Source organism: Erinaceus europaeus, chromosome 21 (genome assembly GCF_950295315.1).
Source record: "Erinaceus europaeus chromosome 21, mEriEur2.1, whole genome shotgun sequence".
In the NCBI taxonomy this organism is placed as follows: domain Eukaryota; kingdom Metazoa; phylum Chordata; class Mammalia; order Eulipotyphla; family Erinaceidae; genus Erinaceus; species Erinaceus europaeus.
This window is the reverse complement of record NC_080182.1, coordinates 30,107,466-30,177,750: the sequence shown is the minus strand read 5'-3', so window position 1 is coordinate 30,177,750 and position 70,285 is coordinate 30,107,466. Positions and strand designations below refer to the sequence as shown.

General features: G+C 47.6%; 2 protein-coding genes and 1 non-coding gene across 17 annotated transcripts in view; 1 reads left to right on the top strand and 2 right to left on the bottom strand.

Moving 5' to 3' along the window:
• SETD5 (SET domain containing 5) overlaps positions 1–22,822 on the top strand; it is a 91,256-nt gene extending 68,434 nt beyond the window's left edge. For 9 of the 15 annotated variants that reach the window (XM_060180770.1, XM_060180768.1, XM_060180767.1 and 6 more), the window contains 7 exons: positions 6,694–6,938; positions 10,491–10,547; positions 12,406–12,876; positions 17,575–17,873; positions 19,171–19,304; positions 19,764–19,852; positions 20,138–22,822. In XM_060180770.1, the coding sequence (XP_060036753.1) occupies positions 6,694–6,938; positions 10,491–10,547; positions 12,406–12,876; positions 17,575–17,873; positions 19,171–19,304; positions 19,764–19,852; positions 20,138–20,746 (1,904 nt within the window). In that variant the 3' untranslated portion in view covers positions 20,747–22,822. The remainder of the gene's footprint in view (positions 1–6,693; positions 6,939–10,490; positions 10,548–12,405; positions 12,877–17,574; positions 17,874–19,170; positions 19,305–19,763; positions 19,853–20,137) is intronic. The other 6 variants (XM_007522267.3, XM_016187783.2, XM_016187784.2 and 3 more) reach the window with 1 other exon arrangement.
• Positions 22,823–33,699: 10,877 nt separating this feature from the next.
• Positions 33,700–33,830, bottom strand: LOC132535342 (small nucleolar RNA SNORA44). Its single transcript, XR_009547130.1, has one exon. It is a non-coding gene; the product is annotated as a small nucleolar RNA SNORA44 (small nucleolar RNA).
• Positions 33,831–40,140: 6,310 nt separating this feature from the next.
• On the bottom strand, positions 40,141–69,527 carry LHFPL4 (LHFPL tetraspan subfamily member 4). The gene is made up of 4 exons (XM_060180765.1): positions 69,357–69,527; positions 68,343–68,793; positions 44,097–44,336; positions 40,141–41,360 (listed from the first exon to the last, which is right to left on the bottom strand). The coding sequence occupies exons 2-4, from the start codon at positions 68,746–68,748 to the stop codon at positions 41,260–41,262; spliced, it is 747 nt and encodes a 248-aa protein (XP_060036748.1). The 5' UTR covers positions 68,749–68,793; positions 69,357–69,527; the 3' UTR covers positions 40,141–41,259.
• Between the last annotated feature and the right edge of the window lie 758 nt (positions 69,528–70,285).

Sequence of the window (70,285 nt, the reverse complement as noted above, 5' to 3'; positions counted from 1 at the left end):
TCTTTAAAGTAAAGTTAGAGTGCCTAGAAATTCAGCAGCATCGAGTATGCACACACATACTTACATATGTATTTGAGGCCACCATAGGGAGACTGGAGCTGTGCATGTCCTGACTAGCACACGTGGCACACAAAGGCACGTGGCAAAAGTGCCTTTGTTACTGCGCGCCCTGATTGGAATGGAAGTAGAATTATTAGTCACCACCCTGCATTGAGCTTCTGCTCTCCTCATAAGCAGTGAGAGCCTCCTTCAGAGGACACACCTTGCCCTTGAGGAGCAGCTTGAGCAGAAGAAAATGTTTAATTGAAAAGCCAAGCAGAGGTCAAATGAGTGACTTGGTTTTTTCATACAAGTTAATGTAACTGCTGAGGTACTTGTTTCATTTATTGGCCTGTTTTTTTTATTATATAGAAAGGGGCAGGGTGGTATCACACCTGGTTGAGTTACATGTGCAAGGTTCAAGCCCCGCAGCTGCAGGGGGAAATTTCGCAGGTAGTGGAGTGGTGCTATAAGTCAGATAGAGAAAAGATTCTAAGTTCTGGGCTGGGGAGACTTCAGTTTATTAAATGAATGGGACACACATGCCTATGAGCCAGCCCTATATTCAATCCCTGCTTAGTAGTGCTTTGGGTCAGTCTCTCTTTGCCTCCCTCACACGAACAAATATGGGGTGGGTATATCCTAAGCTCTTCTTCAAAGTTAAAGTTAAGTAGAAATATATTACTATTCAGATGAGTAAGAAATTTCAAATGTGTCCATTCTTCATTATTTGTAGTTGAGTGAATGTATCTTAAGAAACTCCAAGAAATTAACTGGAAAACTTAGATTTAACAACTGTTAAGTAAAATTATTAGATAGAAGGTAATACACAAAAGTCAGTGATGTCTATTAAGAAGATGAAGCAGTTTGTATTGTTAAACATAACAAAGATATGAAACTGCTTAGGAATAAGTGACCTTAATGAAACAAGTCTCTGCTGAGAAATACAAAATTCTTGAGGAAATGAAGAGAAATCCCATAGCCTTTGCATGGATAAATACAATTTCTTTTTTTTTTTTTTTCTTCCACTTTTTTTTTTCTTTTTTCTTTATTTATTCCCTTTTGTTGCCCTTGTTGTTTTATTGTTGTAGTTATTATTGTTGTTGTCATTGTTGGATAGGACAGAGAGAAATGGAGAGAGGAGGGGAAGACAGAGAGGAGGAGAGAAAGATAGACACCTGCAGACCTGCTTCACCGCCTGTGAAGCGACTCCCCTGCAGGTGGGGAGCCGGGGTTCGAACCGGGATCCTTATGCCGGTCCTTGTGCTTTGCGCCACCTGCGCTACAGCCCGGCTCCCTAAATACAATTTCTTTACATGACGTCAAAGTAGTTTACAGGCTTTAAGTGATCTTAAAAGTTTATTTTTAACAATGAAATTAAGAAACATTTTAAAGGAAAACTAGTAGAAGGAAACTAGTAAAACAAAAGTAGATGGGACATTATTTTCATATACGTTAGCAATAACATTTGGATAATGTAAAGGGAAAAAATAACATTCACTTCAAAGTAGTAACCAAACAGAATGCTGGAGAGTGAGCCCAAGTAGAACTGTGACCAGTCTTACTACTGGGGAAATAGAGTTCAACTGATGGAACATTGAACCTGAGGCACCCTACCTTCTCTATTTTCCTTCCTCTGATGTGGCACTCTGTCTCATGAAGTAAACCGAGGGATTATAAGTAAAGGCGTGAATAAACAAAAGATCATGCCATAAGTAGTGCTCCCGAAGTCACTTACACATCAATACAGCCAACATTCTATTCTTCTGGTACCACCAACACTGTTGATTCATGTTCTTAGTCCATTCACATGTGAGTGTGCTAGAACAACAGTGTTATTCTCGAAAGTTTAATAGCTGCTATGGACAACTTTATAGAAATGTATGTTGGGGTTGGGCAGTAGCACAGCAGGTTAAGCATACATGGCGTGAAGTGCAAGGGCTGCCATAAGGGTCCCCGCTCAAGCCCCCAGCTCCCCACCTGCCGGGGTTTACTTCACAAGTGGTGAAATGGGATTACAGGTGTCTTTCTCTCCCCATCTCTTTCCCCTCCTCTCCATTTCTCTCTGTCCTATCCAACAACAACATCAGTGTCAATAATAACATCGAGGGCAACAAAATGGGAAAAAATGGCCTCTAGGAGCAGTGGGTTCGTGGCGCCATAGCAATAACCCTGGAGGCAAAAAAAAAAATGTATGTCAGTAGTAATGCCATTAGGCAGCACATGTACAATATAATCCTGACTAAACCCAGTTTAGTGAGAATTAATAGAGTAGATATTATACTTCAAATCAAAGTAATTACAGTCTACCAGTATAAAAGAATTTTGGAGGAAGGTGCTAATTGTTTATCATAGAACTAATTGTTCAGACTATTTCGTGTGTGTTCTGTTCTAATTAAATATGAAAATAAAAACTCAAGTATGAAGAGAAAGGGACAATTACTTTTTAGCAGAAAGTCAGTGTCTTACTTATTTTTGTGTTTGTTTTCAAAGAAAGGCAGAGGAGACACCACAGCACCTGACTCACAGGCGAGGGTAGTGTGTGTATCCAAGTGAACTATCTCACCAGCCCCATCTTTATTACTTAAATAGTCCCTTTTTAAGAATGAAATAAAGATGAGAGAGAGGTAACCAGAGCATTACTCTGGTACATGTACCGCCAGGGCTTCAACTTGCGAGCTCATGTTTTCAGAGTCCAGTCCTTCCAGATGAAGGTCAGCACCCTAGTAGAATGTGGGCAAGAGGACCCAAACAGGCAGTGAACATTGAATGAGCACCAAGCTAGGAGCCTGTGAAAACGACTCTTCCGAGCCACCAGTTCTATACTCGCCATTTGTCCTACAAGTAAACATTAAGTGCAAAACTGCTATTGAGCAAGAATAGTAGAAAATACAGTGGTTAATTTGATCAAATGAATGTCATAATGCTGTGAAAACAATTTCTTTGTTCACTGTCATGGTAAGATCTTTACCATGTGTTCCTGAGTAGAAATAAGGGGAACAAAAAAAGAGCAGTATGATTTGAACAAAGCTCACCTGAAACCATATTACAGATCTCTAGGTGAAAGCATAGCCAAATACTCACAGTTACAAATGGGGATGATTTCAAGTTTCATGTGTGTTTTGAAATGTGGATGTTTCTGTGTATCACTTGGGGTCTGTGTGTAATGATCATAAACCATACAAAAGATGGATAGGGCTTACCATGTACACAGCCAGGTTGAAGACCTGGCAATGCATGGCATGGGTAAGCCAGTGCTGTGCTCTTTTTTTCCTCTATGTGTCTCGAATGGAATTTTACTTATTTATTTTACTAGAGCACTGCTCAGCTCTGGCTTACAGTGCTACATGGCAATTCAACCTGGGACCTTTGGTGCCTCCAACATGAAAGTCTTTTGGCAAAATCCTTGTGCTGTCTCCTGTTGTCAGACTTTAAAGGGGGCCTAAGAGTGATGAGACACCCTCATGTGTGCTGGGACAGGCTGGGCGGTGGGGGGGGGGGGGGTGATGGGTTACAAGATTGTAAGATTACATTGTGTAGTACTGCAGTACACCCAACACAAGTTTTATGTCACCACCCTCTAGACAATGGGATTTAACCACATAAAAAATGAAAGCTCTGGAGCCAGGCACAGGTGCACCTGGTTAAATGCACACCTCACCAAGTGCAAGGACCAAGGTTCAGGCTGCAGGTGTGTCTCTGTCTCCCTTCCCTGTCAGTTTCTTTCTGTCCTATCAAATAAAACAAAACTAAAGAAGCAAGCTCTGGGGTCTGGTGAACTCATCTGGCAAAGCACACACTTTACCATCTACAAGGACCCAAGTACAAGCCCTTAGCCACCACATGGGAACACTGCAAAAGAGAAGCTTCACAAGCCGTGAACCGGTGCACAGTGCTGTCATAGCTCTCCTCTCTCTCTCCTCTTGTCTCTCATTCTCTGTGTGAACAAAAGGGGTATGTACGCAGGGGGGGGACTGAAAACCTGTCAGGAGTAGTAGAATCCTGCAGATCAAAGCACTGGAGAACCCCTGGCAGCAAAAATAAAACGGGAAAATATTTGAATATAATTTTTTTTCATTCTAAAAAAAGAAAGAAAGGTATGGCAAGAAGAAAAATGAAACTTTTAAAACTTTGTAAGTTTTTGATGAATATATTGCTGTCAGTAGGAAAAGGCAGTCAAATGGCTACTAACTCATTTCATAAAGGCAGATATTCATGTCTGTTTGGTTAAAAATTGTCATAATTGCCCAACAAATATGTCTTACATAAATGACCTGTGAGTTGATTCAGAGGCAAGACTAGTTCACCTGTATTTTCTGAGTTCTTGAGAATAACATTACTCACCTATTAAAGTGTTGGCCCTTGCAGTATAGCAGCCTTTTTAAGGATTCTTTAAGATTTTGGAAATAAACAGATGGAATTCTAAATATAAGTCAAGAATCATAGGTTTTTGTTTTGTTGTTGTTATTTAATACCTAGGAACTTCCAAAAGGAAAAAAGAAAAATAAAATTTACTATCTGGAACAAAAGGGAAATATGAATAATCTTCCAATCTAGAAAAGTTACAAATTCTCAGAAATCAGAAAGGAAAATGTGCACTTCAGCATGACCACTTTACTAACTGCAGATGGTTTTTCAGTGTCTGGTTTCTTCCCAACTACTTTGGCCAAGTTAATTTCCAGAAGCGTAGCTCGTAGTTCACGCCAGCTCTCCCGGAACTTCCTCAGAGGCTCGGGATCAATGTCATTCCTTCTACCAATTTTTGGAGATAAAACTGGCTTAGGGATATAAATGTGGTTGGGAACATGTATCTTTTTTTCTTTCTTGCCCATTTATAACTCCCTTTAAAGCATTTCAACCCCCCACTCCCAAGTGTTTTCCCTTAAGATATTAAAGAAATTTTTTTTATCTCTAGAAAATGAGGCTAGTGGCTTTACATGATTAGTCACTGAAATATATAGTAGCTTATCTTTTCAGTAGACCTAAGCCATAGAAAGTGAAATTTTACTATAATAAAAAAACAACAAGGGCAACAAAAGGGAAAAAAATAGCCTCCAGGAGCAGTGGATTCATAGTGCAGGCACTGAGCCCCAGTGATAACCCTGGAGGCAAAAAAAAAAAAAGAAAAAGAAATTGAGATTTTTCCCATCAGATAGATTATTATCCTACATTTGTTTGTTTTTAATGATGGGTGAATAGTGCTTTGGTCTCAGGATCACTAAAGTATATTGTGTGATAATTCAGTGTAAGCATAAAGAAAGTAGGATTACTCCAATCAGATAAATATTACCATCGTGTGTGTGTGTGTGTGTGTGTGTGTGTGTGTGTATGTGTGTGTTTTGTTTTAATAGTTGTTTTAATGAGGGAGGGAGAGAAACACCAGAGCACTGCCCAGCTCTGGCTTACAGTGGTTGATCCTGGGACCTCGGCCTCAGACATAGAAGTCTTTTGCATAACTGTTGTAGTCTCCCTTGCCCTTGAAACGTGTTTTTTAGAAATACTGCAGGGTTGGATGGTAATGCATCTGGTAAGAGCATACACATAAGCACAAGACCCAACCTCAAGCCCCCAGTCAGTTGCCCTTAAGAGAGGGGAAGCTACTCAAGCACTGTACTGTAGTACTGTAACTTTCCTTCCCGCCCACCCTTTCTCTTTCAACTTCTCGGTCAATATTCAAATAAACAGCAACTTAAAAAAAAGAAAAGGATAATCTTTAATGCAAAAAGTGGTTCGGCCAGGAGGTGCCACAGTGGCTTGAGTTTTGCGATCTGAGGAGGATCCCAAATTCTGTCCCAGCATCACATGTGCTGAATTGTTTCTCTGATTCTCATTCTCTCAATCTGTCGCTCATAAAAAGGGAGAGGGGCCTAGAAACAGATACTAGGTACGGCACAGGTAATCAGCTGTAACCCTTTGCTGTTAACACGAAACAGTATAGAAAAAACTTCATACTACTGACAACCTGACGGTAAAAAGAATGTGGGGTTAGCATTCTAGAGGCTTGGGCTGGTGATGTGGTAATTGAAGTAGTGGGTAGTTTTTTTCAAAAGTGACATTAATTTGAGATTTTGATAAATGTGAAGAAAATTTGTTTCCCTTTGGAAGATACTAAACTAGCCGCAGTGACTATCACTAGAAGTGTCAGATTTGGGAGTCAGGTGGTAGGGCAGCGGGTTAAGCGCACATGGCACAAAGTGCAAGGACCGGCCTAAGGATCCCGGTTTGAGCCCCCAGCTCCCCACCTGCAGGGGGCTCACTTTGCTAGTGGTGAAGCAGGTCTACCGGTTCTCTCTTTCTCTCCCCCTCTCTGTCTTCCCCTCCTCTCTTCATTTCTCTCTGTCCTATCCAATAACGGCATCAATAATAACTACAACATTAAACAAGGGCAGCAAAAGGGAATAGATAAATAAATATATTAAAAATGAAAAAAGTGACAGATTTATATGATGTTCTCTGGGAGGCAGATTTGAAAGTTGCTCTAAAAGAAAGAAAGAAAATTATTATTATTTATTAAAGAAAGCATTTATTTGGGTCTTGCTTAATTGAAAGAGATAATAAGAGTCGTCGTGCCATAATGGGCTGGAAATGAATGGCTTTCCTGTAGAGCCCGCCTTTAAGCTGTGTGTCCTCTCATCCAAGCTTTGTATTTCACAGACCTGTTGAGCCCACTAAAGAAATGGAAGTCTCGCTATCTGATGGAGCAGAATGTCACCAAGTTACTGCGACCTCTTTCTCCAGTCACACCACCCCCTCCCAATCCAGACTCAAAGAGCCCCCAGCTGACCACACCTGCCTCGTTGCACGCAGGAGAAGAGGAGTGTCGAAATGGATACGGCCTCATGTTCTCACCAGTCGCATCTCTTACTGCTAGTCGCTGCAACACTCCTCTGCAGTTTGAGGTGATTTGGGTTTGTTTGTCGGAGGTGTTCAATAGGAAAATCATCCTTTACACCTCTCCATTTCAAATACTGAATCGTTCCAGAAGTTTTTTCACTGTGTACCTTGTCTCAGCTTCAGGGTCAGTGTGACCTATTAAACCTGGTAGCCTCTCATCCTGACAGTCCCCATGGTTTCCAAACTAGGAACAGTGCTACCCCAGATGACATTTCTTTCTCTTGCATGCATGCCACTAGTCTCATCCCTTCAAATAGTAAGCATGCTACATCTTTGCCTTTATGTACTTTCATGTAAACTGCCTCTGGCTGCCCCTAACCATCAGTGACACCAGCCTTCGTGCTCAGATTGTACCAATTCATTGTGTGTCTGGTTCCAGACCTTATTTTGTGTTCTTACTCTAACCTTAGGCCTTAGAAAGGACTGGGGTAGGATTTACGGCAAATGAGTTTGGGGGGGTTTTTTGTTTTTGTTTGTTTGTTTGTTTGTTTTTACCTACTACAAGTTACTTCTTTTTGTAGCAATGCATTAAGGATAAAAAAAATGTAGCAACGTGCATTTGTGAGACATTTATTTTTATTTACTATTGGACATAAGAATTGAGGGGTGGAGGGAGAGAGGGGGGGGGGGAAGACAGAGACACCTGCAGGTGGGGACCAGGGGCTTGAATCTGGGTCCTTGAGCACTGTCTAGGCCCTCAAGAACCAACTCTGAACCACTCCAGTATTCAAGTTTGTGTGGCGGCTGATTTCTCTTTTTTTTTCTTTTTTTGTAAATATTTATTCCCTTTTGTTGCCCTTGTTATTTTACTGTTTATAGTTATTATTGTTGTTGGATAGGACAGAGAGAAATGGAGGGGGGAAGACAGAGAGGGACAGAAAGAGAGACACCTATAGACCTGTGAAGCGACTCCCCTGCAGGTAGGGAGCCAGGGACTGGAACCGGGATCCTTACGATGGTCCTTATACTTTGCACCACGTGTGCTACCGCCCGACTCCCTGCAGCAGATTTTCTAAGTGATGTTCATGTGGATTTTTTTTAAAAAGACCTCACCTATTACTTGATGCTTTGATTTAATCAAATTAAAGCCAGCTTTTCCTTTAAGGAAAAATGTTTTCTGGTCATTAAGCACACTCTCTGCCGCTAGTTTGTGCATTACCCGATGTGCCCTTTGATGGTGTTGAATGTCCTGTGTACTAGTCTTTCTGCTCAGCCTTAATGATCTGGACTTTTCACTGATTAGACAGTTTTCTAAACCTAGACTTTGACTTTTGGAGCAAACCTCTTCTGGATGTGGAGGAAGGGGAGCTCCTGGTTGCATTTGACTTCTTTACCGTATTCCCTGTAATGGTTTACAGGGGGGATGGGGGGGGTTGTTTTTTGTTTTGTTTTTGTTTTTTAGCTAGGAAGTAAAGCAGCTGATTTTAACCTTACTGATGTTACTTGGTCTAATTTCAGTTGGTTTCAATTAACTAGAATTTGATAGTCAAATTTTAGTGGGACGGGGCGGGAGGGCGGCATTAGGTTCTAGAAATTGGCTTCCACACTTTTAAAAACAAAATAGGGAGTCGGGCGGTAGCACAGCGGGTTAAGCGCACATGGCGCAAAGCGCAAGGACCAGCGTAAGGATTCCGGTTCAGGCCCCCGGCTCCCCACCTGCAGGGAGCTCGCTTCTACCCCTCCTCTCTCCAGTTTTCTCTGTCCTATCCAACAACAACAACATCAGTAACAACAATAACTACAACAGTAAGAAAACAACAAAGGCAACAAAAGGGAATAAATAATTAATTTTTAAAAAATAAATAAAAATAAAGCAAGTTAAGGAAAATAGATGGTGCTTGACCTTCCAAAATAGCCAGGTTTAGCACTCACTACATTTTCTTCCCCTTGAAGCATTCTGGGTAACTGAGACACTGTGCAAACAGAAAATGCATTTTCGAGATGGAAGAGAAATCAAACAGTTCAGTTATGTACAATCCAGGCATGATGCTAGGATACTCAGAGAAAGACAGTAGTTTTTTAAATAACTAACACCTTCAAAAAATTATCCAGAGTATGTTTCATAGTTTTAACATTGTGCTTTAATTAGGGACATTTAAAACCTTTGTCACCAATAGACCAAACATTACTGTTAATTTGTTTTGAACAAAAATGTTTTAGCTTTTATTTTGGTCATTGGGGTCTCATGCTTCATGTCTGCACAATTCCACTGTGCCTGGTGAACCCTTTCCCCCTCCCCCCCTTCCCCCATAGCAGGTGAAAGAGAAGAGACCACAGCACTGCATTACTGCTCTTGTGGTGGCTTGAGGCTCGAATCTGGGTCCTCAAACATGGTGAAGATGGCACTCTACTGGACGAGCCATCTCCTGATTCTGGAGATGATTGTTCATAGAACACAGACCATCCTGTGGGGAAAGTGAGCCACCTCTCCAGTGCTGATGGGGAGAGCAATTGTGGGGAAATGAGGTCCTGAGATGGGAAGCATCAGGGAGAAGGGGTGAAAGCAGCACTGGGCAGCCAGCAGAACAGCCCAGCCCTTTCCTCCTCTCCTGCCTGGGTTGAGCTCATATCTCACCCACCTACCCAATCAAGCCAAGAGCGAAGCAGCTGCACTTGCCCTACTCTGGGACACATCTGCCACTCAGCCCCTGTTGTGTGGAATGTTTAGCAATCTCCCTACTTTGCCCTGGCACCCTGAAACCACCTCACAGCTACTGCCATCCTTTTCCCCCTTCCCCTTGTTTACTTTTTTTTATTATTAGTGACTTAATTATAGCTTATAAGATTAAAGGGGTCTAGCTCTATAAGGCACCTGTCACTATAGGTATGTTGCTTTCCCCCTCAACCCCCCACCCCTTTACCTTTCAGGGATTCCCAGAGAGCTCACTGCCCAGTTGCTGTTTGGTATGGAGATGCTTTGTTTCATGTGAAAGCCCTTAGGGTAACACCGTTTCTAGACATCTGAACTAAAACTGCACCTGAAGGTTTTCTCACTTGTATCAGTTCACAGAAGTACAGTGGACTGTAACATCAGAGAACATTGGCAGATCCAGTTAGATTGTGTCAAGAACTGTGGCAGCCCCCAGGATGCTAAGCTGTTTCCCTGGATAAGGTGGCAGGTCAAATCACATGGGGGAAATGGGGTAGAGAAAAAACTCCTGGGAGGAGTAAGTGGCCAGGAATCCCCCAGTAACAGTAGGTCACATTGCTGGGCTCTCGTCTGAAATAGAAATGTACTAGGATCAAAATTGACCAGTCTAGCTCTTTTCTGGTATCTGCTTGAGATATTGACTTACAGCATGCGGTAATATAACACATTTGTGTCAAAATGCTTCCCAAGACACCAGGAAGCTTTTTTAACAACCACCCTGTCCACTGAGATGGACTCTGCAAGCCAGCATTCCCCTGTGCGTTCTTACCCCTTCCCTGCTGCCCCCCAACCCCCACCAGGATTTGTGGCTAACCATCTATGCTTGCTTTAACTTCATTTTTTATTTGTTTTGTTTTGCTTCTTAACTTGGAGTAGATGAATAACAAGATGCTTTTCCCTCCTCTAGAACATATCCTCCCCTGAGAGTTCCCCTGCGAGTAGGCCCGAGTCCCTGTCACCCGAGGTAGTTATCACACCATCTCCATCACACTTGGAAGCTGAGAGTGAGTGCGCATGAATGTGTTCCCGAGTGTGTGGAGGGTTGGGGACCTACCTGAGTGATGGGGCAACGGTCTGGAGGTCGCAGTAAGTTGAATGAATCCTCTGTGTATGGCAGTGTGTGCTCAGAACTCTTGATGCAATTGGCAGAATATGAGCCGCTGTGTGTGTTGTGGGCTTTGTTTATTGTTTGGGGGTGTAGGGTGGCTACAAAGCATTCTTTCTAAAATCAAGTTTAAAGGAGGCTCAAGGTGTGGTAGGAACTTTTTTCCTCTTTAGAAAGTCTACCAAGTAAGATCTCTTTGTTAACTAGGAAAAGCTGAATCAGTGGTTCATAGGTGCTGTCTTTTCATATGATTGTCTTGGACTGGTAAAAGGGCAGCTTATATTAGAAAAGTTAGGTAGTATTTAAAGCCTTGTTCCAACCTAGGTTAAGCCGACAGCTCTGCAGTGGGACATACTAGGCACTGCTTGACAAGGACAAGCAGCTTCTTTAGAGGGAGCTGCTCTAAGCCCTGTCTCTGCTCTGCTTGCTTACCTCCTTTACACATGCAGAAGGAAATTCAGTCCGGCTGCACTTGTGTGGTGTAGCTCTCCCTGCTGCAGTGGTTGAGGTGTGGTTAGCTTACAAAAGGTTGCCGAAGGATATCATTTGAGTGCTTTTCAGAAACCCAGCTGCTAAGGAGATGAGGTGTTAGGCTTCGATTTTAATGCTTGAGTTTGTTAACTTACAAGATTTGCACAAATAACTCCAGGAATCTGTAGGAACCTTTTTCCTCTTATGAGAAGTTGTGTCTCAGCCTTTTAGAAATTGTCTGAACTGTTAAGCCTACTTCCTTCTAGGAAAATAATGAGTGCTAAACCCAGCAGCTGCTGAGCAAACACTGGAGCAGCAGAATGTGACAGAATAATGTGAAACTGAGGACGGTTGTGTTGTAGTGTGCTGGGGGTTCTGGCCGCTCTCTCCTCAGCCACTGAAGATTGTGACGTAGTAAAACTTGGAAGCTGACCTGGAGTAGTGTCTGGCAGCCCTCTTCCTACACAGCTAGCTGGAGTTAACCTAGTGGTAGAAAACCTGGGTGTCTGCGGCTAGTGGTAACCTCATAACTACATAGGAAGGAAGGGTTATTTGGGGCACATTTCAGTGTCTCCAGTGCTCTACGGGGTGGAGGTCTTTGTTGGCAAACATTAGGGGGTAGAGGAAGAATGGAGGAGCCAGAGAGTTTGGTGAGAAACACCTATCTATCAGTGAAAATGAATGAAGACCTGAGTGATTGATGTCTTTCTTTAACTAATGTCATTCTCTTTTACTGAACCAATAACTAACTGAAATACTTGACTTTCTAACTACTTTCTACTTTCTTTCACCTTTTTCTCTTCCCACCTTCCATTAATACTAATTTAGAAATTAATAACACCATAAGCCATGTATCTTGAGATACCTGTCTTACCTCTGTAGCATACAGGGGCTCAGCCAAACCCCTAGTTATGCTGCCAGTCAACAGTGTAGCACAAGGTGACTCAGCAAACTTGATGAAAGGCTAAGCAGGCAAAATAGTCACATTGGCCAGTTTTCGAATTCTTGCTCTCTTAGTGTCCTCATCCACTTTGGGAAAGACTGAGATTCGTTAGTGATGTGACCCACTTTCATGGTTGCTCCTCGGGACCTGTACAGATATGAATGACTTTCTCTCTCCTGCATTCACCCCTCTCATCTTTCCTTGTTCACCTGTGCCCCTCTCACCCTCCTTCATTTCTTCGCTCAATTTTGACTTTTTCCTTTCTCTCCTACCCCATGTCTTCATTGATTTTTGTCCTTTCAGCTTTGTCACCGAAAAGACCTGGATTTGACAAAAGTAGGCTACCTTGACTCCAACACTAACAGCTGCGCTGACAGACCTTCCCTGATCACTTCAGGCCATTCAGACCTGGCTCCTCATCCCTCTATCGGGCTGACCTCTGAGACTGGCTTTCCAAGCAGGAGTGGAGATGGACATCAGACCCTTGGGAGAAGCTCGGACCAGGCATTTCGGACCGAATTTAACTTAATGTATGCCTACTCCCCGTTGAACGCTATGCCTCGAGCAGATGGCTTGTATCGAGGCTCTCCTCTGGTAGGAGACAGGAAGCCTTTACATTTGGACGGAGGCTATTGTTCCCCCGCAGAAGCATTTCCCAGCAGATATGAACATGGTTTTATGAAAGACCTCTCTCGTGGATCCATGTCACCTGGTGGTGAAAGGGCTTGTGAAGGAGTCCCTTCTGTCCCCCAGAATCCCCCACAAAGGAAAAAGGTATGTGTTCACTCCAGAGTTAACTAAAATGTTAACTATAGAGTTCTATACACTTAGCGATTGTTGTGTGTTCACCCCTGTTACCACTGGGGTGAAAATAAGGGTAGATAGGATGTAGTCTGTCATGTCCAATGTTAGAGCCCAGTCTGGTGTGTCTGATAATTGATCAACAAGTTTAAATGCCTACTGTGTGTGTGTATGCCACAGACTAGCTAGGCGATTGCTTGTGCTTTTTACTACTTCTGTGATAGACACTGAATCTCTTCCTTTGACGTAGCAATTCTGGGAGACAGTCATTTTGCACATGAGGGAACTAAGGTAGGTTGGTAACTTGTCCCATGGTCACATAAGTAGTAGATGACAAGGCCAGGACGCTGCCCAGACCTGTGTTGCCTCCTAGGTTCTGCCCTAGTGGAACTCACAGCACAGGAGACCAAGTTCATCAGGAAATAATACAAAGAAGTAGTTTGCTAAGTATCATAGCACTGCTCATATTGATGATCCTAAGAATGTGGTGAGAGCATTGCAACAGGGGGGCCCAACCCCACCCGATTGGTGGAGGGTATGTGAGAGACTCACCCACCAAAAGGTCACAGGACACTGAGCGAGCAGTCAGTCAGCCAATACCTGAGTGAGGCTCTGAGGAAGAAGGAGCAGAGCAAGTCTGTGACCCTCCTCTGGCTGGGCAGCAAGCAGTGAATGTGGTCGCCAGCAACCCCGTGTTGCTGCTGTGTTTGTTTGAAGCCCGTGTAACTGCAGGATATTCAGTACTCTCAGAGATGGAACTCGGTGGCTTTTTTTTTTTTTTTTTTTTACTATTTATTTATTCCCTTTTGTTGCCCTTGGGTTTTTTTTTGTTTGTTTGTTTTTCCCTCCAGGGTTATTGCTGGGCTCGGTGCCTGCACCATGAATCCGCCGCTTCTGGAGGCCATTTTTCCCCCTTTTTGTTGCCCTAGTTGTTGCAGCCTCGTTGCGGTTATTATTGCCATTGTTGACGTTGCTTTGTTGTTGGATAGGACAGAGAGAAATGGAGAGAGGAGGGGAAGACAGAGAGTGAGGAGAGAGAAAGACAGACACCTGCAGACCTGCTTCACCGCCCGTGAAGCGACTCCCCTGCAGGTGGGGAGCCGGGGGGCTCGAACCAGGATCCTTACGCCAGTCCCTGCGCTTTGCGCCACGTGCGCTTAACCCACTGCGCCACCGCCCGACTCCCTGCCCTTGGTTTTTATTGTTGTTGTTATTGATGCCATCGTTGTTAGATAGGACAGAGAGAAATGGACAGAGGAGGGGAGGCAAAGACACCTGCAGACCTGCTTCACCGCCTGTGAAGCGATTCCCCTGCAGGTGGAAACCCAGGGGCTCGAACCAGGATCCTTAAGCCAGTTCTTATGCTTCGCACCACATGTGCTTAACCCGCTGCACTACCGCCCGACTCCCATTGATGACTTTTTAGATTTGCCAGAATTTATTAGTAGTATTGGCTTGTTTCCAAGCTTGTGTATAGGAAATGAACATATGAACAGCATATGAACAGCACTTGTTTGGATGTGGTTTTTCTTTTTTGTTTTGTTCTGTTTTGTTTTTATTTTATATTCTTATATTTTTATATTACAGAATTACATGTCGACAGGGGTTTGAGTCCACACCATTCCCACCAGAGTTCTGAATCTTCACTCTCCCCATTGCAATCTACCACAGTTCCCCGAAAGTTGTAGACGTGGGCCAACCATCTTCTCTACAACTATCTCTCCACATTCATACATAGTTGCCCTTTTTTCTTTTTTAAGATTTTATTTATTAATGAGAAAGATAGGAGGAGAGAGAGAATCAGACATCACTGTGGCACATGTGCTGCCGGGGATCGAACTCAGGACCTCATGCTTGAGAGTCCAAAGCCTTATCACTGCGCCACCTCCCGGACCACAGTTGCCCCTTCTTTTTCTGATTCAATCCTCTCTTCCCCTTGAAGCCACTCATAACATCATAGCTACCTCCATATGTCCCTCTCTTTTTCCTCCTCCTCTCTCTCTCTCTCTCTCTCTCTCCTGATAGAGCTGGAGTGCAGAGTCCTCTTATCTTCATCCTATCACTTCTCCCCCACTGGGAGTATGGACAAAGGTTGTTTATCGGGAGCAGTCGGTAGGAGTTCTGGCTTCTGTAGCTGTTTCTCCACTGAGCCTGGGCATTGACAGGTCAATCCACGCCCCCAGCCTGTTTCTGTCTTTCCCTAGTGGACCAGAGCTCTGGAGATGTGAGAGTCCAGGACACACTGGTGAGGTCATCTGCCCAGAGAAGCCGGGGTGCAGTCATGGTAGCATCTGCAGCCTGTTGTCTGAAAGGTGGCAGGACCTGAGGCTGTGGATTTTTTCAGCTGTAGATTCTGTGTCCAGTCCGATCTCTTGTTGTCTACAGTAATTGTATCAGGGAGAGCAGAAGTCAGATTGCAACTACTCCATAAACCATGCCTCGGGGTGTGTTTTCATTGTATTTTACATCCGGACAATGAGAGCCCTAAGGAAAGGTAATAGAAAGGTGGGTTTATAAGAACAAAAGTGGTGAGGAGGGAGCGATAGATTCTCAGTAGGAGCCTGCGCTGCTCCCAAGCTCGAGTCCCTCTTTCTCCATCTCTGAATGAAAAGATGGCCTGGGGTGGTGAGATTGCTAATTTTCAGGGCATGTTGTCACAGACGAGAAGAATCTTAGAGGCTTGGCGGTGGCATATCTGGTGAAGTGCACATGTTGCCGTGATTGAGAACCCGGGTTCAATTCCCTTGTCCCCACCTGAAGGGGAGAAGCTTCACAAACAGTGAAACCACCTACTGGTGTCTCTCTCCTTTACCCTCCCCTCCCCCATCTCTGACATCAAAAAGGTGGGGGAGAAAGGGGTGCTGGGCTCGGGAGTGTTGGAGGCACCAACCTCAACGATAACTCTAGTTACCCAAAAAAAAAAAAAAGGAAAGAACAATCCTTGGTTTTCTGATCTGGTTGATTATTATTCAAATTGTGACTTTCTCTTAAAATTTTAGAAATATTGAGCATCTACTGTAGGCCTAGTTTTGTGCTAGAAGTCAAAATAAAAGGCTGAATGAATTTGGCCTTTGCCCAGTAGAACTGTAGCAAGAGGGACAAGCACGACATCGTAGTAAGTGGACAGCTGGTCAGGCTCTCGAAGCTCTGGAGGAGAGGAAAGTAGTTGAGGTGATGAGAAGGAAGGAGATGCCGGCAGAATGCCTCACGTGGCCTGCTGTGCTACCCAGGTTCAGGCCTGGGCCTCACCATTTTGGAGGAAGCTTCACTACAATGGTCTCTTTCACGACCTTTGTATATTTTTGCAAATTCTTTCTGTCTGAGAGGGTAAAAAAAAAAAGTTATCTCAAAACAAAGTGAAGTCCTTTCAATAACAAAAAAGAGGGGTGGGAAGACTGAGAAAGAAATTAGTTTGATGAAGTGTCAGTTGGAGAGACATTTTTCAAGTACTGGTTTTTTAGAGCTAGCTTGCTAAAGTATAAACTGACATGCTTTTTTTTTTTTTTTCCTTCTTCTTTTGTTTTTCTCTCTTAATTTAAAGTAAGAATTTTTGGAGAGGGAGGAGCTACCAGAATCTCTGGGGAAGCTTTTTAATTAAGCAAACTTCCAGTCTTCTACCCTTACTTTACAGGTGCTGGTTTGTTGGTTTGTTTCTTATTGTTATTATATAGTTTTTTTGTTGTTGTTGTTTTGTTTTGTTTGTTTTTTAACCAGTGCACTACTCAGCTCTGGCTTATGGTGATAAGAGGGAGTGAACCTGGGACTTTGGATCTCAGGCATGAGAGTCTCTGCATAACCATTATGCTATCTACCACAACCACCACCATCCCCTCAGTCAGGTGCTACCATTTTTGCACATAGCTGTGATTGAGAGCACACTTGTTACTAGTTAACTGAAATCTCCTAGGTTTTTTGTTGCTCTCTCTCCATACACACCAACATTACCTCCAAGGCAGGAAAGTGGTTGTAGTATAAGGATGAATAGTAATATTCAAAAAATCACCTCCTAATCTAGTCACCTCTGCCTACCGATTCTGACTTAAATACGTAGCTGTGCTAAGATGTGCCTCACGCCTGGAAAATGCTAGTATATTAGTCTAACTTGCTAGTGCTTTGCTAGGGTTTGTTGTTTGCTTTTCACTGGTTTCTGCTTGGACACAGTTGACTCCCACCACTCCCGCAGACCTTCCCCACCCCCCTTCTTTTCTTTTGTTGTTATTTTTTAATTTTTTTTGTAATATTTACTTATTCCCTTTTGTTTCATTTGTTGTTTTATTGTTGTAGTTATTGATGTGATCGTTGTTGGATAGGACAGAGAAATGGTGAGAAGAGGGGAAGACAGAGGGGGAGAGAAAGATAGACACCTGCAGACCTGCTTCACTGCCTGTGAAGCAACTCCCCTGCAGGTGGGGAGCCGGGGACTTGAACCGGGATCCTTCCTCCAGTCCTTGCGCTCTGTGCCACCTGTGCTTAACCTGCTGTGCTACCACCCGACTCCCGTTGTTATTTTTTAAATGATAGAGGTATTTAGAGATAGATAACTGCAGCAGTACTCCACTGCTTGTGAAGCTTCCCAGAAACCCTGCATGAGTCCATATTCTTTTCCTTCCCCATTATTAGTGACCCACTAACCATGTCTAGCTCAAGACTTATTTCTTGTTTCCCTCCTAGGTGTCCCTACTGGAATACCGTAAACGAAAACAAGAAGCCAAGGAGAACTCCAGTGGTGGGGGAAGTGACTCTGCACAGAGCAAGAACAAATCTGTAGGAGCTGGGCAAGGCAACAGTAACTCCCTTTCTGACACTGGTGCCCACGGTGTGCAGGGATCCTCAACCCGAACCCCATCTTCCCCTCACAAAAAGTTCTCCCCAACTCATTCCTCTCTGTCCCATTTGGAGGCGGTAAGCCCATCAGATTCCAGAGGCGCTTCATCTCACTGCAGACCTCAAGAGAGTATTAGCAGTAGGTGGTAAGTTTGTGTTTGCAGCTCTGCAAATTCATGTCAAGAAGTTAATGTGTAGTCATTTTCCACGCTACCCAGACTGTCTGGGGGCACTTAGCCTGAGAAAGCAGGCCTTTGTGGTTGTGTGTCTTGTCCAGCAGATTGATAATGTCAGTCACAGCTCCCCAGCCTTGCAAAAGCACAGACTTGCCTCTGAGCCTGCTGGACACTAACACCACCTCTCCTGTATTGTCATTTCACATAAAAGGTGAGTCAGGAGGCAGCTCAGCTCCACTTAATAACAGGTGGCTCAGCTCCTTGTGACTGACATATAAACAGACAAATTCTGAAAGGACTTACTGGTTGAGTGGGACCACAGATAATATCAGTGCACCTACTGAGTATCCGGGGAGTGAGAGTATGTGGCGGGCAAGGGGTCTTGAGGAAATGAAGCCTGAGGAGGAAGAGACATGACTCAAGTGAGTAATATTCATTCGTCTGTGAAATATACACTGAAAGGCCTGTGACTTCACAGAGGAAGAAACTTAGCATTTCAAAACAGGTTAAAAAGCGATGGATATTTTTATTCTTTCTTTAAAAGTGTTTTTCTGGGGAGTCGGGCGGTAGCACAGTGGTTAAGCGCACGTAGTGCAAAGCTCAAGGACCGGCATAAGGATCCCGGTTGAGCCCCCGGCTCCCCACCTGTAGGGGAGTCGCTTCACAGGCAGTGAAGCAGGTCTGCAGGTGTCTGTCTTTCTCTCCCCCTCTGTCTCCCCCTCCTCTCTCCATTTCTCTCTGTCCTAGCCAACAAAAAGGGCAACAATAGTAACTACAACAATAAAGCAGCAAGGGCAACAAAAGGGAATAAATAAATAAAATTTTTAAAGGGGGTGGGGGTTCTGGGGGCCGGGCAGTAGCGCAGCAGGTTAAGCTCACATGGCGCAAAGCGCAAGGATCCCAGTTTGAGACCCCAGCTCCCCACCCCATCTTCCCCTCCTCTCCCGATTTTTCTTTGTCCTATCCAACAACAACAGCTATAACAACAAAAATGATAAACAAGGGCAACAAAAAGCAGAGGGAATGGCCTCAGGTTTGTAACGCAGGCACTGAGCCCCAGTTATAACCCTGGAGGCAAAAAAAAAAATGTATTTTTCCTTACAGGCTTAGCATTGTTTGAGGCAAAGAAAATCCCTTGTTTATAAGTCAATTCAGAAGAACTTGTGTTTAAGAGAATTAATACGTAATGTGTCGGTTGCCAGAGAGCTTCATTTGTCCCTGACCCTTGAGTCCTATGGCATAAACCTGCATTCTGTTGCATTCATAGGATGGTTCCCACTTCAGTAGAACGACTCCGAGAAGGAGGGAGTATCCCCAAGGTCCTCCGAAGCAGTGTGAGGGTGGCCCAGAAAGGAGAGCCTTCTCCCACGTGGGAAAGTAGCTCCACCGAGAAAGACTCAGGTGAGCCCTTGGCCTTGCACTGCCAGCCAGGTTCAGGGACACAGTCATCACTAAGTGCAGTGTGGGAGGAGTCGGTCTCTTACACAGTTGGGCTCCACGGTGTGTGAGGTTCCAACTAAGTCTTGCTTCCACTCTTCAGGGCTCCACCATTCTTCAGTCTAGTGATTGCTTGCTCTCTGTCTGCTCTTCTTCCTCCAAGGGATACCTTTCTGTAACTCATCTCTCCAAAGTCATCGAAATCGACCTTGATGAAGGCTGAAGAAGCGGGAGACAGGAGTCAGATCAGGCATTTCAAACATAGCCCATATTAACTGCTCCTTTTGTCCTTCTGGCTTGCTGCCCTCTCCTGACCTGTCACAAAGAGAGCAGCTTGGGTTGGTGATGGCATTGGTTTTGAATGAGCAATGGTGATTTCTCGATTATTTCAAGAAGCCAATGGCTCTTTTTTATTCCTTCCAGATCCTGTGGATGGAGAAGGCCCAGAGACTCTGAGCTCAACGCTTTCTAAAGGAGCAGCTGTTTACAGTCCTTCCAGATACAGCTACCAGGTGAGGCGCAAGGCTGCTTCTCTGTGGGCACAGCAGCACATTCTGGGTCCCCTGTGTTGCATCAGCCTGGCCGTCCCTTAGAGTGGAGAAATAATACCTTTGCATGTACTTTGAGCAGCCAACTCGTCACCAGGTCAGTCATGACAGAAACAGTCATAAGAGAGACAGCCATTGTACTGCCCTAAAATGACAAATGATGAAGAACAGCTTTGACTGCTCACAAGTCTAAATGGCTGATACAGGGACTTCTCCCCTTCCTTACACTCTTCCTCCCGCTCTCTGCAGCTCCTGCAGTGTGATAGTCCTCGCACAGAGTCACACAGCCTCCTTCAGCAGAGCTCCTCCCCCTTCCGAGGACATCCCACCCAGTCTCCAGGATACAGTTACCGAACTGCTGCACTGAGGCCTGGAAACCCCCCCTCTCACAGTTCTTCAGAATCCTCCCTCTCTTCTGCGTCCTATTCCAGCCCTGCCCACCCAGTGTCCACAGACTCAGCGGCCCCCTTCACAGGGACCCCAGGGTATTACAGCAGCCAGCCACATTCTGGAAATGGCACCAGCAGCAATCCCCCACGGAGGAGCTGCCCTTCTAGTGCTGCTAGCCCTACCCCACAGGGCCCCTCGGACTCCCCCACCTCAGACTCAGTTTCCCAGTCCAGCACAGGAACTCTGAGTTCCTCCTCCTTGCCTCAGAACTCTAGGTCGTCATTGCCATCAGACTTGCGGACTATCAGTCTGCCCAGCGCAGGGCAGTCAGCTGCCTACCAGGCCTCCAGGGTATCTGCGATGTCCGGTTCCCAGCACTACCCACACCGTGGCAGCGGGAGTGTGCACCGGTACAGACTCCAGCCGCTGCAGGGGTCGGGAGTCAAGACTCAGACAGGACTTTCCTAGGGCTTCTGGATGTGGGCGAACAGAACTGAATGAGCCCATAGCTGCTTCCTTCCAGCTGCCTCTGGAACCCAGGCCGAGCATATTGTGCTGGGGAGAGGTTACAAAGTGCCAGAGGATCGGGTCTGGTCAGTAAGACACGAGACTTGTGGTCATGACTCACTCTGGCCTTGGAGAAAGATGTAAATCTTGTCTGAAGCAGAGACTATAAAGAAGTTTCTCCCTGCTGTTAAGGGTACATTGTTGACAAGCAAATGGTGTTTCGGTTAGTAACGGTTCTAAGTGCAATGAGTTGTGTTGAAGCCTCCGTCTCCCATCCTTGCCTGTAGCCTTGTAGTCACTTGTGCAGTGAAGACATCTTTTTAAATAAATTTTTTTAAGTTTTCTTTACAAAAGGAGAAAAAAAAAAAAAAAGCAAAGAGAGCCAATCTCAAAGCCCCAAGCCATCTGAGTAATGTTAGGGTTTGTGCACTTAAGGAAAAAAAGGTAGGTATTTAATGTTCACCCTGAGACAACCATTCCAAAAGCAGACATCTGGCCAGGATGTGTCCACTAAGAACAAGCCCTTCCTTTGTCTGAAAATCACCAAGAAAAGGGCAGGTATAGAGACACTTGGAATGTGCTCCAAGGGGTGCCTGGCTCCAAAGAAGAGCTCTCGGTCAACTTGATTTTTTTTTTCCAGGAGCGGGTTATCTTAGTAGATCCTCTGAACCAGTCTACTCTCCTCCCCAAGCTGTTCCCCAGCTCAGTCACCTGTGAAGTAAACGGCTAAAGAAACGAGGCAGAATGAGATGGGCTGGCAGTGTGGCTGCTTTTCAGCTTGGGCAATAAATGTGCTTGGGGAAATGTTTGAATCTTATTTTTCTACTCCCATTTAATCAGTAGTTGACGGTCCCATGAGTAGGACGGCCTCCATGATTGGGGAGCGTGCACTCGTGACTGCAGGGTAAGAGTGGAAAGAGGTGCGTGTGGAGTGGCGCCGACAGGACTGTGATTGTGTGTGGGCCTGTCCCACGTGTCTTTGGGGGATGCCTATCTGAGAGTGGCCCAGGGGAGAGAGTTCCAGAGCCACCCACACACCTGACACTGTTCTGGATGAGACAAGAGCTGCCTGGCTTCTCCCCCTCAGTGCATTGTGCCTGCTGTACACCCCTGGGGGCGCCCTGGGGCCAGCCCAGGTGGGGTACACAATCTTTTTAAATTCCATATGGTTGCCAGCTTCTTTCTTTCACTTGTTTACTGTAATATCCGGCGTGTTTTTATTTATCTAATTTTATATTCAGTTATAACCATGGTAGGGTAGCAAATAGATGACAGGTGTAATCCCTGGTGCTGCAGTGGACCTTACTTCTTTTCTTTTGGACAAGATAATACTGTGAGTCTCCTTTCCTCTCCTTTCCTCTCCTCTCCTCTCCTCTCCTCTCTCCCTCACTCCTTCTAACTGTTCTCTCCTTTTTCCCCCTCCCCTTCCCAGCCTCATTCTCTCCTACTGTACCCTGTCCTCATAACTATCATATACACAGTCTTCTCTCTTTGTGTGTGACTGTTACAAAAGCTCACTTTCAAAACTGAAATCAGGTGTGTGTTCAAATGAGGGGAGTTAGTTTTGTTTGTGTTTTTTTTTTTTTTTCGGGTATTTTTTTGTTTTTGTTTTGGTAAATGCTAAATCCTTAGCAAAATAATTTCTTTTTATTGTTTTCCCCACAAACCCATCAGTCTGGGAGAGCGCTGGGAGTGGAGATCATGTTGCCTGGGATGCTGGTTTCTTTGTATATTATATAAACGTATGTAAATGTCTCTCCATTTGGGCTGGGGTTTGCATTCTCCCCTTGGCTGTTAACCAAGGGGAGAGGCCAGCGGGCAGGCGGCCCTCACCCTGCCTGGCACGTGCAGAGACCCCAGCCACTCTGTGTGGGCAGGGTGCTGTTAAGACCAGACCTCGGGGGGGGGGGGGGTTGGGGGGCTCTTGGAAGGGAAGAAGTATCACTTCTTTCTCAAGTGGAGTGTTTACACCTTGCTGTAACATTTGAACTTTCACAAGAGATGTAATAATTTTGATAATAAAATTCTTAACCGTAATGATGATGATGTTGAGAACTTTTTTGTCCAATTCTGTGACCTTGCCTTTGCCTTGGCCTGATTTTCCTTGTGCTGTCTTCACCTAAAGAGAACAAGATGGGCCCACCTCAGGAGAATGTGCTCCTGGTGGTGTTGCTTCACCCCCAGTGGAACCAGAAACTAACTAATCTTCAGTCAGGCCATACTGCAGCAGTGGAACTGAGCGTATAAACTGACTTGAACAGACAAGCTCCTGACCTGGTCCTCATTGATTCCTCACCACTATTTGACCTTTTTCTCTTTGTTTCAAAAGAAATAGATAGTGTTTTTGGTGATGAGGTTTTACTGATTTGGGGTGGGGGGATTCTGCTGTCTTAGAACAGGTAGAGAACTCAGTCCATGGTTTTCAAGAGAGATTACCCCTTTGTTGTTGCTTAGCTATATGTAATGATGGGGGGGCTTAGGGGGCCTCTCCAAATTGACTGGCCAAGGAAGGCATTTGACATTTCTTTTAATCTGACACCTCAATGCTGAGCATGGGTACAAGAGGAATAAATATGGTTGGTTCCTGGGGCATTTGAACATCAGGTAGGAAGCCAAGAAAAGGCCTGACAAGGCTATAGTCAGCAGACTAGCAGCAGGGGGGATCCTCAGGTGAGAGGAAGGTCTGAAGCCGGCCAGCAACTTGCCTCTATAAAGAGCAAGAGAGTGCGTTCTTGGACCTTTCAAGCTTCATGGTCTGTTTCCTGGCTCTGCTCTGCTGTTGCAGGCTGCTGGCAGAAGGCTTGTGGCTGTGGTGAGGTCATAGGGAGAGGAAGAGGGGGCCAGTCAGATGGGTGACTGCTGGCTGCTTATCTAGAGCCTCACAGGGTTGGTTTCAAGATTCTGACCATAGGTACAGTGGGAAAGTCACTGCAGGACTTTAAGGAGAAAAGTGACATGTAATGATGATCTTTTTGGTTGGTTGGTTTTGGGTCCTGTAATGGTTACTTAACCAGGAAACAGTTCCTAGGTGGCCTCCATTAAGATGATAATAATAAAGGAAAGGACAGATAACTTGGCACCAGAAAACGTTTTGCACACAAATAACAATGGCTTTGGTGTGGTGGGATGATTTTTTTTTTTAATATTTATTCCTTTTTGTTGCCCTTGTTTTATTGTTGTAGTTGTTGTTGATGATGTCGTTGTTGTTGGCTAGGACAGAGAAACGGAGAGAGGAGGGCAAGACAGACAGTAAGAGAGAAAGTGACTCCCCTGTAGGTGGAGAGCTGGGGACTCGAACTGGGATCCTTACACCAGTCCTTGCACTTTGCACTACCTGCACTTAACCTGCTGCGCTACCACCCGACTCCCTGTGGTGGGATTCTGATAAAACATTTGTTTTTGATATTTTTTGAAACCTAGGATTGATTGGATTTTGTTTATCAGCCAAGGGGATTGAAAAGAGGAAGGTACTGCTTAAGGAGCTCAGAAACTAATTGGGTAGGGACACAAAATGGATTCTCCTTGAGGGTCCTTCCAAAAGGTCCAAGCAGTTACCGTGGTGGCTTGCTAACAGCTGTATCCTCTTTCTGTCTAGGCTAGGAGAAGACAGGCTCACAGTCCTGTCAACCAGCTTTTATATATATTATTCCCTTTTGTTGCCCTTGTTTATTGTTGTTATTATTGTTATTGATGTCATTGTTGGGTAGAACAGAGAGAAATGGACAGAGGAGGGGAAGACAGAGAGGGGAGAGAAAGATAGACACCGGCAGACCTGCTTCACACTTGTGAAGCAACTCCCCTGCAGGTGGGGAGCCAGGGGCTCAAACTGGGATCCTTCCGCTGGTCCTTGCACTTTGCGCCACCTGCCCTTAACCCACTGCACTACTGCCTGACTCCTGTTCAACCAGCATTTTTATATATAGTGCCTTTGGTCATCTAAATATGAGGGGTCTTTTTGGTTTTGGGGTTTTTTTTGTTTGTTTGTTTGTTTTGTTCATCTCTAGTACTTCACCACCCCAGCCTGACTTTGTCAGGTAAAGACAAAAAGTCAGAAGGGGGGCTAGGGGAGGTTGGTGAGTCTAAGGGCAGGAGGAATCACAGCGCCAAAGCTTCATTCAGTCAGTGAGAACCAGACTTGAACCCAGGTTACTGAAGTGGCAAAGCAGTGCACTATTCCAGGTGAGCTATTTTGTGGTCCTCAACGCTAGACGTTAAAGATGAGAAATTAAGTCCTAGTATACTGTTGCAGTTGTACCACAGAGCTTCTGATAATGGTTGTTGCCAGAGTTCACAGTTGTCTAAACACTTACTGTGTTGCCCAGCTAATGTAAGGTGCTAGGCAACACAGAGGTGTCCGTCAGGAATGAGGTGTCTTACTTGACAGAATACTCTGCAGTGCATCTAAGAAAGAAGCTAGTGGTCTGTCTCATGCTTCTCTACAGTTTTAATGGCCTCTTCCACTTCTGCCATCTTATCTTACTCACACTTTACAATTTTTTAAACTTTAAATGCATCTCAGAGAGTTCCCCTTCCCCCGGGTTTAAATAACAGACAAAACTGACAGCTTAGGGGGTCAGGTGGTAGCACAGCAGGTTAAGCGCTCAAGGAACTGTGTAAAGATCCCAGTTTGAGTCACAGTTTCCCACCTGCAGGGTGGTTGCTTCACAGGTAGTGAAGCAGGTCTGCAGGTGTCTGTCTGTCTCTCCCCCTCTCTGTCTGCCCCTCCTCTCCATTTTTCTCTGTCCTATCCAAAAAAAAGGGCAACAAAACAGGAAAAAATAACCTCCAGGAGCACTGGATTCCTGGTGCAGGCACCGAGCCCCAGCAATAACCCAGGAGACAAAAAAAAAAAAAAAAACAGTTTGAGAAATTATGTAATCTATCCAGGAAATAGAGAAAGAAAAAAAAAGGTGGTAGTGAAACTGTAAGAATCATTCACTTAGCTGAACAAGTTTATCATACCTTCCCTGTCTTGAAGTCAGGAATCTGGCCCTTTTGATCCTTAGGCACTAGTTTGATTGTGCAGGGTTCTCTAACAGAAGGGAAAGGAAAAAATACCCTGCTGTGAAAGTGAAATGGGCTGTTTACTTTGAAATTACACTGCTTAATGAATCCATTAGCCAGAGCTGGTGACCGCCTCCATAATCTACTGTGAGCCTCAGAGAGATGGTTTGGTCCAGGAGGTGGCAGTTGATAAAAGCATTGAACTCTCAAGCATGAGGTCCTGAGTTCAATCCCTGGCAGCACACGTACCAGAGTGAACGTCTGGATTTCTCTCTCTCTCTCTCATCCTCATTAATAAATCAATAAAATATTTATTGGTTTGAGAAGTCAGGCAGTAGCACACCGAGTTAAGCACACAGAGTACAAAGCACGAGGACACGCACGCAAGGATCCTGGTTCAAGCTTCTGGCTTCCCACCTGCAGGGGGTCACTTCACAAGCCATGAAGGTCTGCAGGTGTTTGATTTCCCCCCCCCTCTCTTCCCCTCCCCTTTGAATCTCAGTCCTATCCAACAAAATAGGGGAAAATGGCCTCCAGGAGCAGTGGATTTATAGTGCCAGCACCAAGCCCCAGCAATAACCCTGGAGACAGAAATGGTTTATGGGGGCTAGGTGGTGGTACACTTAGTTAAGTGCACATATCACCAAGCACAAAGATCTGGTCTAAGTCCCCGCTCCCCCACCTGCAGGTGGAAGCTTCATGAGAGGTGAAGTAGGTCTGTAGGTGTGTCTTTCCCTCTCTCTATCTCCCCTTCCCTCTCAACTTTTCTCTGTCCCATCAAAAATAAAGTAGAAAGGAAAAAATGGCTGCCAGGGCCTGTGGATTTGCCGTACCGGCACTGAGCCCCAGCAATAACCCTGGTAACAATAAAAAAATTTTTTAATTAAAAAAAAATCACTAATCCTTTCTTAAATAAAAATAAATAAATAAATCCAGTGAAGATGTTCCCCTACCTATATTTCCTCCAATCAACACTTAGTGTTGCCCAGGAAATGGTGCAGTGAGTAAATGTGAATTTCTCAAGCATGAAGTATCCTGAGTTCAGCCCCTGGCATCATATATGCCAGAGAGTGATGCTCTGGTTCTTTCCCTCATAAATTTCAAAAAGCTTTTAAACAGAAATTGTGGTGGAGGTTCTGGATTGTGGTTATACATCCTTCTCAAAACATCTGTAAAAGCTGGTGGCTCACTTAGTGGAGTGCACGCTTCACGTGTGAGGACCCGGACCACATGGGAGCAACTGCAGAGGGAGCTTCAGCAGTGCTGTGATGCCTTTTCTCTCTTGCTCTCCCCTTCACTACTGAAAAGGAGAAAGTGGAAAGTCGGGCGGTAGCGCATCAGGTTAAGTGCACGTGGCACAAAGCGCAAGAACTGGCTAAGGATCCTGGTTCCAGCCCTGGCCCCCCCACCTGCAGGGGAGTCGCTTCACAGGCGGTGAAGCAGGTCTGCAGGTGTCTTTCTCTCCCCCTCTCTGTCTTCCCCTCCTCTCTCCATTTCTCTCTGTCCTATCCAACAACGACAATAACAACAACAACAACAGCAATAACTACAACAATAAAACAGCAAGGGCAACAAAAATAAATAAATGTTTTGAAAACAGAACAATTGGGAGATCGCTTTCTTTCCTCTCCTCTCCCGGATCAACTAGGAATACCAAAGGAGACCACCTGTGACTGAAACAAGACAGGACTAGAATGACCACAGGAACCCACTAAATCACCGGTGAGTACAAACACGTGTTACTGGTGACAGAGAGGAGAGAGGAGCCTAGGGAGAGATTAAGTGACTGCTAACAGTTCAGCAGTTTATCAGTTGAGACACCACCTCCAGTCGGCTCCACCAACAAGGGGACAGCTTAAGGGAGGAGAGGACTCCCCAGAGACTCACCAAGTGCAACTCTTGAGTCTCCATTGCTACTACCCTCAGAATCTGGAGCAGCAACAGGGAGGGACACCAGGGGACAGAGATCTAACCAGGAAACTCAGGAGAAGACCTATACCTCAGTGGCATAGCTGAGGGGCTGTGAAAGTCTCTTTGCATAACCCCTGGAGTATCTCTGCCACACCCTGCTTTATCTCTTGGTCCGGAGTCAGTGATTAAGCTAAGAAGCCTATTGATAGTTTAAAAGCACTCAGGCTCCCATAGCCTACAGGGAAGGAAAAAAAAAAAAGGCTTTTAAACCACTGAGCTCCAACCCAGGGATTGAAACAACTGTTAACTTCCACCACTGTGAACCCTTTAATTAACTTACTTAGACACAAGTCAATCCAGGCAATAGTGATCAATAATTTGAAAAGTACTAATAAAGGGAACTCATATATAAAATGGTTAAAACAACAAGAAAAAATACTGGAGAATCGAACCAAGACAAGAGTCCAGCTAAAAGTCCTCCAGAGGGTGAAGCAAAAAATAACAAGTTCAACATCCAAACATTAGCTAAGGAGATAACAGGAGTGAGTAAAGAATTTGAAAAAATTGTAATCAGAAATACAGGAACAACAAATGAGAATATGAAAGAAAATACTAATTATCTCATGGTTATTAGAGAGCTGAAAGCTGAAATCGCTGAGCTAAGAAGGCAACTAGCTGAACAAGCTAAAACAGTATCAGAGCAGGGCAACAAAATAGATGAACTCCAGAAAACAGTAGAGGGCAGAGAGAATAGAATCTATGAGGCTGAAGACAGAATTGGCAAGATTGAGGATGAATTAGAGACAACTAAAAAAGAGATCTCAAAAAGAGATTAAGAGATGCTGAAAACAACAACAGAGTCCTATGGGATGACTTCAAAAGAAACAATATACGCATTATTGGCATACCAGAGGAAGAAAGAGAAGGAGAAGAGGAAAGCATTTTCCAGGCCCATAATAGCTGAAAACTTCTCTAGTCTAGACAACATCAAAGACATAAAGATTCAAGATGCCCAGAGGGTCCCAAACAGAATTAACCCAGACCTAAAGACACCAAGACATATCATACTTAGAATGGAAAGGAATAAGGATAAAGAAAGGATCCTGAAGGCTGCAAGAGAAAAAGAGTCACCTACAAAGGAAAACCCATAAGATTAGCAGCAGACTTCTCCATACAAACACTACAGGCCAGAAGAGAATGGCAAGATATCTATCGAGTGCTCAATGAGAAAGGCTTTCAGCCGAGAATACTATATCCTGCTAGACTGTCATTCAGTCTAGATGGAGGCATCAAAACCTCAGACAAGCAACAGTTGAAGGAATCAACTATCACCAAGCCTGCCCTGAAGTTCTGAAAGGTCTCCTATAAACAACCAGACCACCACAAATAGGACATATATCAAAACACTCTAAAACTCTACAAGAATGGCGTTAAAATATCTTCAATCTTTGATATCAATAAATGTCAATGGCCTGAATTCACCTATTAAAAGACACAGAGTAGGAAGATGGATCAGAAAACACAACCCAACAATATGCTGTCTACAGGAAACCCACCTAACTCAACAAGACAAACACAGACTTAAAGTGAAAGGATGGAAAACTATCATACAAACCAGTGGCCCACAAAAAAGGGCAGGAACAGCTATTCTCATATCTGACACGATAGACTTTAAAATAGATAAGATTAAAAAAGATAGGAATGGACACTAAATGTTCAGAGGATCAGTCAATCAAGAGGACTTAACAATTATTAACATCTATGCACCCAATGAGAAGCCATCTAAATACATCAAACTTCTACTGAAAGAGCTACAGCAATGTATTAACAGTAACACAATCATAGTAGGGGACTTCAACACCCCACTCTCTCAACTTTACAGATCATTAGGCAGAAAATCAATAAAGACATAAGGGAGCTAAATGAAGAGATAGATAAACTAGAACTATTAGACATTTTCAGAGTCATTCATCCCAAGAAACTGGAATACACATTTTACTCAAATCCACATGGGTCATTCTCAAGGATAGACCATATGTTAGGCCACAAAAACAGCATCAGCAAATTCAAGAGCATTGAAATCATCCAAAGCATCTTCTCAGACCAGTGATTACTAACAAACGATTAGTGATTACTAACAAAAGATTAGTAACAGTCCCAAAATGTGGAAGCTCAACAGTACACTTTTTAACAACTTCTGGGTCAAAGAGGAAATCAAGGAAGAAATCAAAATGTTTCGAGAGTTCAATGAAAATGAAGACACAAGCTATCAAAATATTTGGGACACAGCTAAAGCAGTCCTAAGAGGGAAGTTCATAGCTATACAAACACACATTAGGAAATAAGAAAAAGCACAAATAAAGAGCCTGATTGCACATCTTAAAGACCTAGAAGAAGAACAACAAAGGAACCCTAAAGCAACCAGAAGGACAGAAATCACTAAAGTTAGGGCAGAAATAAATAACATTGAGAATAGGAAAACCATATAAAAGATCAGCGAAAGTAAATGTTGGTTCTTCGAAAGAGTAAACAAAATCGACAAACCTTTAGTCAGACTCACAAAACAAAAAAGGGAGAAGACCCAAATAAATCGGATAGTAAATGAAAGAGGAGATATCACAACAGACACCACAGAAATTCAACATGTTATGCGAGGCTTCTATGAACAACTATATGCCATCAAGCTAGAGAACCTGGAAGAAATGGACGATTTCCTAGATACCTACCAACTTCCAAAACTAAGTAAAGAGGAAGTGGATAACATGAACAGGCCCAGCACAGCTAATGAAATTGAAACAGTTATCAAAAATCTCCCCAAAAATAAAAGTCCTGGACCAGATGGTTTTACAAATGAATTCTACAAAACCTTCAAAGAAGAACTAATACCTCTACTTTTAAAAGTCTTCCAGAAGACTGAAGACACTGGAATACTCCCTGCCAGCTTCTATGAAGCCAACATCACCCTGATACCAAAAGCAGACAGGGACACAACCAAAAAAGAAAACTACAGACCAATATCTCTGATGAACATAGATGCGAAAATATTGAACAAAATTCTAGCCAACTGGATACAGCACTATATCAAAAAGATGGTTCATCATGACCAAGTGGGGTTTATCCCAGACATGCAAGGTTAGTTTAATATACCTAAATCAATCAATGTGAGCCACCACATCAACAAAAGCAAGACCAAAAACCACATGGTCATATCAATAGATGCAGAGAAAGCCTTTGACAAAATACAACATCTCTTTATGATGTTGTAAAACACTACAAAAAATGGGAATAGATGGAAAATTCCTGAAGATAGTGGAGTCTATATATAGCAAACCTACAGCCAACATCATACTCAATGGTGAAAAACTGGAAGCATTTCCCCTCAGATCAGGTACTAGACAGGGCTGCCCACTATCACCATTACTATTCAACATAGTGTTGGAAGTTCTTGCCATAGCAATCAGGCAGGAGCAAGGAATTCAGGGGATACATATTGGAAGAGAAGAAGTCAAACTCTCCTTATTTGCAGATGACATGATAGTATACATGGAAAAACCTAAGGAATCCAACAAAAAGCTTTTGGAAATCATCAGGCAATACAGTAAGGTGCCAGGCTACAAAATTAACATTCAAAAGTCAGTGGCATTCCTCTATGCAAACACTAAGAAGAAATTGAAATCCAGAAATCAATTCCTTTTACTATAGCAACAAAAACAATAAAGTATCTAGGAGTAAACCTAACCAAAGAAGTGAAAGACTTGTATACTGAAAATTATGAGTCACTATTCAAAGAAATTGAAAAAGACACAAAGAAGTGGAAAGATATTCCATGTTCATGGGTTGGTAGAATTAACATCATCAAAATGAATATATTACCCAGAGCCATCTACAAAATTAATGCTATCCCCATCAAGATCCCAAGCACATTTTTTAGGAGGATAGAACAAATGCTACAAATGTTTATCTGGAACCAGAAAAGACCTAGAATTGCCAAAACAATCTTGAGAAAAAAGAACAGAACCGGAGGCATCACACTCCCAGAACTCAAACTGTATTATAGGGCCATTGTCATCAAAACTGCTTGGTACTGGAACATGAATAGACACACTGACCAGTGGAATAGAATTGAGAGCCCAGACATGAGGCCCCACACCTATGGACATCTAATATTTGACCAAGGGGCCCAGACTATTACATGGGGAAAGCAGAGTCTCTTCAACAAGTGGTGTTGGAAACAATGGGTTGAAACATGCAGAAGAATGAAACTGAATCACTGTATTTCACCAAATACAAAAGTAAATTCCAAGTGGATCAAGGACTTGGATGTTAGACCACAAACTATCAAATACTTAGAGGAAAATATTGGCAGAACTCTTTTCCGCATAAATTTTAAAGACATTTTCAATGAAATGAATACAATTACAAAGAAGACTAAGGCAAGGGAGTCGGGCTGTAGCGCAGCGGGTTAAGCGCAGGTGGCGCAAAGCACAAGGACCAGCATAAGGATCCCGGCTCCCCACCTGCAGGGGAGTCGCTTCACAGGCGGTGAAGCAGGTCTGCAGGTGTCTATCTTTCTCTCCTCCTCTCTGTCTTCCCCTCCTCTCTCCATTTCTCTCTGTCCTATCTAACAACGACAACAACAATAATAACTACAACAATAAAACAACAAGGGCAACAAAAGGGAATAAATAAATAAAATAAATATAAAAAAAGATTAAAAAAAAAAAAAGAAGACTAAGGCAAATATAAACCTATGGGACTACATCAAATGAAAAAGCTTCTTCACAGCAAAAGAAACCACTACCCAAACCAAGAGACCCCTCACAGAATGGGAGAAGATCTTTACATGCCAAACATCAGATAAGAGATTAATAACCAACATATATAAAGAGCTTGCCAGACTCAACAACAAGACAACAAATAACCCCATCCAAAAATTGGGGGAGGACTTGGACAGAATATTCACCACAGAAGAGATCCAAAAGGCTGAGAAACACATGAAAAAATGCTCCAAGTCTCTGATTGTCAGAGAAATGCAAATAAAGACAACAATGAGATATCACTTCACTCCTGTGAGAATGTCATACATCAGAAAAGGTAACAGCAGCAAATGCTGGAGAGGGTGTGGGGTCAAAGGAACCCTCCTTGACTGCTGGTGGGAATGTCAATTGGTCCAACCTCTGTGGAGAACAGTCTGGAGAACTCTCAGAAGGCTAGAAATGGACCTACCCTATGACCCTGCAATTCCTCTCCTGGGGATATATCCTAAGGAACCCAACACATCCATCCAAAAAGATCTGTGTACACATATGTTCTTGGCAGCACAATTTGTAATAGCCAAAACCTGGAAGCAACCCAGGTGTCCAACAACAGATGAGTGGCTGAGCAAGTTGTGGAATATATACACAATGGAATACTACTCAGCTGTAAAAGATGGTGACTTCACCGTTTTCAACTGATCTTGGATGGACCTTGAAAAAAATCATGTTGAGTGAAATAAGTCAGAAACAGAAGGATGAATATGGGATGATCTCACTCTCAGGCCGAAGTTGAAAAACAAGATCAGAGGAGAAAACACAAGTAGAACCTGAAATGGAATTGGCGTATTGCACCAAAGTAAAAGACTCTGGGGTGGGTGGGTGGGGAGAATACAGGTCCATGGAGGATGATAAATGACATAGTGGGGGTTGTATTGTTAAATGGGAAACTGGGGAATGTTATGCATGTGCAAACTATTGTATTTACTGTTGAATGTAAAACATTAATTCCCCAATAAAGAAAAAAAAAAAAAAAAAAAACAGCTGGGCAGAGGGTAGATAGCATAATGGTTATGCAAACAGGCTCTTATGCCTCTAAAAAGTAAAACTCCAGCAACTGGTCTCTGTCACAGTCTTCAGTATTGACACTGCCAGGAAACCTGCTGAAAAAGTTAAAATTTCTTACACTCGCTCTAACTGAAACTGGTGAAAATCCAAGAGGAAGGCATCAAAGCTCAAGTTCTGAAATACAGGAAAATTGAGTGGCAGCTACAGGTATTATGTTGACCTGTGCTGTCAAAGTCTCTCCTGGTTATTCTTGCATGCAGTTGGAGATCCCGTGGCTACGACCAGCCATAAGCCTTGGGAACATGCTGAAAGATAGGAAATTATCTCTTAAGAGGACAAAGTGGTTCTAAGTATATCATAAACTGAATTTAAACACATTGGTATAGTCCATATTGTGATGTTTTGGTTTTTCTTTTTCTTTTTTTTCTGCCTGCAGGGTTATTGCTGGGGTTCCATGCCTGCACCAGGAATCCACTGCTGGAGGCCATTTTTTTCCCTTTTGTTGCCCTTGTTTTTTTAATCATTATTATTGTTGTTGATGTCATTGTTGTCGGATAGGGCAGAGAGAAATGGAAAGGAGAGAAAGAGTTAAATCCCTGGTAGCACATGTACCAGAGCAATATCTGGTTCTCTCTATCCTCCCATCTCATAAATAAATAAAATATATTTTTAAAAGTTTTTGGCATGTTTGAATCCTATCAAATCTGTTCCTTCCTTTGGTATTAGGTTCTTCCACTTTCTGCTACCCACATTTGACCCCCCCCCTCCGAAGTGAGTTTCAAGGTTCTATACTGTCTTTTTTTTTTTTTTTGCCTCCAGGGTTATTGCTGGGGTTCCCCTGCAGATGGAGAACCGGGGGCTCGAACTGGAGTCCTTGTGCCGGTCCTTGTGCTTCGTGCCATGTGTGCTTAACCGCTGCACTACCGCCCAGCAACCCCCCCATATTGTAATGTTTTACACACATTAAAAAGCAGTGTAGAGGGGCCAGGTGATAGCATACCGGGTTAATTGCACATAGTGCAAAGCTCAGGAATCCCAGTTTGAGCCCCGAACTCTTCAGTCTTCCCCTCCCCTCTCAATTGTTCTGTCCTATCCAAAAAAAATTGAAAAAATGTCTGCAGGAACAGTGGATGTCAAGTGCAGGCACCGAGCCCCAGTGATAACCCTAGAACAAAACAAATGAAGTATTTAATGAGAAAGACCAATAACTGCTCAGTTCTGGTTTATAGTGGTACTGGGACCTGAACCTGGGACCTCAGAGCCTCAGTTAGAACCCTGGTAGCAAAAATATAAATAAATAAACCAGAGAGCACAGTAGTAGGCATATCTTAGCTATGTCTCAGGTGTGAGTTAATCTCATGTCCTGGGTTTTCGGCTGTTTTATTTCCTAGAATCTCACAGGATGTGCTTGGTGAGAAAACCATAGGACGGTGGAAAGCAGAGAGAGACAGATGTGACCTTTCCAAGGAGTTTCCAAACTAGTTTCCAACTAGTTTCCAAGGAACTAGTTGATTTCAGTATTCTGACAGCTCAGCACAGTCAAGGCCTTAAACATGGACAAGGTAGAGATGCCGTTCGCTGTGGAGAGTCCCAAGATGCATGGTGGTGAAGAACAGGAATGGTATTGAATTTGCTAATAAAAGAGATGGGGCAGATCAGCCAGGCACTTTGGTTTGTAAAGGTTCTGCCTCAAGACATACATACACTTTCATGAACGAGGGGAATGTTACCAGCCTTCCAACAGGCAGAACAGATGTTTCACATTCAGATGGCAGATAAGTACATGAGAAGAAGTTCTGCATCTTGTATTTCTAGGGAATTACAAATTAAAACAATGAGCAGATATCACTATACAGCCTGATTAGAGTAGCCAGAATCCAAAACACTGGCAGGCCTGTTGTCGGTCAATGGAAACGAGTAACTTTTTTATTACTTTTTTATTTATTATTTATTTATAAAAAGGAAACACAAAACCATAGGATAAGAGGGGTTCAACTCCACACAATTCCCACCACCAGAACTCCGTATCCCATCCTTGATATTTTTCCTATTCTTTAACCCTCTGGGAGTATGGACCCAAGGTCACTGTGGGGTACAGAAAGTAGAAGGTCTGGCTTCTGTAATTGCTTCCTCGCTGAACATGGGCAGTGACAAGTCGATCCATATTCCCAACCTGCCTCTCTCTTTCCTTAGTGGGGAAGGGCTCTGGGGAAGAGGGGCTCCAGGACACATTGGTGGAGTCGTCTGTCTAGGGAAGTCTGGTTGGCATCATGCTGGCATCTGGAACCTGGTGGCTGAAAACAGAGTTAACATATAAAGCCAAACAAGTTGTTGACTAACCATGAAACTAAAGGCTGGAGTAGTGCAGATGAAGAGTTGGGGGGTCTCCATTTTGTAGATAGCTAGTAGGCCTATTTTAGTTATATTCCAAAGGGCCTGTGGCTATACTAGTTGTTGGGTTTTTTTCCCTGAGCCTGAAATCTGATATGCAGGTGAATCCTAGTTATTGTCTGGGGAGATGATGTCATGGCTGGAAAAAGACCAGAAAGCTAGATCCGGAAAGAGAGTAGCTCCCAAATATGGGAAAGGTGTATAAATAATGTTAACTGTACAGCAGTAACTCTTACTCATTGCTGTTGGGAATGCAAAATATGGAAGACAATCTCATCAAGAACTAAACATGCTCAGGGCCGGGATGCAGCTCTCTGCTCTCTGGTCGTGAAGACCCTGTGTGGAGCTCTACCTGGGAGCAACATGCACAAGACCAGGGCGAACCACAAATAGTGGAGCTGTGCTGTGGTGTCTCCTCTCTCCTTGTCTCTTTCCTCCTCTTTGCCTGGAATTAAAAAGGAGAAAAATCTCATTGAGGGCAATGGGGTTGCATAGATGTTAACCCCTTAGAACTCCGCCCCCCAAAAAACAAAAAACTAAACATACCCTTAGCATACAATCACAGACTTAGTAAGAGCCAGAATAGGGGTCAGGTGGTGCTGTACCTGGATGAGTGCACATGTTACAATGACCAAGGACCTGGGTTCAAGTCCCCAGTCCCCACCTGCAGGGGGAATGTCACAAGTGGTGACAGGTCTGCAGGTGTCTCTCTGTCTTTCTCCTTGTCTTCCCCCTTCTCTCAGTTTCTGGATTTCTCAATCCAGTAAGTAAATTAAAGATAATTTTAAAAAATTAAAAGAAGGAAAAGAAGTCGAAAGAAAACTGTTTAGGGGTCGGGCAGTGGTGCACCTGGGTGAACGCACATGTCACAATGTGCAAGGACCTGGGTTTGAGCCCCCACTCCCCCACCTGTAGGAGGAAAGCTTTGTAAGTGTAAATGCAGGGCTGCAGGTGTCTCTCTGTCTCCCTCTCTGTCACCCTTTTCCATCTCTGATTGTCTCTATCCAATAAATAAATAAAGATAAGCAAGGTCTGTGCACACTTATGTTCTTAGCGGCACAATTTGTAATAGCCAAAACTGGAAGCAACCCAGGTGTCCGACAACAGATGAGTGGCTGAGCAAGTTGTGGTCTAGATACACAATGGAATACTACTCAGCTATTAAAAGCGGTGACTTCACCGTTTTCAGCCGATCTTGGATGGAAAAATTCATGTTAAATGAAATAAGTCAGGAACAGAAGGATGAATATGGGATGATCTCACTCTCAGGCAGAAGTTAAAAAACAAGATCCGAAGAGAAAACACAACTAGAACCTGAACTGGAATTAGCATATTGCACCAAAGTAAAAGACTCGGGGGTGGGGGGAGAGTACAGGTCTAAAAAGGATGACAGAGGACCTCGTGGGGGTTGTATTGTTATGTGGAAAACTGAGAAATGTTACGGATGTACAAACTATTATATTTACTGTCAAATGTAAAACATTAATTCCCCAATAAAGAAATTTAAAAATAAATAAAATAAAGATAGGGAGTCGGGCAGCGGCACAGCAGGTTAAGCGCAGGTGACACAAAACACAAAGATGGGTGTAAGGATCCTGGTTCAAGCCCCCGGCTCCCCACCTGCAGGGGAGTCGCTTATTTCTGACCCAGATCTTTCTCCTGAGCTCCCCAAACCATTGTGCCCTCTGACTAGTGGACAACACCTCCAGGATGTCCCCGTGCTTGTCCCAAACAGCACGGGTCCCTTGCTCCCTGCAAATCACTTAACCATCTGGCCAGGTGCCGCTCTGTGGTACGCGCCTACACTCGGCTGCCTACCGGGTATCCTTGGTTGGATTTCCTAAGTACCAGCTTTCTCCCCTCACTCGTCGTGGGGTCACACACTGCCTGGGCTTCTTTCCCTCTCACCACACCCTCGCACTGCAGCCTCAAGGTGCTTAGGTGTGTCCGGCTCCTGCTTCCAACCCTTTGGCTCCCCAGTGCCCCCCTACCCCCTTTTCCTCTGCCTGCTTGCCTTGCATTCCCACCCTGGGGCACAGAACCCCCTCTCACACCCCAGCACAGTGCACGCACTTAGCAAGTCTGATCTGGCCCGTGTCCACTTCCCGCATGGACCCTCCCCTCATGTAGAATGTGTCAAGCACACACGTTGCCATGTACAATGACCCAGTTCAAGCCCCTCTTCCCATCTGCAGGAGGGAAGCTTCACAAGTGGTAAAACTGTAGCAGTCTTTTTCTCTCCTTATCCCCCCCCCCCCACACACACCTCTCAATTTCTGTCTGTCCTATGAAAAGGAAGAGGGGTTTGTCTTGCAGGCACTGAGCCCCAACCCTGATGGCAATAAAAATTAATTAATTAGGGCCAGGTGGTGGCGCACCTGGTTGAGCGCACGTTACAGTGTGCAAGGACCCAGGTTTGAGCCGCTAGCCCCCACCTGCAGAGGGAAAGCTTCACAAGTGAAGCAGGGCTGCAGGTGTCTCTCTGTCTCTCTCCCTATCACCCCCTTCCCTCTCAATTTCTGTCTCTATCCAGCAAATAAAAGATTAAAAAATTAAAATAAAAAAGAGGAGGCCAGGTAGTAATGCATCTGGTTGAAGATTGTACTGTGTGCAAGGTCCCAGGTTCAAACCCCTGCTTCCCACTTGTGGGGGTTGGGGGGACGCTTCATGAGTGGTGAAACAGGACTGCAAGTATCTCCAGCTATCTCCCCCTCTCCTCTCATTTTGTCTCTATTCAATAAATAAAATATTTTAAAACAAAATAGAGAAAAAATGTGATTTAAAAATTTTTTTAAATTTATTTTCCCGTTTGTTGCCCTTGTGTTTTTTTATTGTTGCAGTTATTGTTGTAGTTATTATTGTTGTTGTTGGCTAGGACAGAGAGAAATGGAGAGAGGAGGGGAAGACAGGGGGAGAGAAAGACAGACACCTGCAGACCTGCTTCACTGCTTGTGAAGCAACTCCCCTGCAGGTGGGGAGCCGGGGGCTTGAACCCAGATCCTTATGATGGTCCTTGCGCTTCGCACCACATGCACTTAACCCGCTGCACTAATACCCGACTCCCAAAAATGTGTGATTTCTGTTAGATACAGCCACAGTCAGGCTCGGGTGTGGGGGTGAAGGGAACAGCAGGGGGGTGGGGTGTCTGGGGGGGTCCACACGATTCCTTGCAGTCAGGAGCGGGTGGCCGGAACTCCAGTCAGTGGCTCCTGCCGGGTGTGTGGTGTGATGGTCCCCAGGACTGCAGCGGTCTGTCCCCATTCACACCCCGTGAGCCCCTTGGAGAAGCAGGAGGCGGCAAGGATGATATAAAGTGGTCTTTATTTGGACATCATTCCACCTGCACGGAAGCTGAAACCCAGCAGCAGCAGAAGGGTCAGGGCCAGAGTTCCCGTTCCCAGGCAGACGGTGCACAGCGAGGGCCGGCAGGGCGGAGACGACGCCAAGCTGGGGGGCTGGGGACTGGGGCTGGGCTCCCCTCCAGGAAGCTCCAGCCCCTGCCCCTAAGACTAACCCTGGGGCTCTCTCCTCCCCGCAGAGACGGGTGCCTCCCTGGGTTCCCATGGGGACTCCCCCACACAACCAAGCAGGAACTGCAGAAGGCCTGGTCTTGGAGCTCTCTCCCAAAGGGGGGCAATGTTTCCTCCTTTGCAGTGGACAAGGCCCCCCCACCCAGGGAGTGGATGGGGGGCAGAGCTGGAGGTGGAGGGCCCCTGGACACTCAGAAACCACCCCCAGGGCTCTCAGGAACACACCGCCCGACCCCTGGGAGGCCTCACCTAGCAGGGATCAATGAGTGGCCCCCTGCACGCTGGCTCCCAGAGCCTGAGTGAGCACTCGCACAGAAGCTCAGTCAGCCTGCCCACCCCCCACGACCACCCTCAGTGCCTTGGTGTGCCCTCACCCCCCCGCCCCCCCATTCCCGATGCCCCATCCCTGGGAGGAAACAGGGGGCTCCCCTCTCCCCTGGCCACACCAGGTGCCATCTGCTGTCCCGGCACTCGGCTCCTGGATGCAGAGCCACCGTGGCTTCGGGAGCCCCCTTGGGTGGCCAGGCATCCTTGTGGGGGTGCTCTCCCCACCCTGCCCCTGCAGGCCCCCTTCGTCCCCATCCTCAGTCCTTCCCAGCCTCCACCCCTGTGCTGGCTCTCCCTCCCTCCCTCCCTCCTTCCTTCCTTCCTCCTCCTGCTGCCCTCCCCTACCTCCGCCACCCCCCCACAATCCCCCCAACAGTGGACTTTGGCCTGGATCTTTGAAAAACGTGTTCCACACTTTGCCCCCCCCCCCATGGGCCTCCCCACCTCACTCAGCCTGGGGCCCCCATGGGTCCCAGTGCAGGTGGTGGGGTGGGCACTGGAGGAGGTGGAGGGGCTTGGGGGGTGTTCCCAGGTCAGCACTCCCACACCTGGCTGCGTTCAGGATCCATGTTGGGCCCCAGATCTCAGGTCCAGGTGTTGGGTTGGGGGGCAGGGAGGGGCCCAGGCCACCAGGCCCATGTACCCATGCTGCTCTCTGGCTGGGCAGCCCTGGACCCAGGAGCTGGAGGTGAAGGATGGCCGTGGGCCACAGGCACACGCACACTCACGTACACACCTGAGCCTTGCTGCAGGCTCAGGTGTCTGGCAAGGTGAGAGGAGGGGCCAGGAAAGGGTGGAGGGGCAGGGGGGCAGGGGGAGAGGCCTGGGATGGGGACAGGGGTACCCTGTTGAAAGGTGACCTGCAAGTTCAAGTGACGCAGAAAAGTATCAAAGAGGCAAGACAGTCTCTGCCTTTGGCAGATGCCCGGGGTGAGGGGCCACGGGCAGGGGCCGGGGGTGCTGCTTCCCCTATGCCCCGACTCTGGGGGTGCCTTCCCCAGCCCCCAGCCCCCGGCCACAGGCCAAGAAGTCTGTACAAAACAGTGGGCCGGGTTCAAGGGTCCAGTCCCTGGTGAGGCAGTCCGGCCTAGAGTCAAGGCGCCCCCTGCTGGCCCCTCTGGGGCAGGCTGGTTCCACTGTGGTCATGTGGTCAGTTGCTTGGGAGGGGGGGGCAGGCTGGGGGCATCAGGCACCCGAGACAGCAAAAAGGAGCAGCAGAGGGTCCCGTCGGCCAGGCCGCCATGTCAGAAGTGAGTTTCTGCAGGAGGCAGGGACCCAGGGCCAGAGAGCCTGGCCCAGCCAGGAGGGACATGAGGGGTCAGCTGAGGCCTGGCAGGTCTGCGGGCTCCCCTCCCAGGGGCACCCCAAGCTCTGCACACAGCCTGGGGGCTCGCAGCAGAGTGCTGAGTCCTCAGCCCAGCGGAGGAGGAGGAGAAGGAGGAAGGGCAGAAACCTGCATGGGCTGGCGGGTGAGCTCCTGGGGGCGGCTTCAGGGTCCCTGGGAGTGAGCCACGGGGCAGGGGAGGACCCCCCAGCCGGACACGTCACCAGTTGGCCGCAGCACAGAGCTCACTGTGGTGCCCACGAAGTCTGCAAGAGAAGGAAGCAGACAGTCAGGGTGGGGAAACTGGGTGTAAGGGGCTGGAGGGAGGGAGGCAGGCCCGGCCAGTCCCAACCCCAAGATGGGCGACTCAGCCACCTGTCCGGGTGACTCTGGAGGCTGCAGATGCTGTCCCTGCCCTGGGGAGCTTGAGATGGGGGTGCGTGTGCACATGTGTGGCACCCCTTTGGGGTGCCACTTTGACACTGGGCTCTTTGGGGGCCCAGAAGCCACCTCCTCAGAGGCAGGCTTAACATTTCCAGGCTCTGTGCTCACAGGGACACCTCAGACCTGGAGAAAGGGGGGGAGGGTATAGGGGGCACACAGAGGTCAGCCTGGGCACCCCAGGGAGGAGCAACTGGCTGACTGAGGGAGGGGCTCTGACTCTAGAGGGGCTCTGGGCAGGACACCCTGACCACTCTGCCCTCCATTTCCCCATGTGCCAAGGAAGTTCCTGGCTGGGGAGGGGGGGCACTTCTTAGGTCAACCTGCCTCAAGGCAGAAACCCCAGGAGAGGACTATGTATAAAATGGCTACTTGTGACTCTCAAGACAGACGGACGGGTGTCTATTCACAGGCACCACATGTTCCCACCTGCAGCTCTGAGTCAGGAAGAGCATGGAGGGGACATGGGTCCCCCTGCAGCAGGTGGGGTTAGCCTGACTGTGGGGACACTGCTCACCTCCCCCCCCCCCCCCCCAGTCTGTGAGGCCAGGCTGCAGAGAAGGGTCAGGGGAACTGGGTGTGGGGCGGGGCTGTGACATTGGGCTCTCGAGCAATAGGTTCCAAGTTCAATCCCCAGCAGTTCATGTACCAGAATGATGCTCTGGCTCTCTCTCTCTTCCTATTAATAAATATAAAATAAATCTAAGGGGGACCTGGCGGTGGTGCACTGGGTTAAGTGCACATAGCGCGAAGTACAAGGACTGACACAAGGATCCCAGTTCAAGCCCCCGGAGTGAGTAGGGTGGTTGCCAGAGCTGGTGGGGGGAAAAAAAAGTCCACAATTCTGCATGCAGTCTGAGAGGTGGTGCATGTAGCATGATGGGCCTATAAGTTTGCGGTCTCGGGTTCAATCCCCAGTACCACATGTGCCAGAGTGATGCTCTGGTTCTCTTTCTCTCTCTCATTAATAAATAAGTCTTAAAATATTTTATTTATTTATTATTTATTTTTCTTAAAAAACTTTTATTTATTTATGAATGATAGGGATATGAGGAGAGAGAGAAAGAAGCAAACATCACTCTGGTACAAGTGCTGCCAGGGATTGAACTCAGGACCTCATGCTTGAGAGTCCAGTGCTTTATTTTAACCACTGTACCACCTCCCGGACCACTATTTATTTATTTTAAAAGAATTTTTTAGGGGCCAGGTGGTGGCACACCTGGTTAAGCTCACATTACAATGCGCAAGGATGCAAGTTCAAGTCCCTGGTCCCTACCTGCAGGGGGAAAGCTTCACAAGTGGTGAAGAAGGGTTGCAAGTGTCTCTCTGTCTCTCTACCTCTCTATCTCCCCTCCCTCTTTCAATTTCTCTCTGTCTCTATCCAATAATATATAAATAATAATAATAATAATTTTTAAAAAAAATTAATATTCCCTTGTTTTAGAAAAAAATTTATAGTTTTATTTATTTATTTTTATAGTGGTATATTTAAGATTTTATTTATTATTAATGAGAAAGATAGGAGGAGAGAGAGAAAGAAAGAGATATCACTCTGGTACATGTGCTGTCAGGGATTAAACTAGGGACCTCATGCTTGAGAATCCAGTGCTTTATCCACTGCGCCACCTCCCAGACCACATTTTTATTTATTTATTATTGGATAGAGACAGAGAGAAGTTGAGAGGCAAGAGGGAGGTTGGGAGAAAAACAGAGAGACACATGCAGCCCTACTTCGCTGCTTGTGAAGCTATCTTCCTGCTGGTGGGGACTGGGGGCTTGAACTTGAGTCTTTGCACACTATAAAGTGTGTGCTTAACCAGGTATACCACTCCTGGCCCCAATATTTTATTTATTGGTTAGAGACACAGAGAAACTGAGAGGGGAGATAGGTGAGGACAGCGTGAGGGGCCTTGAACATGTGTACTCTACTGGGTACATCACTAGTGGCCCCAATATACATCTATTTTAATTGCTCTGTTGGGAACTAAGAGAGAGCTCACTAGGCAGGGCACCTGCCTTGCCGCAAGCACAGCCTGGTTCAAGCCGTGGCACCAGGTGGGAGAAGCTCTGGTGCTGATGTCTCCCTCTCTGTGTCTGTCTCACTGCCTGGATGATAAAGCCAGGGGCTGGGCGGTGGTGCACCTGGGTGAAGTGCGCATGTCACCCTGCATAAGGACCTGGGTTGGCAAACGCTAGAAGAAGAAGAACCTGGGGTCAAGCCCCTGCTCCCCACCTGCAAGGGGGAAGCTTCACGAGCGGTGAAGCAGGTCTGCAGGTGTCTCTATCTCTCTGTCCCCCTCCTCTATTGATTTCTCTCTGTCTTATCAAATAATAAATAATAATAAATAACATCAAAACAAAATAAAAACTTAAAAAGAAAAAGCAGCCCCGGCAATGTGAAAGCCTTGTGAATAGGCAGCCCTCATTCCACCAGGACCAACACACACAGGTGTGCCTTGTCATCTTCTGGGACTGCCTCTCCTCCTGCGCTTCTGGGGGTCTGCCCTGAAGGGGATCCCCCCAAGCCCCAACATCCCGCAGGCGGCCACGCCCCTATTCACCTTGGTTCTCCTGTTTGAGCTCCTCCTGCAGCAGCAGGTCCGTCTGCCGGTTGCCCAGCACGAAGGCGAGGAAGGAGAGGATGAGGGCGTTGAGGATGCCGATGATGGCCAGGATGTAGGCCCAGCGCACCGAGCAGTCCCCCAGCGAGTACTTGCCCGTCTTGGCCCCACACATGTCCCGGATGGTCTCGGCGTCCCAGCCATCAGGGAAGATCATGCAGCCTAGCACTAGGCACAGTGCTGGGCCAGCGGCGTGTGGGGGAGAGAAAGGGGCTGTCACTCCCAGGGCTTCTGGAAGCTGTGCCTGCCCGGCCCCCTAACACCCGCCAGCCTCTCCTCCCGGAGCCTTCCTCTCCCCCTCTGCCATCTGCCAGTCACTCTGACAGGCTCGTCCACTAAGCGCCATTTCCCTTGTTTCTATTATCTTTATGGGATAGAGACAGCCAGAAATCTAGAGATGGGAGATATGGAGAGGGAGACAGACAGAGAGACACCTGCAGCCCTGCTTCACCATTCGCAAAGCTTTCCTCCTACAGGTGGGGACCAGGGGCTTGAACCGGGTCCTTGCACATTGTAACGTGTGCTCAACCACATGTGCCACCAACTGGCCACCACCTCCACTTCCCTTGTTTCAAGCTGCAGGGATAGGTTGAGCATAGGCCACTTTAGGGCCTGTCCTTATGTCCCTGTCACCCTTGTGTGTGTGTGTGTGTGTCCCTCCCAGGGTTGGGAGACAGGGGCTGAACCTGGACTCCAATGGGAGCAGAGCCTCAAGCTTCTTGTCCCAGGAGCAAGGCCACTAAAAGACACGGGCCTTGCTGTCCCCCAGCCTGTACTGCCTGCCTGTCACCACTGTGTCCCCAGCTCCCACCCCTCTCCACACTGAGTCATCAGCATGTCTTCTGGAAACTGAGGGTGGCAGCAACCCCCCCCCCGAACACACACACACTCGCATGCCTACTTACCAGTCCTCCAAGACCCCTACCCTCCCCACCACTGCTGGCTTCCCTAGCCAAGCAGGCTGCAGCTCAGAGGGGACCCAGCTGTGGCCTCCTGGGCCCTGTACAGCCTCCTTCATTTGCCAAAGGGTCTGAGGCCTGAGGTCTTCATGTCAGGCCCATGGGGCTGACCCAGGTTTTAGATGACAGCAGTGACAAAGTGGGGAAGCTGATCTCTGTTCCCCAGGCCCATCTCCTGGAACAGGCTCTGGGGTGGGACCTTTGGCCTGGCCGGCTCCCTCGTGCATCCAGCCAGCCAGAGGTGGTCTTGAGGCCTGTGAGTCCCCCATCCATCCACAGCCTCCCCTGGCCTGCACCCTTCTCCACCAGCATAGGATTCCACCAGCAATGTCCCCTCTTTCCTAGAACTGTCCCCTCCTCCAGCTCTGTCCCCTTCCCATCACTGTTCCCTCTCCCATCACTGTTCCCTGCCCCAGATCTATCCCCTCCCCTGACACTCCCCTGTCCCTCCCCCATCACTGTCCTCTCCCTCTGCACTGTGAGCAAACACACCCTCAGCTGTGAAGGGAAAGGCAACTGTAAAAAGCCCCAGGCAAGCATGAGCCTGGTGAATAGAAAGTTCCAGCAACTCCCAGGATGCCCCCACAACATGGAGCAGGAAGCTGGGGGTGGGGGGCTGCTGTGGGCTTAGAACTCCCCAGGGCTGGAGTTCAGGGCACATGAGAGGAGGGGCAGGGTGGGAAGGGGGTCCCAGGAGAAGGTGACACCCTCCAGCCATCACCCTCAAATGGGCCAGAAGGTTGAGCCTCTCACCCCACCTGTGGGCCCCCAGCCCTCAACCCCCGCCACCTCTGGTTCTGAACCCCACCACAAGGAGGGATGAGAAAGATCCTGGGAGAAAGGACACCCTTCCCTGCCCCTACACAGTATTTCCTCTCCTGCATGGAAACTGCGAAGCATTCCCGGTCCCCTCAGGAGGCTCCTGCCTGGCTCCTGCCCAGCACTGCCTTGCCAACTCCACCAGGGGCTCCCTTGCCTGGCTCCAGCTACAAGCTCCCCACTTGGTACCTGGCCCCCTCTGCCCTGCTCACCATGCACTGACATCCCTCCTGTCCTGTCCTCCGGAACCCTTGACCTCTCTGCTCTTCCTCCATCTCCCCTCCCACAAGGAGGCTGAGTGCCTGCTACTTGCTGAGCCCTGGCTGATGCACAGGACAGTGGTGGAGGGGGCTTGGTTCTGGGGGGCAGTGGGGGAGAGGGCTTGGCTCTGGGGGGCAGTGTTGATTCGACTTCCGGAGGCGGAGCTACGAGCAGCAGATCGCTTTCTCTCCTCTCCTCTCCTCTCCTCTCCTCTCCTCTCCTCTCCTCTCCTCTCCTCTCCTCTCCTCTCCTCTCCTCTCCTCTCCTCTCCTCTCCTCTCCTCTCCTCTCCTGGATCAACTAGGAATACCAAAGGAGACCACCCGGACCGAAACAAGACAGGACTAGAATGACCACAGGAACCCAGTAAATCACCCGTGAGTACAAACATGCGTGGCTGGTGACAGAGAGGAGAGAGGGGCCTAAGGAGAGATTAAGTGGCTGCTAACAGTTCAACAGTTTATCAGTGGAGACACCACCTCCAGTCTGCTCCACAACAAGGGGACAGCTGAAGGGAGGAAAGGACTCCCCAGAGACTCACTAAGTGCAACTCTGAGTCTCCATTGCTACTACCCTCAGAATCTGGAGCAGCAACAGGGAGGGACACCAGGAGACAGAGATCTAACCGGGAAACTCAGGAGAAGACCTATACCTCGGTGGCATAGCTGAGGGGCTGTGTAAGTCTCTTTGCATAACCACTAGATTATCTCTGCCACACCCTGCTTTATCTCTTGGTCAGGAGTCAGTGATTAAGCTAAGAAGCCTATTGATAGTTTAAAAGCCCTCAGGCTCCCATAGCCTACAGGGAAGAAAAAAAAAAGAGGCTTTTACACCACCGAGCTCCAACTCAGGGATTGAAAAAACTGTTAACATATATAAAATGGTTAAAACAACAAGAAAAAATATTGGAGACTCGAACCAGGACAAGAGTCCAGCTAAAAGTCCTCCAGAGGGTGAAGCACAAAACAACGAGTTCAACATCCAAACATTAGCTAAGGAAATAATAATAGGAGTGAGTAAAGAATTTGAAAAAATTGTAATCAGAAATGCAGGAACAACAAATGAGAAAATGGAAGAAAATTCTAATTATCTCATGGTTATTAGAGAGCTGAAAGCTGAAATCGCTGAGCTAAGAAGGCAACTAGCTGAACAAGCTAAAACAGTATCAGAGCAGGGCAACTTTTTCTTCTTCTAGCGTTTGCCCTTCTTCCGTAGCAACAAAATAGATGAACTCCAGAAAGCAGTAGAGGGCAGAGAGAATAGAATCAATGAGGCTGAAGACAGAATTAGCAAGATTGAGGATGAATTAGAGACAACTAAAAAAGAAGTAAGAGATCTCAAAAAGAGATTAAGAGATGCTGAAAACAACAACAGAGTCCTATGGGATGACTTCAAAAGAAACAATATACGCATTATTGGCTTACCAGAGGAAGAAAGAGAAGGGGAGGAAGAAAGCATTCTCCAGGCTATAATAGCTGAAAATTTCTCTAGTCCAGACAACACCAAAGACATAAAGATTCAAGAAGCCCAGAGGGTCCCAAACAGAATTAACCCAGACCTAAAGACACCAAGACATATCATACTTAGATTGGAAAGGAATAAGGATAAAGAAAGGATCCTCAAAGCTGCAAGAGAAAAACAAAGAGTCACCTACAAAGGAAAACCCCTGAGATTAGCAGCAGACTTCTCCATACAAACACTACAGGCCAGAAGAGAATGGCAAGATATCTATCGAGTGCTCAATGAGAAAGGCTTTCAGCCAAGAATACTATATCCTGCTAGACTGTCATTCAGACTAGATGGAAGCATCAAAACCTTCTCAGACAAGCAACAGTTGAAGGAAGCAACCATCACCAAGCCTGCCCTGAAAGAAGTTCTGAAAGGTCTCCTATAAACAACCAGACCACCACAAATAGGACATATATCTGGGGGGCAGTGGAGGAGAGGGCTTGGCTCTGGGGGGCAGTCGGGGAGAGGGCTTGGTCCTGAGGGGCAGTGGGGGAGAGGGCTTGGCTCTGGGGGGCAGTGGGGGAGAGGGCTTGATTCTGGGGGGTAGTAGGGGAGAGGGCTTGGTCCTGAGGGGGTGGTGGGGGAGAGGGCTTGGTCCTGAGGGGCAGTGGAGGAGAGGGCTTGGCTCTGGGGGATAGTTGAGGAGAGGGCTTGGCTTTGGGGGGTAGTGGGGGAGAGGGCTTGATTCTGGGGGGTAGTGGGGGAGAGGGCTTGGTCCTGAGGGGCAGTAGGGAAGAGGGTTTGGCTCTGGGGGTAGTGGGAGAGAGGGCTTGATTCTGGGTAGTAGTGGGGGAGAGGGCTTGGTCCTGAGGGTCAGTGGGGCAGAGGGCTTGGCTCTGAGGGGTTGTGGGGGGCAAAGGCTTCATCCTGGGTGATAGTGGGGAAGAGGGCTTGGTCCTGGGGGTGGGCAGTGTCCCAGGTGAGGCTGCCGTTCAGTCAGAAACCACCCAGATGCCCAGCAACTGGATAAAAGCCACACAGCCAGCTAGATCTGGGCATCTCTGCTCTGGGCCCTGGAGGGGCAAAAACACCAGGGAAGGTAGGCATGGCTGGCCTTGTGCCAGTACAGGGCAGGGCTGGAATCCCCTCGGGCAGCTCATCATACCCAGATGCAGGTGATCATCCTCTCATTGGGACAGAGACAGCAGGGAGAGGTTGCATAGCCCCTGCACGGGGCATCCCCGGCCCTTGCTCAGCTGTGCCTTTGGGCTCACTGTTCAATCCTGGCGATGGCCAGGAACGTATGCTCCTGTCACCATGGAAGACAGGAGGGTAGGTGAAGTGGCTCACTCGGATGCCACTTGCTTTGTCACGTATGCAAACTGGGTTCGAGCCTGGGAGCACTGTGGCTCCAGGGCAGCTTTGGCACTGTACTCTCCCCTTCTCTCTGCCTTGGCCTGGAATGGAAAAGCCTCAGCAAGAAGGGGGAAAAGTGAGAAGGGAAGGAAGGAAAGGAAATTGAGTCCAGCAGAGGCTCTGGGGCTGAGGACCCTCTGTGTGAGGGACCTGGGGAACAGGGGACAGCACCGGCTGACATCCGGGGAGGTAGGGGACACCTGTCTGCTGGCCTCAGGTGCCCCAGTCACCACACCTGCATCCCAGGCAGCGGATGGAGTGTGGATGGAGCGGAGCATGGAGCAGAGAGCATGGCCGAGCCCCCTCATCCACCTGCCGATGTGGGGATGCTGCACGCTCCCATGGCCAGCTTGGTCCAGTCTGTGTGGGGCGGCAAGGAAGGGACCCAGTGTTGGAGTGGATCACCGAGAGGCAGGGGCTGGACAGCCAGAGGGGCTCGGCCTCCATCTCCTCAGGCCCCCGGGAGACGGGGACCTCAGCTTGAAGCCCCACTGGCCTCAGAGTGTGCCACTGAGGGGGAGCGGAGCCCACTTCCAGAAAGTGCAGAGCCAGACAGAGACGCGCAGGGAGTCGGCCAGCTGTGGACAATCCAGAGCGGAGACAGAGGCAGCTCCTGGCCCCTTGCTGTGTGCTTGGAGCCCTGGACATGAGCTGCAGTGTGCCCTCCATGAAGATGACAGGGTGTGTGTGCGTGGCTTCTTGGTCGCACACACAACGCTCAGCTATGGCTTATGGTGGTGCTGAGGACTGAACCTTTGAACCTGGGACCTTTGGTGCCTCAGGCCTGAAAGCTTTTTTTTTTTTTTTTTGTACTATGCAGTCTCTCCAGCCCTTCAGGTCCCCTACGCCTACACTGAACTTCTCTGTTTCCAGTCTCTTGGAAACAGAGTTGGCAGTCAGCTGAGGTAAAGAACAAACACCTCATCACAGACCCCTGCAAGCGTCAACCCGGCTTTGACCTAGCACGTTATGATCGGGCCCTCCTCAATAGCTATCGCACAGGCCATGGCCGGTGCGCCACTATGTTCCATCGCTGGGGAGCCAGAGACGACCCGAACTGCCCCTGCGGCTCCAGACAGACTATGACCCACATAGTCAACGACTGCCACCTCTCCAGATTCAAAGGAGGTCTCGAAACTTGACATCAGGCTCAACCTGACGCTGTTGACTGGCTAAGGAAGAAGGGCAAACGCTAGAAGAAGAAGGAGGATGTGTAAGGTGCTCATGTCCCTGTTTATTTATTAATTTTTTCCCATTAGGACTTCACCAATCCTTGCCAACTTTTTCAGATAGAAAGACAGAGGGAAAGATACCACAGCACTGAAGCTCGCCTGAGAGCAGTGGGGGTTGGGCTTGAGCCTGGGTCACACAAATGGCAAAGCAATGTACTGTGCAGGTGAGCTATACTGATATCTGTTCACTAGCAGGGTTATCTCTAGGAATGCCTGAGTGACTCCAATATTCCTAGTGGTCATATATTTTTTTCTTCGTAGAGGGTGAGACTGAGGGAAAGGAAGAGACAGAAGGAGAGACAACTGCAGCGCTGCCCCACCACTAGCAAAGCGTCCCCCTCACAGGTGGGGAATGGGGCCTTGAACCAGAGTCCTTGTGCAGAGTGACGTGTGAAATCTACTAGGTGAACACCACCTGGCCCCCAAGATTTTTATTATTAAAAGATGTTTTCTGCTGGTGGGTTATGTATAACAGTCATGCAAAGAGACTCTCATGCCTGAGGCTCCAAAGTCCCGGGCTCAGTCTCTCACACCAGCATAAACTAGAGCTGAACAGAGCTGGGGGGGGGGGGGGGCTCCCAGGCTACAGGCTTCCTTTTTCTTTTTTCTTTCTTTCTTTTTAAATTTTTAAAATATTTATTTATTTCCTTTTGTTGCCCTGGTTGTTTTATTGTTGTAGTTATTACTGTTGTTGTTATTAATGTCGTTGTTGTTGGCTAGGACAGAGAGAAATGGAGAGAGGAGGGGAAGACAGAGGGGGGAGAGAAAGACACCTGCAGACCTGCTTCACCGCCTGTGAAGCAGGTGAGGAGCCGGGGGAAACCAGGATCCTTATGCCGGTCCTTGAGCTTCGCACCATGTGTGCTTAACCCGCTGCGCTACTGCCCGACTCCCTTCTTTTTCCTTTCCCCCCCCCTTCCTTCATTCTTTTTTTTTTAATATTTATTTATTCCCTTTTTGTTGTCCTTGTTTTTTTTTGTTGTTGTTGTAATTATTATTGTTGTCGTTGTTGGATAGAACAGAGAGAAATGGATAGAGGAGGGGAAGACAGAGATGGGGAGAGAAAGATAGACACCTGCAGACCTGCTTCAGCACCTGTGAAGCGACTCTCCTGCAGGTGAGGAGCCGGGGCTCGAACCGGGATCCTTATGCCGGCCCTTGTGCTTTGCGCCACCTGCGCTTAACCGGCTGCGCTACAGCCCGACTCCCCCCTTCCTTCATTCTTTCCTTCCTCCCTCCCTCCCTCCCTCCCTTCCTTCCTTCCTTCCTTCCTCTTGATAGAGAAACTGAGAGAGGAAGGGTAGATAGGGAAAGAGTGACAGAGAGGCCCTTGTAGCCCTGCTTCATTGCTCATGAAGCTGCTTTTCCTCTACAGGTGAGGGACTGGAGGCTTGATCCTGCGTTCTTGGCCATGGTAACACGTGTGCTTAACCTGGTTTGCCACCTCCCAGCCTTTCTTTCGTTCATTTGTTCATTCTCCCTTCCTTCACACGTGTGGACATAGCGTTTCCCACCATGGAACATGGCTCGGCTATTACAGTCCAGCACTGCGACCAGACACAGAGCTCAGCTGGAAGAGCACAGGCGTTCCCTGCAGGTTTGGCCCAGCCCTGCATGAGCCAGAGTGATACTCCTGCTTCTCGCTCTCTTGTAAGATACCATTTCACAGGAAATAAATCTTTTGAAAAAGTTGGCTATTTTTTCCCCTTTCTGTTGTCCTTGTTGTTTATCGTTGTTGTTATTACTATTGTTATTATTGCTGTCATTGTTGTTGGATAGAACAGAGAGAAATCAAGAGAGGAGGGGAAGACAGGAAGAAAAAGACAGACACCGGCAGACTTGCTTCAGTACTTGTGAACTGACCCCCCTGCAGGTGGAGAACCAGTGGCTGGAACCGGTCCTTGAGCTTCGCACCATAAGCATTTAACCCGCTGCACGACCACCTGGCCCCCCTTCTCTTTCCGTCTCTATCTCCCCTTCATTCTCACTTTCTCTCAGTCTCTGACCAAAATTATTGTGTGTGTGTGTGTGTGTGTTTGTGTGTGTGTGTGTGTGTGCGTGTGTGTGTGTTTTAAAAAAATAGGGGGGTCAGGCGGTACTGGAGTGGGTTAAGCACAGATGGTTCGAAGCCCAAGGACCAGCACATCCCGGTTCAAGCCCCCGGCTCACACCTGCAGGGAAGTCACTTCACAGGCTATGAAGCATGTCTGCAGGTACCTATCTTTCTCTCCCCCAGCTCTGTCTTCCCCTCCTCTCTCCATTTCTCTCTGTCCTATCCAACAACGACAACATCAATAACAACAACTACAATTATAACTACAACAATAAAAAACAAGGGCAAAAAAGGGGAAAAAATAAAAATAAATAAAATATTAAAGATATACATATATATATATATGCTTTCAGGAGTAGGGCGGTAGCACAGTGGGTTAAGTGCACGTGGCACTTGCACAGTCCAGCATAAGGATCCTGGTTCAAGCCCCCGGTTTGAGCCTCCGGCTTCCCACCTGCAGAGGAGTCACTTCACAGGCAGTGAAGCACGTCTGCAGGTGTCTGTCTTTCTCTCCCCCTTTCTGTCTTCCCCTCCTCTCTCCATTTCTCCCTGTCCTATCTAACAACAGCGACATCAATAACAATAATAACTACAACAACAATAAAAAAACAACAAGGGCAACAAAAGGGAAAATAAATAAATAAATAATACCCTTTCAGGGGTGGGGAGGTAGCACAATGGTTCTTCAAAAGACTCAAATGCCTGAGGTTCTGAGATCCCAGGTTCAAGCCTCAGCATCACTGTCAGCCAGAGCTGAGCAATGCTCTGGTCTTTCTCTCTCTGTAGCTCTCTCATTAAAAAATAAGTAAAATGTTTTTAAAAAATAGATATCTTTTCATTTTGTGCAACAAGGAGTTATATATAATATAGCAAATATTTACACAGAATTTCCCGGGCACTGAACTAAGTGCTTTGTACACCTAAGCTTAGTAGCCCCGGCACTCTGCGAGAGTACTTGGCATTCTTGTCACCATCTTGTCTTGCAGGTAGGTCCCTGGGCACGGAGTAGTTACCCTGATTGTCTCCCATCACACAGCTGCTTAGTGGCAAAAGCAGGGCCTGCAGCCAGTCAGCTCTTCAACCTGCGTGTGAGTGTGGGTGACAGGGTGGGGGGAGGGCTCAGCGGGTGGAGACGCTACCCCCCCCTCCACACACACAGTTTAATATAAATCCTCTGATGGCTGTGACAGGGGAATAGCCCAGTTGGGAGAGCACAGGAATTGCCCAGCTAAAGCCCAGGGTTCAATCCCTGGCACCCCCAGAAATGTCAGAAAAACAATCCACAGAACTTAACAAGTGGTGGAGCAGTGCTTTTGATCACTCTCCCTCACACACAATTAACAGACACAGAACAGTAGCCCAGGAGGTGAGACAGCAGATTAAGATGTTGGACTTTCAAACATGAGATCTCAAGTTCAGTCCCCGCAAGGCATGTACCAGAGTTATATGTTATATTATGTTCTCTCTTTCTCTCTCTTTCTTCCCCTCTCTCTCCTTCCCTCCTCCTCCTATATCTCTCAATAATAAACAAATTAAATTAAATATCTGTTTTGTCACCAGGGTTATTGCTGGGGCTTGGTGCCAGCACCATGAATCCACAGCTCCCAGTGGTCATTTGCCCTCCACCCTACTCATGCCCCCTTTCTTTCCCTATTTTATTTGGACAGAGAGAAATTGAAAGAGGAGGGGGTCAGGTGGTAGCGCAGCAGGTTAATAAGCGCATATAGCACAAAGCTTAAGGATCCCAGTTCGAACCTCCTGCTCCCCACCTGCAGGGGAGTCGCTTCACAGGTGGTGAAGCAGGTCTGCAGGTGTCTGTCTTTCTCTCCCCCTCTCTGTCTTCCCCTCCTCTCTCCATTTCTCTCTGTCCTATGCAATAACAACAATAACAATAACAAGGTCAACAGAAATGGAAAACAAAAACAAAAAACAGCCTCCAAGAGCAGTGGATTTGTAGTGCAGGTGCTGAGCCCCAGTGATAATCCTTGAGGCAAAAATAATAAAATTAAAAAATGTTTAAAAAGAAAGAAGTTGAGAAGGGAGAGGGAGACAGAGGAGAGAGAAAGATAGACACCTGCAGGCCTGCTTCCCCACTTGTGAAGCGACTCCCCTGCAGGTAGGGAGTCGGGGGCTTGAACTGGGATCCTTATGCTGGTCCCTGTGCTTTGCACCACGTGTGCTTAACCTGCTGCGCTACCCGCTCCCTAGTGGACACATTTTTCCTTCTAATTTCAGATAGAGAGAGGGAGAAAGGGGCGGGGGCGGGGGAGAAAGAGAGAGAAGGAGACACTGTAATATTCACGGAGCTTCCTCTGCCATCATGCACAGTACTCCCATGTGCTGGCAGGGACTCAAGCCTGGTATCCTGAGCAGGGAAAAAAATGCCACATAAATCACTTAATCCAGCAATCCCCACTGGGTATTTATTTTACTCTCAAAGCTCACACATGTATCCAATTATATAAGGGGGTGGGAGAGGTAGGAGACAGCTCACAGGTTAGAGTGCACATTTTATCAGGCACAGAGATACAAGTCTCTTTATTTCTTCCTCCCTTTCTGTCTCTCACCTGCTTTCTTAGAAAAGGAAAAAGACCCCAGCACCACCATAAACCAGAGCTGAACAGTGCTTTGGTGTCTTTCTCTCCTGCCTCATTAAAAAGAAAAAAATTTTTTAAAAAACTGAAGGAAAGGAGAAGGGGGAGTCGGGCGGTAGCGCAGCAGGTAAAAGCGCAGGTGGCGCAAAGCCCAAGGACGGTTCGAGCCCCGGCTCCCCGCCTGCAGGGGAGTCGCTTTGCGAGTGGTGAAGCAGGTCTGCAGGTGTCTGTCTTTCTCTCCCCCTCTCTGTCTTCCCCTCCTTTCTCCATTTCTCTTTGTCCAATCCAACAACAACAATAATAACTACAACAATAAAACAACAAGGGCAACAAAAGGGAATGAATAAATAAATAAATAATTTTTAAAAAAAGAGGAAAAGGGGTGGGGGTGTAGCATAATGGTTATGCAGAGACTTTCATGCCTGAGGCTATCAAGTCCCAGGTTCAATCCCCCACACTGCCATAAGCCAGAGCTGAGCAGTGCTCTGGTAAAAAAAAAAAAAAAAAAAGGAAAAGGAAGGGGCTGGGTAGTGTCGCACCTGGTTGAGCACACTTGTTACAATCTGCAAAGACCAGGGTTCAAGCCCCTAGTCCCCACCGGCAGAGAGAAAGCTTTGCAAGTGGCAAAGCAGGGCTACAGGTGTCTCTCTCCCTCTCTGTCTCCCCCTCCCCTCTTCATTTCTGGCTGTCTCTATCCAATAAATAAAGATAATAGAATTTTTTTTTTAAAAAAAAGGAAAAAGGAAGGGGACCAGGTGGTGGTGCACCCAGTCAAGCACATAGGACAAAGTGCAAGGAACTGCACAAAGATCTGGATTCAAGCCTTCAGCTCCCCACTGGTTGGGGGGAGACTTCACAAGCAGCGAAGCAGATCTGCAGGTGTCTGTCATCCCTCTTTCTTATTTTGCCTCCAGGGTTATTGCTGGGGCTCAGTGCTGGCACTACAAATCCACTGCTCCTGAAGGCCATTTTTTCTTTTTTTGGATAGGACAGAGATGGGGAAGATAGAGAAGAAGAGAGAAAGATAGACACTTGCAGACCTGCTTCACCCCTTGTGAAGTGACACCCCTGCAGATGGAGAGCCAGGGACTCCAACATGGATCCTTACGCCAGTCCTTGTACTTTGTACTATGTGCACTTACCCCGGCGCACCACCACCTGCCCCCCTCTCTCTCCCTATCTATCTCCCTCTCCTTTCTCAGTTTATCTCTGTCCTATACAATGAAATGGAAAGAATGCCCTCCAGGAGCAGTGGATTTGTAGTACCAGCACCAAGCCCCAGGAATAACCCTAGAGGCAAAAAAAAAAAAAAAAAAAAAAGGACAGCATAATGGTTATGCAATAACTTTTCAGACCTGAGGCCCTGAGGTCCCAGGTTCAATCCCTAGCACCACCATAAGCCAGAACTGAGCAGTGTTCTGGTCTCTTTCTCCCTCTTGGCATCTTTCCCTCTGTCTACTCTTTCTCATTAAAAGAAAATAATAAAAAGAAAAAGAAGAGAAAATTAAAAAAAAAAAAAAAGGAAAGGGGGTTGGACGGCAGCACAGCGGGTTAAGCGCACATGGCATGATGTGCAGGATCACGGTTCGAGCCCCTGGCTCCCCACCTGCGGGGGGTGGGGGATCACTTCACAATGGTGAAGCAGGTCTGCAGGTGTCTATCTTTCTCTCCCCCTCTCTATCTTCCTCTCCTCTCTCAATTTCTCTCTGCCCTATCCAACAACAAAGACAGTAATGACAATAATAATAATAACAGCAACATCGATAAACAACAAGGACAACAAAAGGGAACAAATAGCCTCCAGGAGCAGTGGATTCGTGGTGCAGGCACCGAGCCCCAGGAATGGTCCTGGAGGTAAAAAAAAAAAAAAAAAAAAAAAAACATAAGAAAAAGGAGGAGACGTGGTCCGGGAGGTGGCGCAGTGAATAAAGCGCTGGACTCTCAAGCGTGAGGTCCTGAGTTCAAGCCCTGGCAGCACATGTACCAGAGTGATGTCTGGTTCTTTCTCTCCTCCTATCTTTCTCATCAATAAATAAATAAAATCTTTAAAAAAAAAAAAGAAAAGAAAAAGAAAAAGGAGAGTCCATTGTAGTGGGTGGACTCACACAGGGCTGGCATCCCAACCCTGGCAGCTAAAAAAATGTTATGTGCATCATTCCTTGAAATATTGTCACAGCAAAATATGGCAAACAACTTAACTATTGATTAAATAAGTGGTCCATCTATACGAAAACAAATTATGCAGCTCTTAGCAGGTATCATTTTACAGATGGATCGGGAATAAGCTCCAGGATGCACCATCGGCAGAAACAAACAAGACAACTGTGCCAAGCATCTGACAAATGCAGCTTCAAGGAGAGATGCTCGTCGAGTCACCCACTCACTCTGGACACAGGACACCAGGACACTGGACAACTGTGAGCAGCTGAAAGAAGTTGGACCCTTACATGACACCATCGACAAAAAGAACTCTCGGGAGCCAAGGATTCAAACAGAAGTGTTCAAGCTGCAGAACTCATAGGTGAAAACACACTGGTGGACTTTTGCGGCCTTGAATTCTTGGCGATGGATTCTTAGCTTGGACCCCAAAGGTACAAGCAACAGAAGGAAAAGATGGCTGAGGCAGACTTTGTGAGCAGACACCGTAGATGCCAGAGCAGAGGAGTATTCTAGTCTCCCTCCCTCCCATAAAACATGAATATATAAGTCAGAAAAAAAAAATGTGTGGAGACCTGGGTTCGAGTCCCAAGCCACCTTGCACATGGCAGCGTCATGAAAAGGGGACACTTCCTGAGCAGGGCTGTGGTCTCTGTCTCTCTGACTTCTTTTAAAAACTGGAACAGTTTATCTTTTGAAAATGCATTTCCTTTTTATATATTTGTTTATTTTGGATACAGACAAAGAAATTGAAAGAGAAGGGGGAGATAGATATTGGCAGCCCTGCTTATGAAGCACCCCCTGCATGTGGGCATGGGGGGGGGGGTTTCTTGTACATTGTAATAGGTGCAGTCCACCAGATGAACTACCACCCCGCCCCCTACCCAGAATGAAAAAGTAAATAAGTGAAAAGAGTCAGATGGGATTAGTAGAATCATACAGGCATTAAAAGTCCTGGCAGGTAGGGAAAGAAAAAAAAAAAAAAAAGCAACCAGGGATAAGGGTCAGAGGAAAGGCTGTGCCTTGTCACCCACAAGTCCCAGGCTCAAGCGTCAAGGCACTGAGGGAAACTCCCTGTGGGGTCCTTCTCTCTCTCTGCCTCTTTATCAGAATGTCAGAATGGATGAACTTAGCTTAAAACAGTGGAATTGGGAATGCATGTATCCACAGCTCAAAAGAAATCAAACAACATGAATTAGAAATTTTTGTGTTTCAAAGAACACTGTCAAGAAAGTGAAAAGTCAGTCCAGAAAACAGAAGAGAATAGTTGCAAATAGAAGCCAGGTGGTGGTGCGCCTGGCTGAGCGCACATGCTACAATGTATAAGGACCCAGGTTCAAGCCCCAGGCTCCGTCTCTGCAGGGAGTAGCTTCACAAGTGGTGAAGCAGCTCTTTCCATCTCTATCTCCCCTCCCCTCTCAGTATCTCTCTCTCTATATCCAATAACAAATAAAACTATTTTTCTTAAAAAGAGAGTAGTATGTGGTCTGGGAGGTGGCACAGTGGTTAAGGAACTAGACTCTCAAGCATGAGGTTCTGAGTTCAATCCCCGGCAGCACATGTACCAGAGTGATGTCTGGCTCTTTCTCCTCCTATCTTTCTCATTAATAAGATAAATAAAATATTAAAAGAAAGAGAGAGTAGTGAAGAGAGAGAGAGAGAGAGAGAATAGTTGCAAATACTAAGTTGTCGGAAAAAAAATCATGATGGAAACAGAAAAAGTGTGCCATGAGTTTTCAGGCAGTCCAATAAAATCTCTGATAAGAAACTAATATCTGGGATATGTGGGGGGATGCTCTTACAACCCTTTAATAAAGACAATTAAAAGGGGTGATGGTCCGGGAGTTGGCTCAGTGGGTTGAGCACAGGCCTCCCATGCCTGAGGAAGCACCCTGGACAGAGACAAGGGGACCTCCATAGATAGTGGGGTGCTTTGGTAGTGTGTGTGTGTGTGTGTGTGTGTGTGTGTGTGTGTGTGTGTGTGTGAGAGAGAGAGAGAGAGAGAGAGAGAGAGAGACCAGTGCACTATTTAGCTCTGACTTACGGTGGTGCTGGAGAATGAACCTGGGACCTCAGAGTGTCTTTTTGCAGAACCATGAAGCTGTCTCCCCTGCCCATGCCTCCAGATATATAGAGGCAACACAGAACTGTGCCAGGAAAGCTGCTGAGCAGTGGTGCCCACGTGTGAGCAGCACCCTGGGTTGACTCCCCAGCTCTGCATTTTAGAAAGAGGGTGGTGGGTGGTGATGCACCTGGTTAAGCGCGCACACACATCACCATGTACAAGGACCAGTTCAAGCCCCGGTCCCCACCTGCAGTGGGAAAGCTTCATGAGTACTGAAGCAGTTCTGCAGGTGTTCCTCTCTCTCCCTCTCCCTTTCCTTCTCTCTCTCTCTTTCTCTCTTTCTCTCTCAATTCCTCTGTCCCTATAAAAAATTAGGTAAAATAAGCAAAAAATGAGAGTGAATAAAAGAATGTCTGGCCAGAGTTCTGACTAGTCGTTTCTCCAGAAAGGATATACAAGAAGCACAGGAAACAGTTCAGAGTCCACCACCATTGAGTAAATATACATCCAAACACCAAGCTCCAGCACTTCCCTCCAGAGGGTTGGTTGGCAGGACTATGGAAGCCAGAGAGTACAGTGTGGTCGAGGAGAGGGAGAGACTGGGCCCCTCACACACTGCTGACAGAGCCTGACTGGTCCTCAAAATGTAGGGTTGCCACTGAGCTGCCCAGCCCACCTGACAGGAAGGCAAACGCACAAAGGCGTGTGCACAGATGTCCACAGCGTGAGTCACAACAGCCTGAAGGTGGACACACTCAGATGCCCTACACATAACGATGCCACGTTGTACTGGATGGCACAGGAAAACAGGCAATGGCATGACATGTCATTCTGTCTCAAAGCTGTGGCAGCTTTGCTCCTAAGGGCACAGGAGGCAGAGCAGGGATCCAGTGAGTGAACAACGCCCCGGGTTCCACCCGCAGTGCAAGGACGGGCATAAGGATCCCGATTTGAGCCCCCGGATCCCCACCTGCAGGGGAGTCGCTTCACAGGCGGTGAAGCAGGTCTGCAGGTGTCTGTCTTTCTCTCCCTCTCTGCCTTCCCCTCCTCTCTCCATTTCTCTCTGTCCTATCCAACAACAACGACAACAACAATAATAACTACAACAATAAAACAACAAGGGCAACAAAAGGGAATAAATAAATGTAAAGAAAAAAAAGGGGGGGCTCAGTGGTATCACACATGCTTGAGGGCCTCGGGTCAGCAACTGGTGCCACAGAAAAACTAAACAAAGCAACTACATCAGATTGAAAAGCTTCTGCACAGCCAAACAAACCAAAGCACCGCCTGAACGAAGAGACCCCTTACAGCATAGGAGATCTTTATATGCCATACATCAGACAAGAGGCTAATAATGAAAACACAGAGTTCACCAAACTCAGCAGCAACAACACCAAAAAACCAAGTAACAAATAATCCAATCCAAAAATTGGGAGAGGATATGAAAAGAATATTCTCCATAGAGGAAATTCAAAAGGCTAACAAACAAGAGACAATGCTCCAAGTCACTGAATGCCAGAAAAAAAAGCAAATCAAGACAACAGTGAGATCCCACTTCACCCCTGTGAGAATGTCAGACATCAGAAAAGGTAGCAACAACAAATGCTGGAGAGGGTGTGGGGACAAAGGGACCCTCCTGCACTGCTGGTGGGAATGTCATTGGGTCCAACCCCTGTGGAGAGCAGTCTGGAGAACTCTCAGAAGGCTAGAAATGTAACTGCCCTAAGACCCTGCAATTCTTCTCCTGGGGATATATGCTAAGGAACGCAACACACCCATCCAAAAAGATCTGTGTGCACCTATGTCGACAGCAGCACAATTTGTAAATTGAACTGGGATCCTTTAGCTGGTCCTAGCACTTCACATTATGTGCACCTAACCTCATGCGCTACCGCCCGACCTCCTAAAAAATACATTTTAAAAAATGATGTGAGTGAGTTTAGAGTACAGCACATAGGACAGGCCTGGAAAATACCAGCTATTTTTCCTAATAATAGTAATAACAGCAGCGGGGCATGGGTAGATAGCATAATGGTTATGTAAAGAGACTCTCATGCTTGAGGCTCCATAGTCCCAGGTTCAATCCCCCCACTACCATAAACCAGAGCTGATCAGTGATCAGTAAGAGATAAATAAGTAAATAAATAAATAAATAAATAACAGCAGCTTTTGAAGCTTTGAGGTGTTTGCTGGTCCAGTGTCAATGCTCGGACCCAGGACTCAAGCCATGGTCATTCTTGCCTGTTTTTGCCTCCTACTCCTGCCCACAGAGATGCCACACTCTGGCCAGATGACATGGCCTTTGATTATTTTTGAAAGGTTTGTTTATTTATTCTATGAGAGAGAGAGAGAGAGAGAGAGAGCAGAGCATCTCTTAGCTCTGGCTGAGTGGTGCTGGGATCAAACCCAGGGCCTCCCACACGTGAGCTCCCTGTACTCCCTGCTGAGCTGCCTCCCCAGCCCCCAGTGTTGTCTCCTTGCCTCTGCCAGAGTCATATCTCTCTCTCTCTCTCTCGCCTCCAGGGTCATCACTGGGTCTTGGTGTTGGCACTACAAATCTACCGCTCCTATAAATCTACTGCTCCCAGTGGCCATTTTTTCCTTTTTTCCTATTTTATTGGATAGGACAGAGAGAAATTGAGAGAGAAAGGGGAAATAGAGAGGGAGAGAGAAAGACAGACACCCGCAGACCTGCTTCATTGCTCGTGAAGTGTCCCTGTTACAGGTGGGGTAGGGGCTCAAACCCAGGTCCGTAGCACATAAGTGATATGTGTGCTTACCTGGGTGCGCCACTGCCCGGGCCCCTACCCATGGTCTTCATTCTGAGCGGAGCACTGTCTTGTCTTTTCTTGCCCTGGTGGCCCAGGCAGTGGTGACCAGTGTCGGATTTGAAAGGCTCAGGTTTCGAGTTCGATCCCTGGCATTGCATATGCCAGAGGGATGATCTGGTTCTCTCCCCTCTTCCTCCTCCTCCTCCTCCTCTCTCTCATTAATAAGTAAAAACTGAATCTGCCTATCTATCTGATCAATCCCCCATGGTACAGATGAGAAAGCAGACTGAGTGAAAATCAGTTCCCTCCACTACACTGTGTCCCAGGCAGGCAGCCATGCCCCACCAGGGCTCTGGCCTCTGCCCTCATGTCCCTTTTTAAAACACAGTCATGCTCACTTCCCCGAGAGCTCAGAAGTCTAGGCAAAATGGGCAATGTCTTAGCTGTGCTGACTGACCCCCGCCTCAGCCCTCAGGGAAGGGATGTCAGCAGAGAGTGAGCCCAGGACCAGCTCAGGGACCCAGTCTATTCCCTCCTGGACTGTGAGGCCCTCATTTCTCTAGGCTGATTCCTCTCTCTCACGTGGGGACAGTGCCAGGAAGGTGGCTTAGAGGGAAGAGCACAGGACTTGCAAGCAGGAGGTCCTAAGTTCAAACCCTGGCACTGCACGTACCCTGGAACCACATTCGCCAAAGTGTAATGTACTGGTCCTCTCTCTTTCTCTCTGGAGACAAGTAAATAAATATTTATAAAATAAAGTGGGTGTGGGGAGTCAGGAGACAGTTCACCTGGAGCACACTTTGCCATACTTGAAGACTCAAGTTCTAGCCTCTGGTACCACCCAAGGGCACCACACACACACCAAGGAGAAGCTCCACAGACAGTAGAGTGTAGCACATAGGACAGACATAAACTCTGGTTTATGGTGGTGTGGGGGATTGAACCTGGGACTATGGAGCCTCAAGCATGAGAGTCTGTTTGCATAACCATTATGCTATCTACCCTTGTCCCGCTGCTGTTATTATTATTATTAGGAAAAAGAGCTGGTATTTCCCAGGCCTGTCCTCTGTGTATATGTGAGAGAGACTTTCTCTCTTCCTCTCACTTTCTACCTGAAATTGAAAGGGGGAAAAGTCTGCTGGGAGTCATGCAGAAATGAAGCACCACCAGTGGCAAAAATGAACAGAGGAATACATAAGTCATGAGGGAGAGATAGGACTTAAGGGAGCTGATCCCTAAGAGCCGTGGGACTTGATAATCACATGGAAGAGGCCGGGCAGCTTCTCCAGCACCAATATTAAATACGCGGATTACAGAGCATTGCAAGGCCAGGAGGTCAGCCACCATCTGCAGATGACAAATCAAAGTTGAGGAGCTGGGGGTTTCAGCTGAGCATATTTCCTTTGCAGCTTCTCTTTAGAGGAACAGAATGGAGATCTATAAAATCACCTTTTCAGGAGTCGGGCGGTAGCACAGTGGGTTAAGCGCAGGTGGCACAAAGCACAAGGACAGGCGTAAGGATCCCGGTTCAAGTCCCCAGCTCCCCACCTGCAGGGGGGTTGCTTCACAGACAATGAAGCAAGTCTGCAGGGGTCTATCTTTCTCTCCCCCGCTGTCTCCCCCTCCTCTCTCCATTTCTCTCTGTCCTATCCAACAATGGCAATAACAACAACAACTGCAACAATAAAAACAAGAGTGCGGCTGAGTGGCGGTGGACCTGGTTAAATGCACGTTACAATGCACAAGGACCAGGGTTCAAGACCTCAGTCTCCACCTGCAGGGGTAAAGCTTTGTAAGTGGTGAAGCGGGGCTGCAGGTGTCTCTCACCCTTTTTATCTCCCCCTTCCTTCTTGAATTCTGGCTGTCTCTATCCAATAGATAAATAAAGATAATTTAAAAATAAAATAAAATCACATTTTCTGGGGCTGAAGAGATAGTTCAGCATTGGAACATAGGACTTGCACACTGATCTCCCAGAGCTGTAGATCTGATCTCTGGTACCACCATAAGCCAGTACTGGCTGAGCAGTGCTCTGGTCTCTCCTCTATCTGTCATAATAAATACATCTCTCTCTTCTTAAAAATACACATCTTGAGGGAGTTGGGTGGTAGCACAGCGGGTTAAGAGCAGGTGTCCAACAATGATGACATCAACAACAACTACAACAATAATAAAAAAAATAAAAACAACAAAAGGGAATAAAATAAATTTTAAAAAATTAAAAAATAATATACATACATATATATACACACATACACAAACAACTCGGGAGTTGGGCAGTAGTGCAGTGGGTTAAACACACGCAGCACAAAGTACAAGGACCGGCATAAGGATCCCAGTTTGATCCCTCAGCTCCCCACCTGCTGGGGAGTCGCTTCACAGGCGGTGAAGCAGGTCTGCAGGTGTCTATCTTTCTCTCCCCCTCTCTGTCTTCCCCTCCTCTCTTCATTTCTCTCTGTCCTATCCAACAATGACATCAATAACAACAACAACAATAAAAAAAACAACAAGGGCAACAAAAGGGAAAATAAATTAATAAATATTTAAAAAATGAAAATATATATACATCTCATTTTGGTGATGGTGGGCAGCAAAGCAGCTCACCTGGGTACTGTGCCTGTTTTGTCATATGTGTGACCCAGGTTGGAGCCTGGCTCCCACCTCATGGGAGTAAACTTCAGACTTGGGGGCCAGGTAGTGGTGCACCTGGTTAAGTGTATGTTATCATGTGCAAGGAGCCTGGTTCAAGCCCACACTTTTCCCCACCTGCAAGTGGGTAAAGCTTCATGAGAGATGAAGCAGTGCTGTAGGTGTCTCTCTTTCTCTTTCTCTCTCTGACTCTCCCTCTCCTCTCAATCTATCTAATTTAAAAAAAAAGAAAGAAAAACAGGGAGTCGGGCAGTAGTGCAGCGGGTTAAGCACACGTGGCTCGAAACACAAGGACCAGCATAAGGGGTCACTTCACAAGCAGTGAAGCAGGTCTGCAGGTGTCTGTCTTTCTCTCCTCTCTCTGTCTTCCCCTCCTCTCTCCATTTCTCTCTGTCCTATCCAACAACAACGACATCAGTAACAATGACAATAATAACTACAACAATAAAACAACAAGGGCAACAAAAGGGAATAAATAAATAAATATTCTTTAAAAATAGAAAAACAAACAACAACAACAACAAAAACACTTCAGGCTTGTAGTAGCTTTCCCTTTCTTCCTCTGGCCTTCTGTCTGCATCTCTCTCTCCATCTCCCTCTTCCTCTCTCTCTCTCTCTCCGTGTGTGTGTGTGTGTGTATGTGTATCTGGGAAATAAAGAAAGTCAGGGCCAGGAGGATAGCATAATGGTTTTGTAAAAGACTTTCATGGGGCTGGGAGTAGTTAGCATAATAGTTGTACAAAGAGACTCTCATGCCTGAAGCTCTGAAGTCCCAGGTTCAATCCCCTGAACCACCATGAACCAGAGCTGCTTGGTGCTCTGGTAAGTAAAAACAAAACAAAACAAAACTTTCATGCCTGAGGCTCTGAGCTCCCAGGTTCAAACCCTGGCACTACCTTCAAAACAAAACAAAGGGAGTCGGGCGGTAGCGCAGTGGTTAAGCGCAGGTGGCGCAAAGCACAAGGACCGGCATAAGGGTCTTGGTTCAAGCCCCCGGCTCCCCACCTTCAGGGGAGTTGCTTCACAAGCAGTGAAGCAGGTCTGCAGGTGTCTATCTTTCTCTCTCCCTGTCTCCCCCCCCTCTCCATTTCTCTCTGTCCTATCCAACAACGAAGGCATCAATAACAACAACAATAATGACTACAACAATAAAACAACAAGGGCAAAAACAAAGGGAAAATAAATAAATAAATAAATATTTTTTTAAAAAGTAGGTTCCCAAGTGATGCCCCCGTCCCCATTTTTTAATCATCTTTTGGGTACCATTGAGAAATATGAGAATGCACCCGCCCTCAAGTCCTACAACTCTCCTTTCTTATCTTCCTCAAGGATCTTTAAAGACTGCCTCTCCTCATGAGTGCTGTGAGGTGGATTTGAGTTCACCCTACTGGAGTGTGAAGAAAGACCCTTCTCTTCCAAGTCCCCTCTTCCGACAGAGCAGAATCTTTCCCTGTGTTTGTTGAACTCCTCTTGGGAAAGCAAGCCAGTTGTAGGGGTTTGCCTTTCTACTGGCTTCTGCCCCGTATGACAACCCCCATTGTTTTTTCTACACTGTGCCCTGTGTGACTCCATCCTATTATCTATCCTTTAAAAGATGGAGGCTGGGGGTCAGGCGGTAGCACAGAGGGTTAAGTGCACATGGTGCAAAGTGCAAGGACCAGCTCGAGGATCCTGGTTTGAGACCCTGGCTCCCCACCTGCAGGGAGGTTGTTTTCATGGGCAGAGAAGCAGGTCTGCAGCTGTCCATCTCTCTCCCCCACTCTGTCTTCTCCTCCCTCGATTTCTCTCTGTCCTATCCAACAACAGCAACAGCAAGTGGCAATTGTAACAATAATGACAACAACAAGGACAACAAAATAAGAAAAATGGCCTCCAGAAGCAGTGGATTCTAGTGCAGGCACCAAGCCCCAGCAATAACCCTGGAAGCAAAAAAAAAAAAAAAAGGAGGCTTCGGGGTGGCACACCCACTTAAGCACACAGTACTAAGCACAAGGATCAGAGCAAAGATCTGGGTTTGAGTCCCTGCTCTCCACCTGCAGGGGGGATGCTTCACAAACAGTGAAGTAGGACTGCAGGTGTCTATCTTTCTCTCTACCTCTATATCTTCCCCCTTCCCCTCTCAATTTCTCTCTGTCGTATAAAAAAAAAAAAAAGTTCAACAATTTGTTTGGCTTTGTATGTTAACTCTCTTTTCAGCCATCAGGTTCCAGATGCCATCAGGATGCCAGCCAGGCTTTGCTGGACTGAAGACCCCACCAATGTGTCCTGGAGCTCTGCTTCCCCAGAGACCCACCCTACTAGGGAAAGGGAGAGGCAGACTGGGAGTATGGATCGAACCAGTCAACACCCATGTTCAGCGGGGAAGCAATTACAGAAGCCAGACCTTCCACCTTCTGCAACCTATAACGACCCTGGGTCCATGCTCCCAGAGGGATAGAGAATGGGAAAGCTATTGGGGAGGGGATGGGATATGGAGATTGGGTGGTGGGAATTGTGTGGAGTTGTACCCCTCCTATCCTACGGTTTTGTTAATGTTTCCTTTCTTAAATAAATAAATTTTTAAAAAAAGAAAAAAAAAAGAAAATGAAAAAAAAAAAGTGGCAGATCCATAGTGCAGGCACTGAGCCCCAGCAATGACCCTGGAGTCAAAGAAAAAAAAAAGATGGAGTCTTCCCTCAATGACCATGTTCAAGTGAATCCACCTCACACTCCAAAGACAACACAACCGCTCTGTTCTGAGCACTGGTATAGCCAGCATGCACTTCCCACCTCCTGGGGGTGGGTGGGGTCATCTGAAAGACCAGGATGGTATGGACCTATCAGGGCCACCTCTGCTGCACAGTCCCCTTTCTCTTTCTCCTCCCTGAAGGGCCTCAAACTTTGCCCTTGTCCTCACAGCCCCCTTGCTCCACCCCTCCTAGCCCCATAAGCTCTACTCGCCTCCCTTTCTGCAATTAGGTAAACGTCCAAGGTGCTGAGTCTTCAAATCTGTCTTCGATCCAGAGGTGGGCGGGGGTGGGAGCCACTATGAGTCCTAGAAGACTGTCTCAGCAGTTCTCTCTCCTGGGAGGCCCTTTGCTTGGTTCTCAGGGAGAGAGACCTGTCTGAGCCACACATTTTCAGAGGGTCCCATTGGGTGTGTGTGTGGTGGGAGGGTGGAAACCACCCTTCAGGGGCCCGAGGTCCCTGGGGCTGCCAACCACTCACATGCCAAACAAGGAGCAGAGAGTACAGTCAGAACTGTCCTCCACTGCCCCACGCCGAAGTTTGCGAGACTCTCTTCCACTTGTCCTGGGAGTCACCAGCGTCGTTTTAAAGATGAGAAAACCACCCCAAGAGCAGTGCCTAGACGTAGAATGCCAGCCAGTGAGACGACAAAATCAGATCTTGTGGTCCCCACATCTGCTTTGGTGGACACAGCACAAGTGACAGGCATCCGGAGTGGCCCCTAGTTCAGAACATTCTTCCCCTTCTGAAATGGGCAACAGGGACTGGGGTGGGGAGGAAACCTCAGGGGGCTCTAGCCTGACACCCACACCACTCCTCAATCCAACCTCACATACCCCCCAGCCCTAGCACTGAGGCTCTGTCCTGCCCCAGGGGCTTCCCCCCATACACCCTCCTCCCGGTCTACTCGAGCTAGTTCTGCAGGTACACTCGTCCAGGAAGGCGGGAGGCTCGCAGGACAAGGATGGCCCCCGTTCCCTCACTCCCCGGGGGTCTGAGGAGTCCTCCCTCCCCTGGGTCCCGACCCACCCCTACCTGCCAGGAGCTGCATCCAGGCGCAGATCTTGTAGACTGTGGCTGTGTTGCAGAAGAAGAAGAGCGCGAAGCAGGTGATGCAGCCGAGGATCAGCACCATGGACAGCAGCACGAAGAAGGCGGCCGCCTTGAAGGCGCCCGACGGGATGGTACTGAAGTCGGTGAAGGAGCCCCGGCAGATGAGCTCGCGGCCGGCCAGCCCGCTGCCCACGCAGTAGTGGAAGAGGCCGAAGTAGCCGGGCTTGGGGGTGCTCACGCTGTCGCCCACCCAGTAGGGCTGGATGAAGACCACCACGTTGATGATGGCGAAGCAGATAGTGAAGATGGCCCAGAGCACGCCGATGGCCCGCGAGTTCCGCATGTAGTGCTCGTGGTATAGCTTGGAAGCCTCCTGCGAGGGCAGCATGGTGATGGTGCCGGGGGCGGGGCCGGCCCCGGGTCCGAGGCCGAGCTGCAGACAGAGTGGGGACCCTGAGCCGGGCCTGGGCGGGGATGGGGGGCCCCTCCCCCGGGAGGCTGGCCTGGGGTGAGGGCGGGTGCCAGGGGCGGAGTCTGGGGGGACTGCAGAGACTCCAACCGGAGGACCCTGGACAAGGGGGGGCGGGGAAGCTGGGGGACCGGGACTCCGAGAGGCCTGGGGGGGTAGGATCTGGGGGGAGGGGTAAAGTGACCGTGGGGAAGCTAGCGGGGGGCTGCAGGCTGGCATGAGGGGGGCATGGCCGAGGGTGCAGGCTAGCCCTGGGGGAGGTCTGGGAGGGGTCTCGGAGAGGAAAGGGGCGCCCCCATGAGGGTGGAGAGGACCCGGGGGTCTGGGGAGGTGGGGTAGGGGCTGGGGCAGGAGGGGGGCGGGCACGAGCTCCAGGGGCAGGTGGAGGAGTGGTGGTCCGTGGCTGGGCCTGCGGGGCCTGAACTCGGGGTCCCCCAGCAGCCAGGGCTGGGGTTCTGGGGAGCCGGGGCGCCCCGGGACTGACGAGCCGCGTTGGGGGCCGCGGGGCGGGGGGCGCGGACACCCACCTGCCGGTCTGGGCGGCGGGGCCGAGGTGCAGGTTGGCCTAGGCGCGGCGGCGGGGCGCTCGGGACGGCGGCTGCCCGGGCCCAGGCGGCGGCCTCGGTGCGGCCTCCATCTTGCTCGGTGCTCCCCGGGCCGCGCTCCCGCGCCCAGGCGCGTGCTCGTGCAGCAGCTGAGGCGCGCTCCCGGGCTGCGTGCGCGCGGGGGGCGGGGCGGGGCGCTCCCGGCGGGGCCTAGCCCGGAGTCCCCCCGCAGACACCGAGCTCAACTCTCCCCACCCTACCCCCGACTCTGGCTTTGGGGGGTTGTGGTTTGAGGGATCTCTGGTTTGGGGGGGCCTCTGGTTTGGGCGTACCTCTGGTTTGGGGGGTCTCTGGCTTTGGACGGGTCTCTGGTTTAAGAGGGGGTCTCTGGTTCGGGGGGCCTCTGGTTCGGGGGGGTCCTCTGATTTGGGGAGGCCTCTGATTTGGGGGGCCTCTGGTTTTGGAGGGATCTGTGGTTTGAGGACCTCTGATTTTAGAAGAGTTTCTGGTTTAGGGGGGACCTCTAGTTTGGGCAGGGCATCTAGTTTTGGAGGGGCCTCTGGTTTTGGGGGGAGCTTTAGTTTGGGGGGCTGTGGCGGGGGGCTTTTGGTTTTCATGGGGTCTCTGGTTTGTGGGGTTCTAGTTTGGGGGGAGGCCTGGATGCAGCCTGGAGTACCCACAAAGCCCACGCACACAAGAACTTGGTTTGATGGGGTCTAGACTGTGCTCCGCAAAACTGCTCAGAGGCATCAAGTCTTCTAGGAAACTGCAGACACCCCTAGAAAAGGGAACCCCTAAACTGGAAGTATCCCAACCCTGCGGTGAGGGTGTGTGCTGGCCGCTGAGCTGGGCCTGGGCACGGCCACCTGGGGTGAGTACCCGGTAGAGAGAAGGGAATTCCTGCTCCCCCA

Bases quoted from the DNA above. Each gene is read 5' to 3' on its own strand.
- LHFPL4 (XM_060180765.1), bottom strand. From the start codon at position 68,748: ATGCTGCCCTCGCAGGAGGCTTCCAAGCTATACCACGAGCACTACATG. The intron at 44,337-68,342 runs GTAGGGGTGGGT...CCGCTGGCCCAG, and splicing joins CTGGATGCAGCTCCTGGCAG to CACTGTGCCTAGTGCTAGGC. The intron at 41,361-44,096 runs GTGAATAGGGGC...CTTCTCTTGCAG, and splicing joins GCTCAAACAGGAGAACCAAG to ACTTCGTGGGCACCACAGTG.